The 65170-nt window shown below is 56.0% G+C and overlaps 7 protein-coding genes across 10 annotated transcripts; 3 read left to right on the top strand and 4 right to left on the bottom strand.

Annotated features, from left to right (window-relative positions):
* The first annotated feature begins 5266 nt into the window (after positions 1-5266).
* NDUFA3 (NADH:ubiquinone oxidoreductase subunit A3) lies at positions 5267-6566 on the top strand. Of its 2 annotated transcripts, none has more exons than XM_074219844.1 (4): positions 5267-5342; positions 6031-6105; positions 6244-6321; positions 6426-6566. In XM_074219844.1, the coding sequence occupies exons 1-4, from the start codon at positions 5282-5284 to the stop codon at positions 6515-6517; spliced, it is 306 nt and encodes a 101-aa protein (XP_074075945.1). In that variant the 5' UTR covers positions 5267-5281; the 3' UTR covers positions 6518-6566. The 2 variants fall into 2 exon arrangements, with proteins under 2 accessions (XP_074075945.1, XP_074075944.1); XM_074219843.1 differs by lacking the exon at positions 5267-5342 and adding an exon at positions 5636-5842.
* Positions 6567-6587: 21 nt separating this feature from the next.
* TFPT (TCF3 fusion partner) lies at positions 6588-8869 on the bottom strand. Of its 2 annotated transcripts, none has more exons than XM_074219842.1 (6): positions 8788-8869; positions 8033-8291; positions 7865-7935; positions 7129-7198; positions 6834-7046; positions 6588-6743 (listed from the first exon to the last, which is right to left on the bottom strand). In XM_074219842.1, the coding sequence occupies exons 2-6, from the start codon at positions 8285-8287 to the stop codon at positions 6612-6614; spliced, it is 741 nt and encodes a 246-aa protein (XP_074075943.1). In that variant the 5' UTR covers positions 8288-8291; positions 8788-8869; the 3' UTR covers positions 6588-6611. The 2 variants fall into 2 exon arrangements, with proteins under 2 accessions (XP_074075943.1, XP_074075942.1); XM_074219841.1 differs by lacking the exon at positions 8788-8869 and adding an exon at positions 8533-8769.
* An 87-nt stretch (positions 8870-8956) lies between these two features.
* Positions 8957-16320, top strand: PRPF31 (pre-mRNA processing factor 31). Its single transcript, XM_074219840.1, has 14 exons — positions 8957-9063; positions 12038-12222; positions 12307-12367; positions 12975-13058; positions 13142-13239; positions 13441-13547; positions 13772-13941; positions 14059-14216; positions 14803-14892; positions 15109-15236; positions 15319-15391; positions 15522-15650; positions 15795-15893; positions 16097-16320. Exons 2-14 carry the CDS (start codon positions 12046-12048, stop codon positions 16220-16222), a joined length of 1500 nt encoding a protein of 499 aa, XP_074075941.1. The 5' UTR covers positions 8957-9063; positions 12038-12045; the 3' UTR covers positions 16223-16320.
* A 985-nt stretch (positions 16321-17305) lies between these two features.
* CNOT3 (CCR4-NOT transcription complex subunit 3) lies at positions 17306-25403 on the top strand. Of its 2 annotated transcripts, none has more exons than XM_074219846.1 (18): positions 17306-17601; positions 18457-18529; positions 18609-18676; positions 18877-18951; positions 19275-19364; positions 19453-19581; positions 19668-19763; positions 21721-21940; positions 22036-22169; positions 22254-22310; positions 22389-22689; positions 22792-22915; positions 23185-23383; positions 23504-23603; positions 23695-23893; positions 24122-24254; positions 24339-24464; positions 25122-25403. In XM_074219846.1, exons 2-18 carry the CDS (start codon positions 18505-18507, stop codon positions 25218-25220), a joined length of 2175 nt encoding a protein of 724 aa, XP_074075947.1. In that variant the 5' UTR covers positions 17306-17601; positions 18457-18504; the 3' UTR covers positions 25221-25403. The 2 variants fall into 2 exon arrangements, with proteins under 2 accessions (XP_074075947.1, XP_074075948.1); XM_074219847.1 differs by having other exon boundaries at positions 22254-22301.
* Positions 24759-26685, bottom strand: LENG1 (leukocyte receptor cluster member 1). The gene is made up of 5 exons (XM_074219849.1): positions 26426-26685; positions 26075-26254; positions 25763-25992; positions 25417-25635; positions 24759-25022 (listed from the first exon to the last, which is right to left on the bottom strand). The coding sequence occupies exons 1-4, from the start codon at positions 26555-26557 to the stop codon at positions 25434-25436; spliced, it is 744 nt and encodes a 247-aa protein (XP_074075950.1). The 5' UTR covers positions 26558-26685; the 3' UTR covers positions 24759-25022; positions 25417-25433.
* A 355-nt stretch (positions 26686-27040) lies between these two features.
* Positions 27041-32652, bottom strand: TMC4 (transmembrane channel like 4). Its single transcript, XM_074219845.1, has 16 exons — positions 32399-32652; positions 32258-32308; positions 31695-31905; positions 31256-31401; positions 30941-31173; positions 30604-30740; positions 30337-30484; positions 29908-30075; positions 29610-29755; positions 29383-29509; positions 29037-29134; positions 28491-28674; positions 27690-27820; positions 27375-27530; positions 27221-27299; positions 27041-27132 (listed from the first exon to the last, which is right to left on the bottom strand). Exons 1-16 carry the CDS (start codon positions 32535-32537, stop codon positions 27064-27066), a joined length of 2223 nt encoding a protein of 740 aa, XP_074075946.1. The 5' UTR covers positions 32538-32652; the 3' UTR covers positions 27041-27063.
* An 81-nt stretch (positions 32653-32733) lies between these two features.
* On the bottom strand, positions 32734-36165 carry MBOAT7 (membrane bound acylglycerophosphatidylinositol O-acyltransferase MBOAT7). The gene is made up of 7 exons (XM_074219848.1): positions 36031-36165; positions 35760-35889; positions 35500-35626; positions 35062-35206; positions 34045-34408; positions 33520-33696; positions 32734-33433 (listed from the first exon to the last, which is right to left on the bottom strand). Exons 1-7 carry the CDS (start codon positions 36104-36106, stop codon positions 33019-33021), a joined length of 1434 nt encoding a protein of 477 aa, XP_074075949.1. The 5' UTR covers positions 36107-36165; the 3' UTR covers positions 32734-33018.
* Positions 36166-65170: the final 29005 nt, after the last annotated feature.

A 65170-nucleotide genomic window follows, 5' to 3' on the forward strand; every position in this document is an offset into this window, starting at 1 on the left:
TGGGTGGGGGGCAAGGTGCGGATAGATGGAGGTGTGGAGGTGGGGGGGTCTGATCTGATGGGGCCTCTCCTTCAGGGCTATGTCTGGGTCAGAGCCCCTGAACACCAGACAGTGAATCCTGGGCATTGGTCTCCCTGCTCCCCGTACCCCACCCGTCTCCCTCTCCCCAGGGGAGGCTGGGGGAGAAGACCCTCTGAGGGAGGGGAACCTTCAGGGTGGGGAGGGGGCTCTCCAGGAGCTCCCAACTCTGAAATCCTTCCCCACCAGTCTCCCTCTCCTCCCAGGAGAGGCTGGGTTGGGGGCTGGAGTCCTATGGGGGGGCCTGGGATGGATGGAGAAGGGGCTCCCCTGGTGCCCCCATCCCTGACTCTCTTCCCAAACAGAGCCCCTCAGGCCGGCCCTCTCGATAGATCCCTCCCTGCTAGCTCAGAGGGGTCCCTGGTGGTCCTTCACTGCTTAGCCCCTGTCCAGGCTGCCCATTACTGACTGTAGAAGGAGGGGAGCTCCCTGGATCCCAAAGGAGACCCTCCCTAATGACCTCTTTGTCCAGAATCAGGCCACATTTTTACTGGAGGATGTCTTGGCCACTTCAGCCAGACTCCACACTTGCCGCTTTCTGAGCGAGGGCCTCTGGTCCAGACCCAGTCTCCCTGTGGAGCCGGTGGTGACAGGTGAGCTCAGGCCACCCCCAAGGCTGGCTTCCCTTGGCAAGTGGGGTGCAACCTGGGAGAAGCAAGGGCCCCAGAAGCCAAGGGCAGTGCTGGGGGTCCAGAAGAGGACAGCTCCCCAAGCTCAGACTGGTTTATCTTCTTTCAGGCCTGTACCCCCAACCTGCCTTCTGGTCAGAACCCAGTCCCATGGTTCAGAAAGGGAAGAACATAAATTTGCTTTGTTAGTCCTCCTTGGGTTTCCAAGGATTTAGGGTGACCAGGGAGAGGTTCCCCTTCTTGCAGAGGAATACCATTAATTCTAAGTTGAGTTTCTGAATCCCATGGGTGATCGAGGTACATAAGGATACTTACTATTGCTATGGGCACTACTCCCTCCACCCATGCCTCTGGTCTCTGTGTAGTGAGCCGCTGCTGGTGAAGCCAACAGGTGAGGGGTGACCTAGACACAGGGAAGGAAGGAGGGACTGTCTGAGGGTTCTGGAGAGTCCACAACTTGGTAGTGGGTAGTTAACGCTTTCTCTTTAAAATGACGGTTGCTGCCTCTATCTGCTCAGAGATGGGGCCTTGGGCTGGCCCCTTCCCTCCTCCCGACAAGGAGGGCAGTGTGTGTGTTTGTGTGTGGGGGGGTACTTTTTGAATCCTTTGCCCCCCACCCTGTGAAATAAGGGGATGGGTGCCTGAGAACCTCACCCTGATGTTCCCATAGATACTGCCATCTCTACCTCCATCTTCTTTGGTCTGACCCAGCTGAGCCTGGTGGGGCTGTGTCTGTTGTTCTTCCAAAAGATGATGGCCAAGATCCTGATCACGTGGAAACCGAGGAAGCCTCCTGTCACTGGGGAGGCCCCAGTGTGAGCCCCAGGGGGTCGCAGCCTAGCTACTGGAATGTGGAATAAAAGGTCAAGACCCAGTTCAGTGGGTTCTGGTTTTGGAGCATGGGTCCAGGCTGGGCAGGATGTAGGGGTGGGGAATGAGGGAAGGCATCTCTGCTTCCCACTGGACTCAGCCTTCCTCTGCCTGGCCACGACTCCATCTCTCCACCTTTCCTCTCTGTGTCCAGAAGTTCCTGTGGCCCTCAGGACACCTCTCCCTGTATGGCCACCCCTAGCCTGTGCTTCCCAGGCTCCCTATTCTGTTCTTGGCCCCAGAATCCTCTTGGGTCTCCTAGTTCTGGACCCAGAATCTTCTCTGATTCTTTCCTCCCTCTACAGTCAGCCAGGTAGTCCAATACACCTGGGTTAGGAAGAGAGACCTTGGGCTGCCCTATCTGGATAAATGAATGACTGAGAGCATATGTGTTACACGCCTCCTCTAATAGGAGTAATGTGAGACCCTAGGGTAGTGGTCCTCAAACTTTTCTGTCTCAGGAGCCCTTTACACTCTGAAAAATATTGATTTGAAAGAGCTAATTGATGAAGGTGGATTTTATCTCTAGTATTTACCATATTAAAAATATAAATTATAAACTTTAATAATTTATATCTGATATATTAAATATACATAATAGGCTTAATAATTTGTATATATTCATTTAAAATAGCTACTAAACCTCATTATGTGACTTTTTATGTAAAAAAACTATAATTGCCAAATTAAAAAAAATCCAGGGAGAAAGAAAGATGGTATTGTTGTTAAGGGAGACCCCCAGAGAGGTTCTCAGGACCCTGTCCTCAGGTGGTCTGGGAGAAAAACTGACAAAGATGGAAATTTCTTTAGCTAAAGCTTTTTGTCACCAAAAAGAGTCAGGAAGCAGGTCAAAGCTAGTTGACTGACTATAAGAGGGGAGGGCAGGACTTAAATGGTCATATGCTTTGGAATTTTCCATTTGCAGAGATCTAGGATAGGGGTGGTGGTGGTTGAGTTCAAGGACATATTCACAGGGCAAGGATGTGGTTTATCTAAGGGAAAGGAAAAGGTTCCCTGGAATGGGGTGTTCTCTGCTGGCTTTAGCTTCTACCTCCTGTCCAGTTGGTAGGGCACAGGGTACCCAGGTTTCTTTGGGATGGTAGGAAGCTCTTCCCTTGGAAGGAATGTAATTTTTCTATTGTCTACTTCGAACAGTTTGCTTTAGAAAGGCACAGAGTTGAGCTATTTGTCATCTGCCACTCAAAAGTCCAAATTATGCTCACAGTTAACCATATCACTGTTCTTTAATATATTTATACAAATCTCCTATCTGCCTCTGCATTTGTTCCATTGAGGTATGGAGAAAATCAGCCTCCATAGATGTGTAGTTGGAAATGGGAGTATTTTATTCTATTTTTTTTAATCAATATTTTATTTTCCAATTATATACAATAGTAGTTTCTACCCATCATTTTCTGAAAGGTTTTGAATTTTACAACCTTTTCTTCTCCCCTCCCCCAGAGAAGGCAGTCTGATAGTCTACATTATTTCCATGCCATACATTGATTGAAATTGAATGTGTTGGGAGAGAAAGCATATCCTTGAGGAGAAAATAAGATATTAGAGATAGAAAAAATATGAAAGTATTTTAGAAGGTAAAATTATCTTAGTATTGGACCTTGCAGACCTTCTGAAGGGTCTTCAGGGTTTCCTGGGGTCTTTCAGATCACACTATGGATACAAATACAAGCAAATAAGACAGACTTTGCCTTCATGATGCTCACCTTCTAATAGGGGAAACTAGCAGATAAAAGGACAGAAGAGGTAGAAAGTGGACGAGGAAGAGAAGGGGACATGAAGTGGCATGGTTTGGATGACTGGATATGGAGGTAAATGCTCATTCCAGTCCCAGGGCAGAGGCTGAGTTTGAGTTTGAGGAGAAGGAAGATGGCCTATAAAATTAGAAGGTTGTTAAACAGAGGGAAATTTAAAAAAGAGAAGGATCCAGATATACCAAAATATGCTACAGTAGCTGCTTATGTAATGGTAAAGAACTAGAAACTGGGGGGGGGGGACACTGTGTACTAGCCCCACAGACACAATGAAGGGTTAGAGATGGTCCCTGCCCTCAAGGAGCTCCTGGTCTAATGGTGGAGACAACCTGCAAACAATTTTGTGCCGATAGGATAAACCAGAGAGAATCACCAAGGGGTGTGGCTGAGAATTAAGGGGGAGCAGGAAAGGGTTCTTGGAGCAGATGGGAGTTTAGCTGGGACTTGAAGACAAGGAAGCCCAGCACTAGTGATGAGGAGGAAGAGGTAATTCCTGGGCTGGGGAGATGGAATGTCTCCTGGGAGGAATGGCAAGAGTGAAGGTGAATCCGAGTAATGCTCTTGTATTAAACACCAGAGAAACCTGGGTAGACTCAATTAACTGATGCAGATGCAAGAGATTAGAACCATTTTATACAATGCTTCTGGAGAGAAAATCTTTGAAAAGCTTAGAATTCCTGAGAACGAGAGCAGGGATGGTCTTTTGCTTCTTTTTGTATTTTCAGCACTTAACATGGGAGGAATCTAATCACTGTTTACTGACTGTACTGACTAGTGACCAGTGAGGCCAGAGGCCTGAGGATGTAACAGGCTGCTCACCTTCAACATGGTAATGGACTCAATGGACCCTTCTGGACCTAGCACAAGGCTTGGGCAGTTGACTGGCCCAGAGTCAGGAAGACTTGAATTCAAATCCAGCCTGAAGCACTAGTGAGCCACTAAGTCCTAAGTCCTGTTTGCCTCAGTTTCCTTATCCATAAAATAAACTGGAGAAGGAAATGGCAACTTGCTGTAGCATGTTTGCCAAGAAAACTACAAGGTGGGTCAACGAGAGTTGGACACAATTGAAATCACAGAACCATACTAGAAAATAATGAGGTTTGATTCCAGTGAGTTTCCAGGCTTGAAGACAGGCTCATTTCTATTTGTTGGGCACATCTCTTAACATGTCCTCTAGCATGAGGCTTTGTTGAAGTACTTCATCGCACTGGGGCATTTCTAATCATGGGATGACTTTATTTCTTAAAATATTGTCTTTAGAGGCAGCTAGGTGGCGCAGTGGATAAAGCACTGGTCCTGGAGTCAGGAGGACCTGGGTTCAAATCTGATCTCAGACACTTAATAATGACCTAGCTGTGTGGCCTTGGGCAAGCCACTTCACCCCATTGGCCTTGAAAAAACCTAAAAAAAAATATTGTCTTTATCAGAATTCTTTTTTTTTGGGGGGGGGATAATACTTGCAGACCTACTCCAAATAAAATAATCAAAACAGAACCCCCAAAGCCTAGCTCACAAACCTTTGGGGGGGGTGCCTTCTGAAGATGCCTGGATCTTGTAGCTTTTCCTAAACTTCTTCTGACAATGGGTTTGAATCAAGTTTCACCGATCATGATGACTTTATACCAAATTTTCTATCGAGGCACCCATGACAAGTGCATTTTCCTTATAGCAGTGATTAGCAGGCGCCCCCCTTCCCCTCTATCTTTGGGGCGCTCTTGCAGTTTCTGGAAGCCCCCGCCCCGGGGGACCGCTTCTGGGGACGGCCCGTTAGTGGGCGGGTCAGTTCCAGAGCTCTGGGAGCGGCTCATTCCCTGGTGCTTCCGTTCAAGGATCCCGTTTCCATGGTTACTGCAGCATCTCCGACGTTTACGGCTTTGCCGCTAGTGTTCTCTTCCACTCTTTGTGGCCCCCTTTGGGGCTTCCTTGGCAAAGATGCGGGGCCGCCCGCCGTTCCCTCCAGCTCGTTTTGCAGGCGGAAACCCCGGCAGATGGGGTGAAGGGACTTGCCCGGGGTCCCCCAGCTGGCCAGTGCCGGGGCCCGGATTTGAACCGGCGCCCCATCTGCTGGGACGGGCTGAATTCTGCCCGAGGGGCGCTGAAAAGGATGGGGAACCCCGGGGGTCGGCCTCGCTCTGCTCCGCGGGGTGTCAGGGCAACGCGCCTCCGCCCCGGGGCCCCCGCGCTCCGTCCGGCGGGTCCGGGCTCCCGCTGTCGGGGCACCGAGGGCCTGGGCACGGGCAGACCCCGGGGGTCCGTGGGGAGGCTCGCCGCGCCGGGCCCGCAGGGGGCGCTGGAGGGCCCCACACGGAGCCCCGTTGCGCGCATGCTCTCTTCCGACCTGCGCAGAGCGGGGGGGGCCCTCCGCGGGGCTGCGCGCACGCGCACTCTGGCGGGGGAAGCGGCCGGGCGCGCAGACGCGCATGCGCGCCGTCCCCACCGCCCCCTTTCCCAGGGGCCCCCGCGGGGCAGGCAGAAGCGGCGCCATGGCGGGCAGTGAGTGCGGGTGTCGCCAAGGACTCGGGGCTCCGCGCGGGGGGGAGGGGCGGAGCCCGCGGACCCCCGGCTGGGCGCGTGCGGGGGGCGGGGGCTGCTTGGGTCAAGATCACGGCTGGCGGGGTCGGGGGTCACGGGGTGCCAGGCGGGGCGGGTGGAAAGGTCAGCGGCGCCCCTCTCCCCGCCAGGGCTGGGCCGGTTCCTGAAGGAGGCCTGGGCCAAGGAGCCCGTGGTGACCGTGTCCTTCGCCATCGGCACCATGGGTGAGCGCGCAGCCCGGGCCCTGGGGGCCGGGGCGGGACCCCCAACGTGGGTAGCCGGGGGGCTGGCCACTGGGGAACCCGAGGGCAGAACTGCCCGGGCCAGGCCCCCGGAGCCTAACCCCGCCGTCCCCCTTCCAGCTCTGCTCCTGCCCCCCTTAAGCCCCTATAGCAAGTACGCGGGCATGATGAACCGGGTCACGCCTTACAACTACCCTGGTGAGTCCAGAGAAGGGGCCGGGGCCGGGGCCGGGGCGGGGCGGGCGGGCCGGGGCCGGGGGCGGGCGGGCCGGGCCCCTCACACGCCTCTTCCCTATCCGCAGTTCCCGTTCGAGATGATGGCCACATGCCCGACGTCCCCAGCCACCCCCAGGACCCCGAGGGCCCTTCCCTCCAGTGGCTGAAGAATCTGTGAATCCGCCATCTGTTCCCTCCCCCTCCCCCAATAAACATCCTGGTCTTAAGCGAGTCTCCGGAGCCGCATGGGAGGCAGGAGGGGAGGCAAAGCTTTATTGGGGGGTGATGTCAAAGGGAGGGCTGGCCAGACTGGGGTAGGACAGCAGCTTGTCCGGGCCTCGAGCTGCCCAGCCCGGGGTGAGGGCCTCCTCCGGCTCGAAGCCAAAGTCATCCTCCACTTTGATCTGAGGCGGGAGAAAGAAGGTGAAGGAACTGGAGCTGGATTCCTGGGAAAGCTCATTTTGCCCCCATCTTCCCCATCTCCGCGGGCTTACCTGGCCCGGGCCTAGCTCTGGAGTCAGCAGTGCCCCGCTTCGGCGTCCATCCCGGGGTGCCCTCCGCCTTTTTTTCCCGCTGGGGCCTTCCCCAGGTGGGGGACTGCTGGGCTCCAGGGGGCGACGAGGGGGAGGTGACAGGCTTTCCTTTTCTGGGGGCTCATTCTCTGCATTTCCTGGGGTGGGGGCATCGGGGCCTTGGCTACCCTCATCCTAGCATGGGAGCAAGGCAAGAAGTGAGCATTCACTCTGGGGAGCAGCAAAGCCTCCCCACCCCCGGGGACCCAGGCCTCACCTCCAGGACGATAGTGAACTGGCTCTTCCTGTAGTCATCTCCATAGGAGTCCAGGACTCGCATAAGGAACCTGGGGCCGGGACAGAAGCCTCATGAAATGGAAAAATCAGAGCCTCAGGGTTCCAGGCTTGGCTTGCCCTCTGCTTTTTCAAGCTCCTCTGGTGGATCAGACTGATCACTCCTTGTCTCCACCCACAGGCCCGATGTAGTGACATATAGCTCTGCCCTCTTCACCCCCCATATGGCTTCTGGCTGTGGAGGGGTCTTCTCTGAGGATGGAAACCTGGGGGACCTCTCTGGGTTCCTTATGGTCAGCCTAGCCTTATTCTGGAACCTCACCTCTGCCCTTATCACTTGGCCCTGCTCACCTCCAGCAGTGTTTTATCCGGACCCCTCTCACATTAGAAGGGGTCCTCGTTGAGGGGGTTTGCCTTTGTATCCAGTGCTTAGCACAGAGTAGGTCAGTGCAGGGAGGTGACATCTGAGCTTTACCCAGGAGGAGGAAAAGGGAGAGGCACAAATGGGAGCAGGAGCCTGTGTGTGTGTGGGGGGGGTCGCGGAGGTTAAGATGCCAGTCTGAAGCGTGTGTTCTATCCTGAAGGCAAGGGGAAGCCATTTAGGATTTCCCAGCACGGAATGTCTATTGTCAGAATCATTACTATGAATTTAGAATCCAAGGCCCTGCCTACCTCCTTCCCCAGGGCCCCAGGCCCTTCCCCGGCTGGGGGGGTCTCACCGTCTCTCTTGGCGCAGTCTCCTTGTGATTCTCTGCACCTGGTGAAGTCTGTTCAAGACCCGCTCGTTGACCTGGGGGGGCACTGGAGATGAGACCAGGGGCCCCGGGCCCCGGGCGTCCCGCAGGTTCCCCGCAGGGTGCCATCTGGGCGCCGCCCCCGCCCCGCACCTGCTCGATCTCCCGGCAGCGCCGGCCCAGCGCCTGGTACTTGCGGCGGCTCAGCTCCCGCTGGCGGCGCCGCCGGCCCCGCGCCGCCTCCTCCTCCTCCTCGCGCTCGCGCAGCCCCGGGCCCCCCAGGGCGCCCCCCACGAACTCCACCTCCGTCTCCAGCTCCGACTCGAGGATGTGGCCGCCGAAGAGCGGGGGCAGCGCCAGCTCCGAGCCCGGCGGCGCCGAGAACTCCTCGAAGCCCACGCCGGCCATGGCGCTGCGGGGGGCAGAGGGGTTCGGGGGGCCGTCACCCCCGCCCCGGCCGCCCCCCCCCCAGCCTCTCCTTCCTCTTCGGATCCCAATAGCCCCTCCCCGGGCCCTCGATCCCCCTCCCCCGGGACGCTCTCCCCCAGCCTCCCCTCCCCCTTCTTCGGGGTCCCCGGCGCCCCCTCCCCGAGCTTTCCCTTCCGCTCCCCCGGGGCCCCCCCCCCCACGGCGCCCCTCCTCCAGTCCCGCACCTACAGCCACAGTCTTGGCTGGGGCGGCCGTGGAGACTACAACTCCCAGCAGGCTCCGGGGCAGCCGGCCCTTGCACAGCCCAGAGCTCCGCCCCGGCCTCTCCTGGGAGCTGCAGTTCTCCCCCGCCCCGCTTGGCCTCAAGGTCCATGGCTCTGAGTCCCCGGCCTCCCTGCGGGGATCCGGCGAGCCGGGGGCCCGGGCGTCCGGGCCGTTATTCCTCTCAGCGGCTCCGACATCCAGGGCTTCCAACCTACCCGGCCTGGAGGGGGGCCGGAGGGCCCCGCGACTGTGCCTCGGCCGGCCGTGGACCCCCGCGTCTCCCCGCCGCTGCCGCCGCCGCCGCCGGCGCCGCCGCCGCTTCTTATTGGTCCTCCCGGGGAGCCAATCGGCTGTCGCTGGTGTCGTCACCACGGCGCGCCGCCTCCCTTGAGGCCCCGGAACCGACGGCAGGCGGAGCCGGGGCGCCGCGACGTCACTGTCCCGCGACGCCCCCTCCCGAGAACCCGCGGCGGCTGCCGGAGAGCTAGCAGGTGAGCGGCCGTTGGGGGGTCGGGGCGCGGCCCCCCGCTCCCGGGAGTGTCGGAGACGATCCGCGGGGAGGCTCGGGGGCGGGAGGCGGGGGCCGGGGCTCCCCGGGACGGTGCCCGCGCTCCAGGCGGGGGGGCATCGAGGCCGCCCCCGGGCGGAGCTGCTGAGGAGAAGCCGGGGCCTGGCCCAGCTTGGTCCGGCGTGGGCAGGGCCCCGAGGCCGCTCCCCCGCGTGGGGCCAGGGCTGCCGAGATCGCGGGGGGAGGTTGGAAGTCAAGGGGAGACCCCCCTCCGCCCCATCCCAGTCAAAGCTCGAGACGCGGGGAGCTCTCCGTGAACCTGATTCTGCCCTGGCTGCCCTAAGGCCGGACCGCGGTAGAGCCCGGCCTCCAGCGCGAGACTCGGGAGTCAGCATGGGGTGATTCCAAGGAGCCAAAGCTGCCTGCGAGCACCCCTCTTACTTGGGGGGCGTCTCGCAGAAGAAAGATGGCAGGTTACAGCGTGGGATGGGGGCATGTAAGCTCAAAGGGGCCTTCTTTTACAGTTGAGGACACTGAGGCCCTGAGACTTAGTCCCTTGCTCAGGGTCATGGCGGTAGTGAGTGGGGGAACCAGGGCTGGAGTCCACCTGCTGGTACTTGGAAGGAAGTGGGGGGAGAGTGTTCCAGACAATTCAAGCAGAGAGGCCTTTGTGGCTGCACTGCCATGGTGATGGGAATGGTGGCGGGATGGAGCCAGGGCAGAAAGGCCCCTCGGTGATGGAAGCTGAGACACCAGGCCCTAAGATTGCAGAGCACTAATGTGCCTCCTCTCCTTGGATCCCCACAACATCACTTTTAGATGTTAGCACCCCTATTTTACAGAGGAGGAAACTGAGACTGACTGGGGCTACATAGCTCAGTGTGAGTCTAAAGCAGGATTTGAACCTGGGTTTTCTTGGCTCGCAAGGCTAGAGGAGTTGGCACGTTCTCCACTCGGTGCTCTAGAGCTTTTCAGATTGAAGTTTGGCGAGGGGTGGGCAGAAGAAGGCATTCCAGGACGGAGAACAGTGGGGAGCTGGCTTCGGCCTTATTGAGACAGATTGGTCCTGGATGTAAAGGACAGAAGAAGCAGGCGGTGGGAGTGGGGGGGGGCACCAGAGATGACCTGGAAGAACAGGGAGAGGTGAAGGGAAGACAAAGAAGGAAGAGGAAGAGATTGAGGGAGAGAACCCAAGAGATCAGAATCAACGAGGGAGGCTAGTGATGGAAGATGATGGCGTCTTGGTTGTCTCTGGTGCCTGAGGTGGAGATGGGTTGGCATGAGAGCCAGTGTGCAGATATATTCAGAATGGAGGAAGACCTGGGGGCTGGGAGGTAGAAGGGATGGAACCTGCAAGAGCCACCCCCCCCAAGGGGAGGTGGCAGAGGAAGGGTGTGCCAATGAGAAGGGAGTCTGGGGAAGCTGGTCTTGATGGAGGCCAAGCAGCCAGCTTGGGAGAGAGGGCCGAGAGCTTGTAGCCACCAGCAGGGGCAGGGGAGAAGGACCAGGGACTTCACCCAGTCTGGATACCCTGCTGCCCAAGGTCCCATGAGACCAGGGAATATACCAGGGAAGCTGGTAAAAATGCTGGTGCCTTGATCCCTGGGGCCTGGATGAACTGAAACACTTGGGAGCTCAAGGTCCTTGGGCCTCATCCTGAGATAGTGAAGGCATGCGCCCTGACCAGAAGACCCACAACCTGGGGGGGAGCATATCTGGCTCCTCAACTGTCAGTTAATCTGATGGGGAGGGGAGGTGGGGGGGGTGTAGCTGCCACAGGTGGTGTGGATGGCCCGAAGGAAGACCCAGTCCTGCCCGTGGGACATGTGCCCCTCAGCTCCGTGTGCTCTGCCCATCTCTCCTTCTGCCACCTCCTTGTTCTTCCATGTAGCAGTCTCTCTCTGTCAACCTCTTGCTTTCTCTGTGTTTTCAGGATTTATTTGTATCCCCACCTGCCTACAGATTGACACCCCCCCACCCCTCCCAACTTGGCACAGACCTCAAACAGCTGGTCACCATCTTTCGTTTTCCTTCTCTGTGCTTGTTTATTTGTCTGTCTGCACTTTTATCTCTGCTTTTTATGTTTGAGAAGTCATCTGTCTGCACCTTTATCTTTGTCTCTTGCCTGGACCAAATCTGTTACCTAGGCCTTTTAAAGCCTGAGGCTGTGTGTGTGTGTGTGTGTGTGTGTGTGTGTCCCACCCCTTTATTTTGGCCTCTTCTGTATGAGACAACTGTCCTTTTGCTCCTTTATCTCTGCCTCTTATATATGAAGCCTGGTTTGTCTGCATATTTATCTTCTTCTTACGTATGAGGCTCTCTGCATCTGAATGTCCTCTGCCTCTTGTGTAGACCACACTTGTATGTCTGTCATCTTGGCCTCGTTTGTAAGGCCATGTCTGTCCGTCCATCTGTCTGTACCCTTATCTCTGTCTTTGGGTGCACCTGTCTACATCCATTTTGGTGCTGGTCCACCCAGTCTTTATGGCAAGGGAGGCTGACATGATGACTGGCCTTGGGTGCCGGCTCTGTCTCTTCCTCAGCATGTCCTTCCTTTGGTCCCCATTGAAGCTGATATCCAGGCTCCTTCTGAATGCTGTTTCCTCCATGTCTTCTGCCCCTCTTTGCCACCTCTGGGTTCCAGGGAGGATCAGCCTCCACCTCTGCTTTCCTTGCCCTGGGCACCACACACACACACTCATACTGACTTCCCTTGGCTGGCTGTGACTGTCTCATCCTCTGACCCCAGGGGGTGCATCCTTGCCAGGGTTTTGCCCTCAGACCCAGCCTCCTCCTCCCCCATGGATGAAAGCCTGGGCTCTGTCTAGTGGCTCAGCTGCTGGATGCCCCAGGGTCTCCTTTCAAAAACCGGGGGCTTGGTTTAAATGTTCTAAGGGACTCTTGGATTTGGGCTTTCTTTGGTTTGTGGCTGACTCCTCGGGCCGGGAATCTTCTAGGCCCCAGGATGTCGCTTGCAGATGAGCTCCTGGCTGACCTGGAGGAGGCAGCTGAGGAGGAGGAGGGGGGGAGCTTTGGGGAAGAGGAGGAGGAGCCTCCCATTGAAGATGTTCAGGAGGAGATGCAGCTGGACCTCTCAGGGGACTCGGTGAAGAGCATTGCCAAGCTATGGGACAGCAAGATGGTGAGCAGGAGAGGGAGGGGGTGGACGGGGCTTGGGGACCAGAGCCCCAAGCCGCGGCTTTGACCTGAACCTTCTTCCCCTCAGTTTGCTGAGATCATGGTGAAGATTGAGGAGTACGTCAGCAAACAGGCCAAGGCTTCTGAAGGTCTCTGGGCCCCTGGCACCATCACTCCCTTGGGGTTATCTGGTCTGCAAGGCCATGGAGCAGGAGGGAAAAGGCCCAGGGTTTGGAGTCCAAGGACTTGGGTTCAAGGACTTTGGATAAGATGTGTCTTGTTTTTAGGGCCCTGGGGTCCCCTGTGGTTCATAATACAAGGCTGTGCTACAGTACTGTGTTGGACCACAGAGGGGGTCCAGTTCCCAAATCCCACTGCCCTCCAGGCCACTGAAGACCCACAACTTGAGCCAGTAGCATTTCCATGAGGAGAAACCTGAGGGAGGCCTCCAGAGGAGGCAGAGGGCTTCTTTTCTTCATTTAGGAACCTCCTAAGTGTGGGGGGAGGGGAGACAAGGAGCCCCGCAATCCATATGGGGGCAAAGCCTCTCCACGTCTCCACTGGCATCCCATGTCTATCCTCTTAGCCAAGGCTGGGGTCTGGTCTTTCCATTGATCAGGTTTGGGGGTGCTGGGCTTTTCTCTGCATCTGTTATTCCTCATTGAACGTTTCATTTCTCAAGTAGGAGTGTCCCTGACCTCTACCCTGGGTGGGCCTGGCCAGCAGGATGCCAACTGACCCGTCCTCTCTCCTCAGTGACAGGCCCGGTGGAGGCGGCCCCTGAGTACCGGGTCATCGTGGACGCCAACAACTTGACTGTGGAGATTGAGAATGAGCTGAGTGAGTGAGGGAGCCAGGGGGCTGCTGGGAGGGGTGAGGGGCCTCGGGAGGGAGCCCCCAGCCACCCTCTCCTCTTTCTGCAGACATCATTCACAAGTTCATACGGGACAAATACTCCAAGCGCTTCCCAGAACTGGAGTCTCTTGTCCCAAATGCCTTGGATTATATCCGGACTGTCAAGGTGAGTGGGTTGGGGACCCTCCTGGGAGGGGGTGAGCCCATGTATCTGCTTCTGCTTGGGAGGGGTGGGAGGGAGGAGGGACATGACCAGGCTGAGGGAGGGGGAGCGGGGAGAACCAGGCTTGTCCAGGGAAGGAGACCATGCGCTCTTTATCAGATAGGATTTAAAGGACCCTCAAAGTCCCCCTCCTTTACCCCTCAGGAACTTGGAAACAGCCTGGACAAGTGTAAGAACAATGAGACCTTGCAACAGATCCTGACCAATGCCACCATCATGGTGGTCAGCGTGACAGCCTCCACAACCCAGGGGTACGTGGGGGGCCTGGACTGCCAGCTCCTTTCTGCCTCAGCTTCTGTAAAAGTGAAGGATCCGGGCCTCCTCGGGGCAGGGTCACCTGTTTGGCTGACGCCTGCTGACTTGGCCTCTGAGCCCGGGAGCTAACGAGCTCAGTCAGGGTCGGAGGGGAAATCATGGCGTTGTCTGGGGAGGGGGTGGCACGGGATTGAGGAGGCCCCACAACCCCGCTCTCCAGGCAACAGTTGTCAGAGGAGGAGCTGGAGCGCCTGGAGGAGGCCTGTGACATGGCCCTGGAGCTGAACGCCTCCAAACATCGCATCTATGAGTATGTGGAGTCACGAATGTCCTTCATTGCTCCCAACCTCTCCCTCATCATCGGTGCCTCGGCCGCTGCCAAGATCATGGGTGAGGCCCGGGGACCCCGGAGGACGCCTGGGGAGTGATCCAAGGGATGGGGCCACCCTGGGAGAGAGGGCTGGGGAGGGGGGAAGCCCCACTTGCCTGATGGTTCGCCTGGCCCAGGTGTGGCCGGAGGCCTGACCAACCTCTCCAAGATGCCAGCCTGCAACATCATGCTTCTCGGGGCTCAACGCAAGACCCTGTCTGGCTTCTCGTCCACCTCCGTGCTGCCCCACACGGGCTACATCTACCACAGCGACATTGTGCAGTCGCTGCCCCCGGTGAGCCCTCCACCTCCATCCTGAGTGCGTCTTTGTGTGTGTGTGTGTGTGTGTGTGTGTGTGTGTGTGTCTGTGTGTCTGGTACATAGTGCGTGTGTGTGGTGTAATGTATGTGTGAGTCTGTATACATATGTATGAGTTGTGTGTGGTATATATGGCATGTGAGTGTGTGCGTTGCACACTGGTCATCCTGGGAGGCAGCAGCAGTTCTTACAAGTTTTGATTCATAGACGAGGGGTCTGAGGCCCAGGGTGCTGATGGGCCTGCTGTGCCTCCCCCTTCCACAGCTCCTTCTCTGGGAGCCTCAGTCTCACCATTGGCACAACGGGACCAGGAGATCAGTTAGACATCAGTGCTTTTAGGTTCTGGCTTTTAATGGGTGGTGGGTCGAGCCGGTTAGTGGCCAGAAGAATGCTTTGGAGCACATCAAAACAAACCCTCAAGATTCCAAAGGAAGCGCATTAGGGTGGAATCCCAGGACCAAGCCAACCGCTTCCCCCAGGACTAAGGTTCAGCATGCCTGCTCTCAAAGCCCTCTGGGAAAGTTCAGGCAGAACCTTGTGACAGTGCATCCTGTTCCCCTCAGGATCTACGGCGGAAGGCTGCTCGCCTAGTGGCCGCCAAGTGCACCCTGGCTGCACGAGTGGACAGTTTCCACGAGAGTCCCGAGGGGAAGGTATGAAGGGGCTCTGCTCTGCCCCTGGGGCTGGGTCTGACCCCCTAAGGTGACTCCAGGAGCCTTGGTCTGAGGGAGTGGGGGGTTGAGCCTCACCAGACACTGCCTCTTCCCTATGTGTGACTGTGGGCCCCAGAGAGGGGAGCTCCAGGGTGGGGGTTGTCCCCCTCCCCCACGTGGGACTCCTCCTTCTGCCTCATATTCCTCCCCCCCCAGGTAGGCTATGACCTGAAGGATGAGATCGAACGGAAATTTGACAAGTGGCAGGAGCCCCCCCCTGTGAAGCAGGTGAAGCCGCTGCCCGCTCCCCTAGATGGGCAGAGGAAGAAGCGTGGCGGCCGCAGGTGAGGACCATGGGGCCCGCTCCCGGGGTTCGCTATGCTCACTGGCTAACTGCATCCCTCCCCTCCTCTGTCCCTTTCCCAGGTACCGGAAGATGAAGGAGCGTTTGGGGCTGACTGAAATCCGCAAACAAGCCAACAGGATGAGCTTTGGGGAGGTGAGACCCCGCTCCGACCCCCTCTGGTGGGCCGGGCCCTCTTTGGGGAGGCAAGACCTTTCCCTGGCTCCATCTGCCCTGCCCCCCCTCAGGCAGGCTGGACTCTCATGGCTCCTTTTCGTTTCCCTAGATCGAGGAGGACGCTTACCAGGAGGACTTGGGCTTCAGCCTGGGCCACCTGGGCAAGTCAGGCAGCGGGCGAGTGCGCCAGACCCAGGTCAACGAGGCCACAAAGGCCCGGATCTCCAAGACTCTGCAGGTGCGGGGCAGGTGGGGCTGTGGGGGGGGGGCTGCAGGACCCCTGGAACTGAGCTTGGGTGTACCTCCTGTCCCAGGGCTCTGTCTCTGCACCATCAGGGCAGAGGGGGAGCCAGGTGCCAGGGGCTTCTCTCGCTCTCCATAGCGGACCCTGCAGAAGCAGAGCGTGGTCTACGGTGGCAAGTCTACCATTCGGGACCGGTCCTCCGGGACTGCGTCCAGCGTGGCCTTTACACCCCTGCAGGTACAGCCTCCAGCCTTGCCCTGACCAGGGAAGAGGGGCGGCAGAGGTCTGGGTGGGGGAGGGGACGTGAAGTTGGGGGCTTCCCCTCCCCCTCCTGTATGTGTGGGGAGGGGGTGTGAGACCCGGGGGGGGGGCTGCCCCCTGGCCCAGGGCCAAAGCGGGGGGCTGGCTGCCCCCTCAGCGCCCCGTGCCCCTCTCCTCAGGGCCTGGAGATCGTGAACCCGCAGGCAGCAGAGAAGAAGGTGGCGGAGGCCAACCAGAAGTACTTCTCCAGCATGGCCGAGTTCCTCAAGGTCAAGGGAGAGAAGAGTGGGGTGCTGAGCACGTGATGGGGCCCAAAGCCGGCCCCCCCTCCAGTTTCCATTTGTAATTTTTGAAAAAAAAATTTAAAAACCAAATAAAAATGTTGAATAAAGGGGCTCGGCCTCGTGCGTGTGAAAGGCCGGGCCGCCTCGCCGCCGGCCTCAGTTTCCCTTTGGGTTGCTGGAAGGTCCCTCGAGCCGAGGATCGGGGCCCAATCGGGTCTCCGTTCTCCCAGCCCCGCGCCCTCATTGGCCACTGCGCGCAGAGCGGCGGCTGTACTAGCCAGTGGCGCGGGGGAGGGCGTGGCCGCGGGCCCCGCCCTCTGCCCGGCGCCCAGTGGCCGCCGAGCCCGGTCTCCGGCCCGGGGACGGCCGCGGGGACTCTGGGCTGCGCCGGCGAGGCCCGGGCTCCCCCGCCGACCCGGCCGAAGAGGAGGTGGGGAGGGGTCGGGCCCCGGGGGAGCGCCCACAAAACGCTGGCCGCGGCTCCGCCTCTCGGCCAATAGCGAAGCTCCGGAGGCAACCGCCCGCCAGTGAGCGCCGAGCTGCGGACGTTCGGACACGCCCCCTCCCGCCAGACGTGGAGGCGGGGCGGCCCTCGGGGCCGACCAATGGCGCGGCCGCCGTCTTCTGACGGACGCGTCGAGCCTCACACTGCCGTGTTGTTGTCCACGGGGGGTAGGGCCGGGACCAATGAAGCCCTGCCCAGGCTGCCTCTCCTGGCCAATGGCAGCAAGGCAGCACGCTCCCCGGAGCCCGTGAAACTTCGCCCAGGCTCTGACTGATGCCGCAGGTCCGGCTCCGCCCCCTCGACCAATGGGGCAAAGGTGGGGCGGGGAGGACCCACGCCAGCCTATAGCGCTGCGACGGCTGCCTGACTGACGCGTCTGCCCTCGCGCCGGCGTGTTGTGCCTGGAGGGGTGGGAGTCCGGAGGGAGGCTGTGGGAGGCGGGTCGGACCCGCCGTCCCCCAATCGGCGGCCGCCGCCAGCGGTGCGGCCAATGGAGTCCGGGCGCAGCGGCGCGGCGCGGCCAATGGGCGGGCGCGGCCGGGGCGCGCGGGCGGGGCGGGGCCGGGCCGGGGGCGCAGACGAGGCCGCCGCCGCTGCCGCCGCCGCCGCCGCCGCCGCCATCTTGGAGCCGGCCAGGGCCGCTTCCGCGGAGCAGCGAGCGAGCGGAGCCGCCGCACCTGGCCTCAGAGCCCCGGGAGCCCTCCCCGGCCCCCCGGGAGCCCGAGCCCGTCCCGCGCCGCTGTCACGAGAGCGCCCGGGCCTGTCGCGACAGGCGGCCTCCCCGGCGCCGCCCCCTCTGCCCGCCCGCCCGCAGCCCGGAGCCCGAGGCCGGCCCCGGCCCAGGCCCGGCCCCCGAGGCCGCCGAGGAGGAGCCAGGAGCCGCCGGGCCTGAGTGGTGAGAGCGCCGCCCCGCCCGGGCCCCCCGGAGGGTCGTGCCCCCAGGCACCCCCCCGCCGCCGAGCCGGGGGTCCCGAGAGCGCCCCCAGCCTTAGGGCCCGGCCCCCCGGGGGTCCCCCTGCCCCGGGCATCCGCCCCCTGCCGTGGAGCCGGACCCCCGCGGAGCTGTCCCCGGGCTGCAGAAGCAGGTGCCCCCGCGGGGTCGGGCCCCCCGCTGCGGGCGGCCCCCCGGGCCTGCATTGCCACCAGCATGCCCCGGTGCAGCCGGCGCCCCGGCCCGGCCCGTGCCCCCGTGTCAGACCCCCCAGCCGTGGCGCCTGGGTGCGGGGCTCCCCGCGGCACTGGGAGCTCTCCGGGGCCCCCCGCCGCCGGGGTTCTGGCCCTGCTGCACGCACCTCTTCCAGCCCCCCGAGTTCTCTGCCTTTGTCCCGCAGTTCTCCGAGGGGAGCGCGGTCGGCCCCGTCTGTGCACGGCCTGACCTCAGCTTGATTCTGTTTCCTTTGCCTGCTCGGCCCTTGGGTTCAAGGCCCCTCCTGGGGATGGGAGCCCTGAATCCGAGTGCTCCCCTAGGTTGGGGAGGGGGGCTGTAGCCAGGCTCTTTGTTCTCCTGCTGTCCAGGAGGCTTTAGGCACCGGGCACCCTGGGGGGTACAGCCTGGGCTCCCAGGCTAGGAAGGACCAACTTGTTTTTCCTGATGCCCTTTTGGAGCAGCGTGCCCGGTCATAACCCTGAGGACCCTGACTGCATCTGAGCCGGCCTCGGAGGGGGAGGGGGCATCCCTCCAGACCCCTGGTGCCGCTGTGGGAAGGGGCCGGCCCCCGGACTGATCGCGCCCCTTCTCTTCCCTTCGCAGTGTCTGACTCTGGGAGCATGAAGAGCAGGTGTCTCTAGGGCAGGAAAGATGGCAGACAAGCGAAAACTCCAAGGTGGGCCTCCTTCCTGTCTTCTTCTCCTTGCCAACCCCACCCCCACCCCTGGTCCCTGACTCTCTGCTCCTCGCCCCAGGTGAGATTGATCGCTGCCTCAAGAAGGTATCTGAAGGCGTGGAGCAGTTTGAGGACATTTGGCAGAAGGTGACCAGGCTGGGCGGAAGGAGGCCGGGAGGCTGGGCCCCGGGACCCTCCCCGATGGGGAGCCCTGCAGCTGGTGTGGAATTGAAGGGGTGTGGGTCCCAGATGGTCAGGGAGCAGGGCCGCTGTTCTTTCCGTGGGGTGGCGCTTTCCCTGGCACGACCTCAGGGTTCCCCCCAGCCTTGGTCTTGTTCCTTTATCAGCTCCACAACGCGGCAAACGCCAACCAGAAGGAGAAGTACGAGGCCGACCTGAAGAAGGAGATTAAGAAGTTACAGGTGAGTGTGGGGGTGCCCGGGATGGGTTGCTTCATCTTGCAGAATCTGTCTACTTGCCACCCCGGGTACAACTTGGGTTAGAGTGAGGTCTCTGGAGGTCTCCCAGCCAAGGCTGGGCATCCGCATGCTGACGGTTGGCTGTGGGGGTGGGCTGCTCGGGCCCTTTTCAGAGGAGCCCGTGATCTGGAACCACATGCTGCAAGAGGTTGCCACTATGTGAGACGGGCTTCTGGGGGGCTGCTGCAGTGCAGTGAGAGATGGGGGCCCTGGGAGGACCCAGTGGCTTGGGACAGTGCTCACCTGGTTCCCCCTTCTCCCTCCAGCGGCTGAGGGACCAGATCAAGACATGGGTAGCTTCCAACGAGATCAAGGACAAACGGCAGCTCATCGACAACCGCAAGCTCATCGAGACGGTAACGGGAGGGTCATACTGGGAGATTGGCCAGGCAGGGGCAGTGGGGTGGAGCAGCACCCCTAGAGCCTTCCTCTGTCGCCTTGCAGCAAATGGAGCGATTCAAGGTTGTGGAACGGGAAACGAAGACCAAAGCTTACAGCAAGGAGGGGCTGGGCCTGGCCCAGAAGGTGGACCCGGCCCAAAAGGAGAAGGAGGAGGTCGGCCAGTGGCTCACTGTGAGTATGTGGGCCCTGGGTGAGGACGGGAGCCCGGCTGGCCGGTAGTCCGAGCTCATCCAGCCTCGCTTCCCTTCTCTATCCAGAATACCATCGACACCCTCAACATGCAGGTGGACCAGTTTGAGAGTGAAGTGGAGTCTCTGTCTGTGCAGACCCGAAAGAAAAAGGGGGACAAGGATGTGAGTTTGGGGGGGCTGCCCTCAGGGTGGACAGAGGGGCACTGTCCAGGGGCTCCTGGAGCCCTGGGCATTGGGAGCTCCAGAGGAGTTGACTCTGGGAGGCCTGGCAGCCTTTTCCACCTACGAGTGCAGAGGGTCTGCCCTCCACAGCGTAGGGAAGGGGGTGCTACCAGCCTGTTGGTCTGCCACTTGGCCTGGAGCAGGTTGGGGTTGCAGGAATGTAGGGTCCTGAATCTTAGGGTTTGTAGGTCAGGTAGAAGCTGGGGTCTCCGTGTCTGTGGCCCAGAGTAGTGGGTGTCTTGTTCACAGGTGCTGTGGGAGACTGGGAGCTTTGCTAGGGTGTCTTTGTTTGGTAGAGATGTGGAAGTTGGGACCCTGAGTAGGTGCTCTGAAAGCTCTCAGTGCTGGCACCTACAAGGTGGACAGTCTTAGGACTTGGGGCTTGAGGCTAGGCCCTGATGTGTAGGGTTGGGCACCCCTGGGCTTTGGTTTGGAGGACTTCAAAGGCGAGTTCTGGGTACTGGAAGTGAAAATTCTGGGACCCTGGATGCCGAGTCTGTCTCCTAGAAGGTTTGGCATCAGGACTTCAGCTGCTTTTTTTGATGACACGTAGCAGAACGACAGTCCCCCCAGCAGCATTTCCGACAAGGGGTCATTTAGTCTCTTTCAGGACCTTAAATGTGCTGGCATAAGGCGAGGTCCAGGGGACCCCAGGGGCCTGCCCCAGCATCTGCTATAGAGGACTGTTTGATTGGTGGGCTGACAGCCCAGATACTGATTTCTCTTAAGGGCTGGGGACTTGGATGCAAGTTTAAGGAAGGGAACATGCTCCACCAGCTAGAATCTATTCTGTTAGGGTTGTTGGAGGAGGGCGGGGGGGGGGGGGGTTGGAAGCCCGTATCTGGGAGTCTAAGTTAGACTCGATTCTGGGATTATTGGTGCCAGCTTCTGTAGGTATCAGACTCAGCCAGGGACTCTGGGGCTTTGGAGGCAGGGAGACTTGGGAGGTTGGTGCCCAGCCTAGGAGAGCTGGGAGGGAGGGAGTTTGGGGAGATGGAAGCTGTTTTGGGGGTTCGGAGCTTGGATTCTGGGCTCTATAAGAGCAAAGGGACTGAATGTTTTGAGATGGGAGTGTGTTTGTTGGGGACCCTTGGACACCTGCACTCCTTGGCCTGCCCCCCCTTCCCTTTGTGGAACCACATTCTTGTGCTGCTGCCTTCTCTCTTGCCCTGGCAATGATTCTGGTTCTGGCTCAGGAGGTTTGTTGGTGCTGGTCACCTTGTAGTGACTGAGGATCTGGTGTCAGGCTGTAGGGTCTAGATCCCAGGGTCTCTGGACCCAGGAGTGTGAAGGTCTGGATCCCGGATCCCGGGGTCTCTGGAATCTGGAGATGTGGAAGGTCTAACGTTGGGGTCTCTGGGTCTCCAGAGGTTGTGGAAGACCTGGATCCTAGGGTCTCTGGGCCTTTGGGGTGTGGAAGGCCTAGATCCTGGGGTCTCTGGGCCCTGGGGGTGTGGAAGGTCTGATCTTCGGGTCTCTGGACCTTGGGAGTGTGGAAGGCCTGAATTCTGGTGTCTCTGGGCCTCTGGGGCTATGGAGGGTCTGGATCTTGAGATCTCTGGGCTCTGGGAGTGTGGAAGGGCCTGGATTCTGGGATCTCTGAACCCTGGGGGGAGGTATGGAGGGCCTGGATTCTGGGGTCTTTGGGCCTTGAGGTTGTGAAAGGCCTGGATTCTGGGATCTCAGTGCTCTGAGGTCTGGAAGGCCTGGATTCTGAGGTCTCTGAAACCTGGGAGTGTGGAAGATCTGATCTTGGGGTCTTGGCCCTGGGAGTGTGGAAGGCTTGGATTTTGGGGTCTCTGGCCGGCCTGGATTCTGGTCTCTGGGCCCCCAAGGTATGGAAGGCTTGGATCTGGGGTCTCGGGGTCCTAGTCAGGTCTCCCTCTGCTGTCTCCAGAAGCAGGATCGGATTGAAGGCTTGAAGCGACACATTGAGAAGCATCGCTACCACGTCCGCATGCTGGAGACCATCCTCCGCATGCTGGACAACGACTCCATCCTGGTGGATTCGATTCGGAAGATCAAGGATGACGTGGAATATTACGTGGACTCCTCGCAGGACCCCGACTTTGAGGAGAACGAGTTCCTCTACGACGACCTTGATCTCGAGGACATTCGTAAGGAGCTGGGGGGAGCCTGGGGAGGGCTCTGGGGGCCTGGGGTGGTGGTCGGCGGGGGCTCGGGAGCCTGGCCACCTTCTCCTCCCCCACAGCGCAGGCGCTGGTCGCCACCTCACCCCCGACCCACAGCCACATGGAGGACGAGATCTTCAATCAGTCCAGCAGCACGCCCACCTCTACCACCTCCAGCTCCCCTATCCCGCCCAGCCCGGCCAACTGCACTACCGTGAGTCCCCCAAGGACAGGGACCCCCGGGCAGGGTGGGCCGCTGGGCTCTGCAGACCCCTTAATCCTGTCTTCCACCTCCTAGGAAAACTCTGAGGACGACAAGAAGAGAGGAAGGTCCACAGACAGCGAAGTGAGCCAGGTGGGCCCCCCTCCCCTGGCCCAGACTGGAGCGCGGGCATACCTGGGCCCTGACCGTGCTCTCTCTTCTCTCCCGCAGTCTCCGGCAAAGAATGGCTCCAAGCCCGTCCACAGCAACCACCACCCGCAGTCCCCTGCTGTGCCCTCCGGCTACCCAGCTGGCCCCACCCCTGCGCCCCCTGCCCTGGGCAACGGGCCGGGCAGCAATGGGGCTCCTGTAGCCCCTCCTAAAGCCAACCCCGCCCCTGGCCACAATGCCAGCACCCCCACCCCGTATGCCCAGGCTGTGGCCCCTCCCACCCCAAGCGCCGGCTCTGCCCAGCCTAGGCCACCCAGTGTCCAACCCGGCGGGAGCAGCGGCAAGCAGAATGGGGCCACCAGTGAGTGGGGGGGGGCTAGGGAGGAAAGAGGGATGCTTTGGGGAGCTGCGGTGGGTGGGTGTGGGGGCTTTCCCATCTGAGGCTCCCTCCGTCACCCCTTAGGCTATAGCTCCGTGGTGGCGGAGAACTCGTCGGAGCTGAGCCTGAGCAGCAGCGGGAGCAGTAGCAGCAGCAGCCAAGCCCTGGGTCCCCCTCCTGGCCCCCACAACCCACCACCCACCACCACGTGAGTCTGAGCCCCGGGCCTCCGCCTGCCCCAAGCTTGAGATGGGGACCTGCTCTTGTGGGGTTCCGAGAGGGTCCCTACGGGCTCTCATTGGGAGATCCTGGCTGTCTGGTGGGGGTGGGAACACTTCCTCTCCTTCAGGGGTGCCCTGGAGCAGCCCTCGGATTCCCTCGCCAAGGTTCTGGGACCGGCCCCTCTAGTCTGCGCCCTTGGTGCTCGTCTTCACGTGAGCCGTGACTTCCTTGTCTTGCCTTCTCTTCCATACCCAGGAAGGAGGCAGCTGGGGCAGCCCCAGCCGGGGCAGGGGGTGTAGGTGGGGGCTCAGGGAGTGGTGCCGGAGGACCCAGTCTCCTGGTGCCCCTGCCTGTGAACCCTCCCAGCTCTCCAACACCCAGCTTCAGTGAGCCCAAGGCAGCTGGGGCCCTGCTCAACGGCCCCCCCCAGTTCAGCACGGCCCCGGAGATCAAGGTGAGAGCCTCTGGACCCCTCCCTTGGGATCTCCTGCTGAGGCTCTGGGAGAAGCGGCACGTGTGGGTCAGAGGCTTGGGGGGTCCCAGCCCCCTCCTCTGAGACGCCCTCTGCCCCCAGGCTCCCGAGCCCCTGAGTTCTCTCAAGTCCATGGCAGAGCGGGCAGCCATCAGCTCTGGCATTGAGGATTCGGTCCCTGCCCTGCACCTGGCCGAGCGTGGTGAGTGGAGGCCCGAGGAAGCTGGGCTGACGGGGGGCCCGGGCAGTTTCCCCGGAGCGGCCTCCCCCAGACGTTCCCCGTTCTCTCCCAGACATGCTCCTGGGCAGCAGTTCGGCCCCTCCGGCCTCAGCCCAGCCGCCCCTGCAGCTGTCAGAGGTCAACATACCCCTGTCGCTGGGCGTCTGCCCCCTGGGGCCTGTGGCCCTCACCAAGGAGCAGCTCTACCAGCAGGCCATGGAGGAGGCTGCTTGGCACCACATGCCCCACCCTTCTGACTCAGAACGCATCAGGTGGCTGCCCTGGGGGACCCAGAGGGGAGGTTGGGGTTCCTGAGGGCCAGGGGCCTGGGGGGAGTGCCCTAAGAGTCCTTCGGAACAGAAACCGGAAGCTAGGCTAGCCGAGGGAGGAAGGAGGGGTTGGGGGTAGCCAGGGCTGGATGTTGGAGGTCGACTCCCAGTGGGTCGGACGTCCAGAGGCGGGGCTGGTCCTGACGGCTCAGGTTCCCCACCCCCCCACAGGCAGTACCTGCCTCGGAACCCGTGCCCGACCCCGCTTTACCACCATCAGATGCCGCCGCCGCACTCGGACACAGTGGAGTTCTACCAGCGCCTCTCAACGGAGACACTATTCTTCATCTTCTACTATCTGGAGGTAGGCCAGGTGGTGGCTGGTTGGGTTGGGGGGCCTGGGTGGGGGTCAGATGGGTTCTGACCCCTGCTCTCTACCCTCTGCCAGGGCACAAAGGCTCAGTACCTGGCTGCCAAGGCCCTGAAGAAGCAGTCGTGGCGATTTCACACCAAATACATGATGTGGTTCCAGCGACACGAGGAGCCCAAGACCATCACAGACGAGTTTGAGCAGGTGAGGGACCCCGGCTCCTCTTTGTCCCCTCCCCCTCCTCCCAGCCAGCTTAGTAGTTCATTTTATGTATTTAAAAAGAAGGGGTCTCAGACACAGGATTGGAACGGGGCTACTCAGTGAGAGACCCCCGAGGGCCGGTCCCTCCAGAGTGGCCTCCCCGGGAGCCGACGGGCACGGGTGCAGGCCCAGGCTTTCGTCCTAAAGCTCTGTCGGCTTCCGAGGTCTTGAACCCTTTGAGCTAGGCTAGTAGGCCAGGCCCAAGGGTTTCTCCCAAACTCTAGGGTGGCAAATGTGTATTTTTTGACATTTATGTTTAATTTCTGAAAACTGACATTGTTGGGGGGGGGGGGGGAAGACAACAAACCACTGATGGTAAGCAGTTGCCCGGCAGTGCCCCAAGCCTGCACACGGACCCCCACTCGTCCGTCCCTGGGGTGGCTGTGGGCGGTCTTGGTCCTCCGGGTCTGCCCGGCCCCCTTCCTGGTCTCCCGTGGGCGGTGAGGGGCTTGGATTTGGAGGGAGGGTGTCCCGCGGGGATGCTTTAGGAGAGACCCCGAACTGGAGTGGGAAGAAAGGCCACGTGAGGGGAGGGGGACAAGGAGGGGTCCCCAAGCGCCTGTGTTGGCCCCTGACGCTGCCCGCCTCCCGCCTCCCCAGGGCACCTACATCTACTTCGACTACGAGAAGTGGGGCCAGCGGAAGAAGGAGGGGTTCACCTTCGAGTACCGCTACCTGGAGGACCGGGACCTGCAGTGACCCCGCCCGCCGCCCCTGGCCCGGCCCCGGCCGCCCCCCCCCCGCCCGCCCCCAGCACTCGGGGCAAGGGCTGGCTCCGGGGGCCAGGGACTCCCCCCGCCCCTCCCCAGCCGGGGAAGGACTTGTTTTTCGTAAACCTATTTTCATTTTTGAAGATATTTATGAATAAATAGTTTTATATGACGGCTGCGCCCACCTGCTCCTGCGCCTGCGCTAGCGCCGCGGGGCCCGGGCCAGCTCGGGGTGGAACTGCGAGTTGTAGCGGCGCCGGCGCTCGTCCTCCTCCTCGGGCCGCGCCTCCTCGGGCCGCCGCCCCCCGCGCTCCGCCAGCAGCGCCTCGGCCCGGCCGCGCTCCGCCGCCTCCCGCCGCCGCCGCTCGGCCCGCAGCTGCTGCAGGGAGAAGGCGGCCCGGGGCCTGGGCGCGGGGGGACGCGGGGTCAGGGGGGGACTGGGGGGTGGGGACCCGGGGGTGAGCGGGGACGCGGGGGAGGGGGGCTGGGGGGGCGCGGGACCCGGGGCGCGGGGGCGCGGCGCTCCCTTACCCGGGCAGGCTGGGCTCCCGGGGCCGGCCGGGGCTCCCCTTCTTCCGGCCCAGCTGCCTCTCCAGCTCCCGCAGCGGGTCCAGCCGGCTCTTGGCCTTCGGGTCGGGGGTCGGGCCCTGGCCGGGGTCCCTGGGCTCCGGGGGCCGCTGGTACCACGGGGGGCGCGTCTGCGCCTCGGCCGCACTCTGGCCCAGGTAGGTCAGGACCCCCAGCGCCTTCTCCTGCTGCTCCTGGGGGGGACGCGGGGGTCAGGCCCGGCCGCCGGGGGGCCCCCCACCCCGCCCCCTCCCGGGACCCCCCCGGCGCGCCCACCTGCGCCTGCCGCTTCTCCTCCTCGTACTCGCGGTTGCCCCCGGCCGGCCCCTTCCCCTCCGCCACCAGCTCCCGGAACAGGTCCAGCGGGCGGGGGTCCTGCGCGCCGGGGGCGGGGGGCTCGGCCGCGGGCGGGAGGGGGAGGCGCCGGGCCCTCTTGCGGAGCAGGTCGGTGCGGGCCTGGGGGGGAGAAGAGCGGCGCCGTCACGGGGGCGGGGCCCCGGCAGCGCCCCGCCCCCCGCCCCGCCCCCACGCCGTCATCCGGAAGACCCCGGCGAATGGAAGCCGCCTCTGCGCGCCTGCGCCGTGGCGCCCGCCCCACCTCGATCGCGCCTGCGCCGGGCCTCCTACCTCCTGTTGGGCCAGCAGCGCCCGCCGTTCCCGCTCCCGCTGCTCATCCCGGGCCTGCGCCTCGTCCCGCCGTACCCGGGCTACGTTGTCCTTATTGCGAACATGCCAACTCTTCTTCGGGAGGATGTTCATGGCCCCGCGCGCCGCTCCTACCGCCGGACTTTTGTTGGCGCCGCCTCCGGCCCGGCCTCTCAACCGCCCTCCCCTCTTTCTATTGGTAGAAACCGTCTGCCTTGGACATTCGCCCCGCCTCCCCTTCCCAGGCGCTGATTGGTCCAAGGGGCCGGGCCGGGTCTCCTCCCGGTGGCCCCGCCCCAGGTCGGAACGCGCGCACTCGATTGGCTGGTTCCTGTCCCGCCCCCTCCGTCTTTCCCGGACGCATCTAGCCGAACCCGGGAGGCGAGAAAGAAGCGCCGAGGGGCAGAGGCTTGGCTTTATTGAGGGGACTTACTTAGACCTGGGCGTCAGGCGACCCGTGCCCCCCACCCGTTCGACCCGGAGGTACTCCGTCTCCCGGAAGGCCCCCGGAGACCTCTGCCGCACGGCCTCACGGGACTTGTAGTCTCCTCTGCCTCCCCTTCCCGTCGGGGAGAGCCGGACGGAGCCCCGGGCCCGTGGCGGCGGCTCCGGGCTGCGGGTCACGGGTCTTGCTTCGTCCCGCTGAGCTCCACGATCCTCTGGGCCAGCAGCACTTTGCTTTCGCTTTCCTGAGGGCGGGGGAGACAGCCGCGAATGAGGGGGGGGCGCCGTCCGGCCCCCCCGGCCCCGCCCCGGCCCCGCCCCGCGCGCTCTCACCATCTTGATGTGACCCTTCAGCTGGGAGATCTGGCGGCCGTAGGAGCTGGCCAGGGTCAAGGTGAAGACCATCAGGACGCTGCGGACAGGGAGGACGGGGCGTGAGGGGCGCGGGCCTTTCCCCGGCCCCCCCCCCCCCGGGCCGCGGCCTCACCTGGACAGCAGCAGCAGCGGGATGGCGAAGCTGAGGGTCCCCAGGAAGAGGAGGAAGTCCCGGGGCCCCCGGGGCAGCCCCTGGATGGCTCTGGGGACGACGGCCCACATGTCGGGCTGGCCCCGGAACGGCCCGCACAGCTTGGACGGCGGGATCCTAGAAGCGGGCGCCGGTGAGGGGTGGCTGCCCGCTCGCGGCTCCGCTGCCCACCCCCGCCCGCGATGTCCTGCCGCCCCCTCGGGCCCAGCCAGTGCCCCCCGCAGGCGCCTCCCTGCGCGGGGCCGACGAGGGGTCGGGGGCAGCCTGCGCACTCACACGAAGATCCCGTAGAGCACCGGGACGGCCGAGATGGCCAAGCCCAGGAGCAGCACCAGCGGGAAGAAGAAGTTGGCCGTGGAGGCGCGGAAGGTGCGAGAGGCCGGAGAGCAGAAGCTGAAGAGCGTGAACTGGGGGGCAGAGGAGTCGGGGGCCAGCGGTGCCCGCCGCCCCGTCCCTCCGCTTACTGACCGCTCCCCGCCGCCCCGTCCCTCCGCTTACTGACCGCTCCCCGCCGCCCCGTCCCTCCGCTTACTGACCGCTCCCCGCCGCCCTGTCCCTCCGCTTCCCTCCGCTCCCCGCCGCCCCGTCCCTCCGCTTACTGACCGCTCCCCGCCGCCCCGACCCTCCGCTCCCCGCCGCCCCGTCCCTCCGCTTACTGACCGCTCCCCGCCGCCCCGACCCTCCGCTCCCCGCCGCCCCGTCCCTCCGCTTACTGACCGCTCCCCGCCGCCCCGACCCTCCGCTCCCCGCCGCCCCGACCCTCCGCTCCCCGCCGCCCCGTCCCTCCGCTTACTGACCGCTCCCCGCCGCCCCGACCCTCCGCTCCCCGCCGCCCCGACCCTCCGCTCCCCGCCGCCCCGTCCCTCCGCTTACTGACCGCTCCCCGCCGCCCCGTCCCTCCGCTTACTGACCGCTCCCCGCCGCCCCGACCCTCCGCTCCCCGCCGCCCCGACCCTCCGCTCCCCGCCGCCCCGTCCCTCCGCTTACTGACCGCTCCCCGCCGCCCCGTCCCTCCGCTTCCCGACCCCTTCCCGGCGCCCCCGCCTCCAGTCCCTCGGCGTCCAGGCACCCCCTCACCCTTTTTAGGTAGAAGAGGAGCAATAATTTGACTGTGTTGAGCAGCGCCAGGAGAGGGCAGTAGAAGCCCCCTACCCAGACCAGCGTCTGCCCGTACACCAGCCCCAACACTTCCTCCGGGACCTGGAACTCCATGGTCCCCAACAGACGGCCCACAGGGCCCCCACAAATACTGCCCAGGAATCTGAAAAAGAAACGACAGAACCCGGTTGAAGGCTTGCTCTTATTCAGTCCCAGCTTTTCTCTTCAGCTCCCAGGCTTGCCCCCTGACCCGGACCCCCCCCCCCCCAGGGCATCTAGCACCCCTTTCACTGCTCTGCCGCCCAGCATTCCTGCCAGGGGCAACCCAGTCCTCGAGGGTGCCATCATGAGGGGAGGATCCCATAGAACTGATGGAAGCCACGGAGTCTGGAACTGAGTGGGGGGGCTGGCCCGAAGAGGAAACTATCCCAGGGGGAGAATGAGGGGCAGGGCTGCTGGGGGGGGGCGGGTCTGCTTCTTAGGTAGCGAGGAAGAGGTGCGGGTAGCCCCGAAATGCAAACGTACTTGCGGGGGAACTGAACCAGCAGAGGGATGGCCAGGCAGGTCAGCAGGTCAAACAGCAGAAGCTTGTACATCTCCTGCCCCACCCGAGTCTCCCAACACTGAGGATGGGGGTGGGGGAGGTCAGGTAAAGCCCAAGGCCCCACTCCCCTTCTCCTTGTCCCACCCCCCTCGGGGACCCAGCATCCTTAGTCCTTGCCCCCTGGGGGCTTTAGGTGTCCCCTTGCCTGGTCTCCAGCCCTTGGGAATTCAGGCTTCCCTTCCAAGGGATCACCCCTCCCTTACCCTCCCTCCCCTCCCAGGTGTAGGTATCCACAGCCCCCGCCCCTCTCTGGCATCCCCGCATCACCGGGATTTTCTTGTAGGAGTAGCCGCAGGGGGCACAGGCCTCAGCCTGGGGGTCGCCCCCACAGGTGATCTCATCCCAGAGGGATGCGAGCAGGACCACGAGCGAGGCCAGGCGGAGAAACACGGTCCTGAGTGGGAGGGAGGAAGGAAGGTGGAGTGTGAAGGGATGGCAGCGCCCAAACCGGTTGTTTTCAGGCCCGCGTCCCTCCTGGGACCAGCCCTGGCCACCTGAGAAGGATGAGTTGGACTTGGCGGCTCTGAGTGTAGCCCTCCAGGCCGGTGAGCAAACTGAAGATGGGCGGCAGGATGAGGTTGGACGCGAAGATGAAGATGGACGGTAGGTAGGCGACCAGCAGATCCAGGACCGGGTTCTCCTAGACCACAAGATCGTGCTGAGATGGGAGGGTGGGGCTGGGGCACAGGCAACCCTCTGCCGCTGTCCTCAGCACCCCCAGAGTCAGCCTGGTGCCAGCACCCCTTTCTTCCACCACAGGGTCCCCTGCCCCTTGTCCGGCCCGGTCCGCACCTGCAGACTCTTCTTGGGTTGTGTGGCCCAGTAGATTGCGTAGAAGGCCGCCCCGAGGAGAGCTAGCATCAGTAGGTTGAGTAGGGTCCTGGTCACCCACAGACCAGCCCACTGCGCCGGGGTCCTGGCCTCCGCACGCTTCCTCACCGAGGCCTCCTCCAGCTCCACCTGGGGCCGAGACAGGGAGAAGAGACTTCATGCTCCGCGGCTTGAGGGGACAGCTGGCAGCCGGCGCTCCCCTTGCGTCTTCCCTCTCCAGTCTAGCTTTGGCCCTGGCTCCCGCTGCTGCCCTCACTTCTCAGCTCCTTCAGCCTAAATCCCGGTCCACCCCCTCTGCTGGAGCCCCCAGAATCTCCCGCCCGTGGCCCACCCCCACTGGGCTTCGGGGCCCTGGCCATGGTCCCGCTCTCTCGGCCTCTCTGGAAGCACCTGCAGCTCGTAGCGCAGGGCTCGCCTGCGGAGCTCCACCGGGCCGGTGCCCCGAAGTCCGAAGTCCCAAGCAGAGAAGACACGGTGGCTATAGCTGGTCAGAGCCCCGGACTCGCTCAACAGAGTCTGCTTCAATCCCGATACCGACCTGGCGTTGGTGGTGAGGGACCGAGATTGGAGGGTGGGGTGGGGTGGGGGACATAGAGGGAAGTGGGGACTGGAGGCTGGAGAGGAAGGTCTGGGCCCAGGGTCCTTGGAAAATCCCACCTGCGGAGGATCAGGAGCAGACAGAGGAGGCCAGAAAAGCATGTCGAGAACAGGTAGGCGATTGGCAACTGGTAGGTAGCCCCTGTCAGTTGGACTGGGTAGAAACCATAGAAGAGGGGGGACCACTCCAGATGACCCTGTGAAGAGAACAAGGGGCATCACCCAGGAAGGTGAAAAATGACTGAGGAGAGCCCAGCATGGGAGAATCTGGGGACCTGAGCCCCATTATCTGCCTAATTCCACCCTGTGCTGTCTGTCTTCCTGCTCTGGAATTCTGGCAGACAGGTGCCAGGATTGGGGTGGGTGGGACAGATATTCAGGGTGACAGATTCCTTACCTGTCCCGAGAGCAGGTTGATGAAGTAGTCAGGGAATTCCACAAGGCCCTGGGGTAAAGGATCATAGGTGCCACAAGGCTTAGAGGCTCCAGGTGAGGCTGGCCTTAGGATGGGACCCAACAGGAGGAGGGGCATCAGGGTCAGAAGTCCTTGGAACAAGGCCCCCAGAATGTTCAAGCCCAGCAGGAAGCGAAGTAGGCCAAAGTAGGACTCTGTGCCTGCTCCATACTGGCCTGCAGGGAGAAGAGAGAGAGCACTCATCCTGTGGTCCCACCCTGCTTGGGGAGACCCAGGGATCCCATCAGCCGCACTCACCCCCAATCTTTGCCAACGTGCTTCTCCAGGGAACCAACATCTTACAGGCTCTAGCCAAGCGAGCCCAAGCTTGGCCCAGTAGCAGGGCTCCCTTGGATCCCCTGATGCCTGACACTGGCTTTGTTGGCCTCCTGGCTGGTAGCTTCCTGGGGAGAGGTGAGCAGAGACACAGGGGCTGGCAAAAATAGGTGGAAGAGGAGAGAGGGGGAAATCCTGCCAGGCCCCCAGAGCTAGAGGGAGGGGAGGAGGCAGAAGAGAAAGCACCAAGGCAGAAGCTAGTGGGGAGCTGGGTGGTGCAGTGGACAGAGCACCGGCCCTGGAGTCGGGAGCCCTCGGAGACTCACTTAGCTATGTGATCTTGGGCAAGTCCCTTAAGCCCATTGGTTTAAATAAAAAAAATTTTTAAAAGACAGAAGCTCGCTTGGGGTCAGGCTCTCACCACAGAAGCCGTTTGGCCTCCATGGGCCAGGGCAGCTCCCGAAGGGCCTGGGGTTCTGCGGGCTCTTCTGAGGATGTCCCATGGGTGGTGGCCTCCTGCTCTCTCTGCTCCAGAGGCAGCTCTGGGTTTCCCCAGGGAGGAACACCTGGTCCTCTATATCTCACTGTGGCCGAGCTAGGGAGCTCGCTAAGCAGGGTTGACAGTGATGGACCTGAGAGGTGCCAAGAAGGTCATGGGCAGAGGGGCTCAAGGGGCTCCAGCCTCCAACTTCCCATCCCTCAGAGGCAGGAAGGGAGTGCATGACTCAGGATCCCAGTACCTCAGCTCCCTCAGGGGTCCTCACATTCCTCTGCTGGTTTCTGTGCTTTGGGGATCTCCTCTTCTCCCCATCCTATCCAGATATTGAAGTTCCTCCCCCTGGGAGACCCAGGCATCCCCTTCCCCAGTCCTTTTGGAATTCTGACCATTATCTTCCCTGGGGGAACCAAGCCTTTCTCCCCCAGGTTCTCAGTGAGCCCCACATCCCCAGCCAGCCGAAGGCCCTGGGCCCCTTCCTCCCCTACCAGGACTTCGCCCTGGGGCTGCAGGCCACTTCCTCCTTCCTTCCAGAGGACCTAGGGGCAGAGTCTGAGGTTATAGCTCTCTTCCCCCAAACCCTTTCTGGGGAACCTCTCTCTCCCTCCACCTCCCCTCCCCTAACCGACCTGGGTCAGGCCTCCAGGGGTTCCAATCCTCCCCACTTCCTCCTTGGACATCCATTCTCGTCTCTGTCCCTGGTGCTGCCGCAGGGCCCGTAATCTGAGCGCCCAGGTAAACCCAGGGTGGAGCTGGTCCCTCCCACATCTGGAAGCTTGGTCTCCCAGCAGCACTCTGTTCTGGGTGCTAACTCTCTGGCCCTAAAGGCACCGGGCGCAAAGCCTGCTGGGGACTGTAGTCCAGAGCCCACTTTCCTAGCAGAAGTCGTGCCCCTCCCACTCCCAGATAAAGGGGAACCTCCAAGGCCATAGGCCAGGGGCTCCCAGACAAGTACCAACAAAACTTTTGTACAAGGCTCTTTATTGAGAAAATTAAAATCCCCCCCCCCAAGGAGCCAGCCTGGGGGGAGGCTGGCATCAGGGTTCCCAGCCTAATCAGCCCCCAGGAATAAGGCTCATGAGGCCCTATTCTCTCAGGGACCCAGGAGTCCCAATCCTGCTGTCCCTTCTGGGATCCAGGCTTCCGGGTCTCCAGCCCCCTCAGCCTTCAGGCACCCCTAAAATTCTGGTGTTCCCTCCGAGTTCAAGAGAGTTCTGCCCAGATGTGCCCTGCTCAGCCCCGGGGGCCCTCACTCCTCCCGCAACTTGTCTGGGGGTGTGGGAGGCTTGTTTGGGGGAGTCTTGCCTTCAGCCTTGGAGCCCCCTCCTCCCCTGCGACCTGGGCTACCTCCCCCCAGGGCCAGCCCGAGCCCCAGGCCTGCCAGGGCCAGAAGGTGGATGCAGAAATAGATGGAGGCCCAGTAGCGGAGTGTGTCCTGCAGAGAGAGCAGCACGAAGCCCATACACATGTAGTCATAGGCCCGCATCTTCAGGAACCAATGCACCCAGTCCCAAGCCTGCCGGGCGCCGGGGCCCAGGCGGCTGCGCAGCCCGGACTCGAGGCAACCTTCGGCTGCCAGGCACAAGGGGATGGTCAGGAAGCTTAAGTAGTAGCCAGGGTGGATGCCATGCCAGTAGGCACTCAGCAGCATGGTCCAGGCGCTCCTGTGGGGGGAGGCAATGAGGGCGTCAGGGCATGGGGGGGCCTCTGCTGCCACCCCTCTCCCCCAGCAGCAGACCCTGTGGCTCACCTCAGGACATAGGAACGGGCTGGGGCGCTCTTGTAGATGTACTGAGCCAGCCACCACTGCACCGTCATGTTCCAGTACCGCATCCCGTCACGGACACGCACACAGAAGTCCGTCCCATGACAGTCAATGTTACGGATAGTCTCATAATCATACTTGGTGGCTGCACCAGCTTCTAGGCTAGAGGAAGAGCCCTGGGGTCAGGCAGGGTTCCTGACTCTCCTTCCACAACAGTTCATAATCGCCATTGGGAATGAGACCCCGGATGCCACCCAGGACCCCCCCCCCCCACCAGAGCCCAGGCCTGTGCAAGGTTACTGCGGCAAAGGGAACAAGATGGCCCTGGCCTGCCAATCTTCTCTCAAGGATACTCTGCAAGGTGGGCCCTGGGGCCAAGAGTGACCACCAGGGGAAAGCCACCTGATGGCATCATGGGGGAGAGTCTGCCCCATCCACCCCATGGCTATGGCCTCTGAGTCCGCCAGAGCTGGGCATCCCTGGTCGGGTGACCCTTTGTGGAAGGCTGACCTGTCCGGGGCTGTGTAGGGCTGGGTGGGGCCACCCCCAGCCCTCGCTTTGGCCCCCACTGGGTAGGCCCCAAATCCGGCGGCTATGCAGTCACACTCAGCGGCGATCCAGGCCACATAGAAGCGCATCCGGAAGGCAAAGAAGACCGGCACCATGTAGAAGAGGCGGAAGGCCAAGGACCGGCTGTAGAAGGCGTCTTCCCGGACGGCCTCTAGGGGGAAGAGCCAGGAGCACAGCAGGAAGAGCAGCCCAAAGAGAGGGACCGGGCGAGCCCGTAGCAGCAGTGGCTCCAGGCTCGGCACTGCTGCTGCCGCCGGCCCCTGGTGCAGCCAATCATGGTATGTGCGGTAGCGGTAGAAGGGGCCTGTGGGAAGAGAGGAGGTCAGGGCACACGTGGACACCAGAGAGATGGAGACCCTCGACAGGGACCACAAAGGACGTGACGGAAGGGGAGATGATGTTCACGCGGATGGTTGGCATTGGACAAGGATGCCACTGTGCCACTCTGCCCGTCACAGCCCCACGGTGAGAGCAAACAGAGGGAAGAAGTTGCAGATCTGGAGGCCCTTCAGGAAGAGGGAACAATCAACCCCTTTTGCTAAGGGAGAAGCCAGACCCAGGGATGGTAAGTGACTTGCCTAGGGCCCCTGGGCTGATAAAATGTCACAGGTGGGATTTGAACCCGGCTCTTCCTGCTTCCCCATCCAGCAGTTAAGACTGTAGAAGATGACAGGGAGGCGTGAGGAGAAGCAGGTATTCTGAGTGGACCACAAGCTCAACATGGGTCAGTAGTGGGATGTGGCAGATTAAAAGCACGTGATTTGGCCTCAGGTGGTATTGCGTACCAGTCTGGAGCACTGCCCTTTAAGGAGGACTCTGAGAAGTGCAAGGGGCCAGAGGAGGGTCTGGAAAAGAGAAGGTTCGGGGACCGCTGGAAAAGAGAGCTGGGGATCCAGGTGGCAGACGCGAAGGGACAGACACAACACGCATGCTCCAGCCGCCGGCCAGGCCGCTCACCCGTCAGGAGGCCCACGTAGCAGTAGCTATAGCTGAGCGTCTGGGGCAGGGAGGGCACGGCAAGGAGCTGCCCCACGGGCCGAGGCTTCGGGGGGTCTTCCTTCTGGGCCCGAAGCTCCTGTACCTCACTGGCAAGGCTCACCAGCTAGGAATGGGCACGGGATCAGGGCTGGGCCTGGCCCCGGGGATGTGCTTGCCTCCCACCCACCTGGCTCCCAGGAAACTGGTTTTCAGGTCAGGGGGCTCAGGTTCAAAGCTGACCTCTGACCCTACCTGCCCAGCGGGCTCGGCTGAGCCGTTCCTAAGAAGAGAGGTCGGGTGGCTCTTCCCGTCCGGCTCCCAGCGGCCCAGCAAACCCTTCCCGCGGCCTGTGGGCCCACAGGGGCTGGGCTGGGTCCGGGGGTCTCCCGGGAGCCGCCGGGAGTTCAAGGCCCTCACCTTGAGGGTGAGCAGCAGCTGCACCGCGTTGGTGAAGGGGGTTGGGGCCGGAAGCCCGAATACGGTGACCATCCGGAAGAAGAGGAGGTAGAGGAAGGTCCAGGCCAGGGTCAGGGCGTGGCAGGCGCTGTCCAGAAGGCGAGAGAAACAGAGGTACGGAGTGGGGGATGGACAGGCAGCACCGCGGTCAGGCCCGGAGCTTCCCGCCTGGGACCAGAGACCCCGAGTGCCGATCGGCACGCGCCCCCCGCGCTGGTTACCTGGGCCAGGTCTCCATGATGAGCCAGGTGCCCAGGATGGTGACCAGCGAGTGCAGGACGTGGGGGCCGCAGGTCAGCAGGGTCAGGGCCACGCCCACCGCGGCCGCACCCCACTGCTTCAGGCCCGGCCCTGAGGGGAGCAGCAGCGGGTCGGGGCGCAGCCAGGGCCTCGGCGGGCCCGGCCCCCCACTTCCCCTCCGCGGGCCCGGCCCCCCACTTCCCCTCCGCGGGCCCGGCCCCCCACTGCCCTTCCCCCACCGCCCCGGCTCACCGGCCGTTTTGAAGAGGAAGCCCACCGGGACGGAGACCAGGAGGACCCCCAGGTAGGTCCACTCCTCCGGACTCATGTTCCTGGGGGGGGGGGCAGGCCTGAGTGGCCCAGGCAGCCCCTCCCCGCGCCCCCTCCCCCAGCCCCTCCCAGTAGCAAGGGAAATGTACTGGGAGTAAGAGAAAGGAGGGGTAGAATAAGCTAAGATATTTCATGTAGCTTTTGCAATAGTATGGAAGGAGGGAAGGCGAGGGGGAATGAGGGAACCTTAATTCCCATCAGAAATGGCTCAGAGAGGAAACAGAATACACACTCAATAGGGTATAGGCATCTAGAGGAAAAAGGAGAGAAAGGGGACAGGGGGAGGGGAGGGGGGATGTGGGTGATAGAGGAGAGTGTAGATCATAGGAGAGAATCGTCAAATATAACACATTTTCTTCTTTTACTTTTTGCAAGGTGCTTGGATTGGTTGGCCTTGTCCAGGACTATGGGGCCAGGTGATAACTGGGTCTCTGGGGTGGGATGTGGGCTTGGGGCCTCTTGGCCCCAGGGCCAATGCTCTGTCCGTTGTGCCACTCAGCTGCCCCTCAGCACATTTTAGAAAAGGGACAGAATGAAAGGAGAGAGAAAATATAATAGATGGTAGAGGGGAGGAATGTATAGAGGGAATTACAATCAGCAACAGCAAGTGTAGAAAAATATGAAAGTAATTTCTATGATGGACTTATGATAAAGAATGTGATCCACCTGAGACAGAGCTGATAGTATCAGAACACAGACTGGAACACATTTTTTTTCTCTTTCTTTATTTCTCAAGAGGTTTTATATTTTGTGGGGGAGGGGGTATTATGTTTACACTCAAACAAGAATATTTTAGTAATGTGTAAATAAAGGGGAAAAAAGTAAAAAAAAAATCTAAATGGATCTTCATTGTGAGTGGCTGAATTTGTATAAATGGAAGAACTCTGGTGGGGGCTTGCCCCTACTCCATTCAGTTCTATTATTGTCTATTCTTTCACTGCTATCTTTCATTCCTCTTTTAAATAAAGAAAAAATGAATCTTTGTTGCATGGTTCACCTTAGCAACATTCTTTAAAGATTTGCCTGGTAGGAACAGGAGACATCCTACAAAGAGATGACTGAATTGGTGACTTTCTTTCCCAGAATCACAAACACTATGGTTTCCTCTACCAAGATTGCTTCCAACACCTTTGTGGGAAGAGATAAACAAGTCCCTGAGTTTTCTTATCTATATAGTCAAGAAATCTATGTACCCAGTGACTATTAGAGGGAGGGTCTACATATGTTTTTCTCATCACTGTCTTTCAGGAATGTGTGTGCTCCCCTCCTCTTCACCTTGCCTTTATTTTCCCCTTTCTGTATATATTGCCCATCCTGCAGGAAGTAAGTCCTGTGGAGTGGGAGAGGGTACAATTGCTTGTTTTGGGGTTTCTGTGAGTCCTCTACATTTTCTGTCCTTTCTAGGAGATAGAATATAGCTGCCCCAGTGTGCACAGGAGGGTGGGTCAGTAGTGAGCCCAGGTGGCTAGGGACTACTGGCCTTCCAGGACTGATGAGTGAGGGTGTCTGCCCCTCGGGGTCCCAGAGTAATGCTCATTTTGAGCCTTAGCACCCCATCCAGGAACTCCCTAAAATTCTCCACAATTTTACATTTAAAAGTTTTTATTAAAACAATAGATAATATATTTTGATTTGCCATTTTAGTGAGAGCTCTGTGGTAGCTGGGCTTTGTTTACTAAAGTGTTTAAGAAATCCACAGGCAGACCCATTCTACAGGCCATAGGCCACATTTTGGACAGCCCTGGTCTACACAATGCTTTCCTTTCCATGGCCCTGGGAAGTGGGGAGCCCCAATAGCAGAGCCCCCATTTAAGAGACACTAGATCTTGTGTTAAGTCATATGCTCATCCTGGCTCCTCCCTCCCTCAGCCCCTCTTCTCCAAGGTCCCCTCCTCCTGGTGTCAGTGTGTTTGCCCAAGGCCTGGTGGCTGGCACCTGACCCTCTGCCAACCCTGGGCCCCTAGTCCCTTCTCTGGAGGCCTGTTCTGGGAACCAGGCCTGAATAGATTCAAGCTTCTTGTCCCTGGGGCTTCTACCCAGACAGACATCCCTGCTTCCCCCGGGGGGGGGGGGTGTTTGCCCCCTGGTGGGAGCAGGGCAGTGCCCTGCTTCTGAGGTATCTTCTTCCTTGGGGTTTCTTGGCACCCCTTCTTTGGGGGCACAATTGAATCTTCTTTGGGTGAATGGAAGGCAGGATTGTCCAGGATCATCCCTGCTGGGGATGGTCATGGGACTGAGGCAGGAGAGGGTAGAGGAAGGTGAGGAAGAAGAGAAGGTTGGGGTAGACCAAGCCCCTTCCTCTCTCTGGAGGAGGCAGCACCCCTTCTTTAGAGTCTCTGGCCCAGTGCATGGGAGAGAGGAGGCTCCTCACAGATGTTTCTTGATGGACAGATGGATTTCCATGGGCATCCACGGGCACCACTCCCCCAGCACTTGCCTCCTGCTCCTTGCCCCTCTGCCCCTTCTTCCTCCCCAGAATTCTTCAAAAGGAAGAATGCCAAGAAGGACCAGGGTGGGGAGGACATTGGGGACAATGAGGAAGAAGATTTAATGTAGCCCCCCCCCCCCAGGTTTATACTTCAGAATAAAGCTCTTTGACTTGTGAAGGTGTCCTGAGGCTTCTGCGCCAGCTCTGGCAGAGGGAGGAGATGAGGGAACTCTGGGGGGATGGTGGTCTCTGGTGGTAACCCTCCCTGCCAGCCCCTGCAGCCCTTACTGGGTGGAGAAAGTGGAGAAAGCCCCCCCCACTCCCCCCAGCAGCAGCAGCTCCTTTGGAAGAGGTCCCGGGGCTGAGGCTGGACCCCTGCAGCCCCCTTTCCACCTTGTTTTCCCCTTGGTGGTCCACCATGACTAGGGCCACAAAAAGAGGATAAAGGTAGATGCTGCTCTAAAGAAGTTTCCAGTCTAATGAGAATGTGCAAGATGGAAGAGAAATAGGGAATGGAGGTTGTCAGAGGAATGGGGGGGGGCAGATGGGATGGGGCAAGAATCTGGAGGGTCTTGGTTAGGGGAAAATAGGTGGGCTCAATTGCTGAGGAGGAGGTGTGAGGAGACAAGTGGGAGGGGGCTGGCTTGTGACTGAAGGACCTGGAGTGCCCACCCCCATTTTGTACTGTCCCTGAGGGGGTTTATGGATGGGAGGGGGTGGCCATCCAATCTGTGCTCTAGGAAATGACTGGTGGTCATTGGAGGAGGCTTGGTGGGGTGGGGGGAGCTGAGGCAGGGAGATACTCTGGGATAGTGACCCTTGCAGCCCCAACCCTTCCCCATCATTGCTGCAAAGCAATCTATAGGGAGGCAACCACTCTGAAGACCACCACCATTAAATTGCATTTATGAGTGGGCCTGCCATGTGCCAGGCACCCCTGCTGGGGCTTGAAATGACTCCAGGTCTCCCTCAGAACAGTGAGAAGGTAGATGATGATGATGTCCCCATTTGACAAAGGGAGAAACCGAGTTACCAGCAGGTATCTTGGACCAGACTGCATGCTGAATAAGGAGGTTCCCATACCTCCAACCTGAGGGACAAGGGAATGAGGCTCCAGAGCACCAGGCTGGATCTGGATGCAGAGGGAACAGCCAGACATCAGGAGCCCTGGGCCTCTGTCCTGCTTGTGCCCTTCTCCTGGTGCCTCTATTTCCTTCTCTGTACAATGGGGAGGAGGGGTCCCTGCAGTGATTCCCAGGGTCCTGTTAGCCTTGACCTCCCTTGGTCTCCCTCTTCCTAGGACTTACCAAGGCAGAGTCGGGGCAGAGAGCATGGGGGCCATTGTGCCCTGAAAGGCTGGTGACAACAGAGGCACATGAACCTCTTAGTTGACAGTCATCACCCCAGGGTGGGGTCCAGGCTGGTCCTTCTCCAAGTTCCCCAATCTCCTGCCCCCAAAAGAGAGAGGGGGCACCTCCTTCCTCTTTGAGGTTTCCCCTGTGTCCATGGGGGTGGGCTGGGTTTCTTGGCAGGGGCGGCTGGAGCTTGAGATTGGACCCAGTCCCTGCCCTTCTCTGGGCCTTGCTTCCTCTCTCTGTAAAATATACAGAAGCTGAAAGCCCCTTCCCCCTGCTAAGACTCTCTGATAAACTCTCTAATCAAACAGAGAAACAGTATTTATGGAGGACCACAGTGTGCCAGTCACTGAGCTAAACTCTGGGGCTGTGAAGAAAGACAATAAAGACTGTCTGTGCCCAGTGACTGTCCAGTGTGTTTGGGGGTGGGACACCAAAATATCCAGGTGAATAAGCAAGATCTAGTCAGAACAAGCTAGAGATGATCCCAGGGAAGCATCACTAACAGTAAAGCACTGAGAACCAAGTTAGAAGGTGAGATTTCCTTTAGTTTTCAAATGTGTGAAAATTCCATTTTATTTTTATTTTCAGTTTCAAATCCCTCTCCTCTCCCTTCTCCACCCATTGGGAAGGAAATAAAGGGGAGCCCTTATCCAAACAAAGTCATACACATTTCTGGTCTAACTATGCCCCCTTTTCACCTCAATGAATAAGTAAGTCAGAGAAAAGAATTAGAACCATGCTGCTTCAATCTGCACTCAGAGTCCTCCACTTCTCTCTTTGGAGGAGGGGTTTTCACCAGGGCTCTTTTGGATTTGTGGTGGATCATTTATTGATCAGAGCAGCTAAGGCTTTCACAGGACAATTTTGTTTTGTAAATTTTTTTCTTGGTTCTGGTCACCTCAACTTTTTTTTTCTTTAGATTAAAAAAAATGGTTTATTTAATGCAATGAGGTTAACTGACATGCCCCAGGTCACGTAGCTAAGCTAGGCAATTAAGCGTCTGAGGTCAGATTTGAACTCTGGTCCTCTTGACTCCAGGGCAGGGCTCTATCCACTGTGCCACCTAGCTGCCCTTCACCTCAGCTTTCCATGAGTCTTCTCAGATTTTTCTGAAATCCACCCAGAGGTTGGATTTTAGCTGGGATTTTCAGGAACCTGAGAAACATGCATAGAGAGAGGAAAATTGGATGAAGGGGAGCTGATGAGGTCACCAATGAAAGGAGTAAAGAGGGGAGACGAGGAAGAGACCCGGGACAAGATGGATTTCAGACTTGGGGAGAGCAGGCAGAGGGAGGGTCAGACAGAGAGGAAGAGACCCGGGGTGGGCGAGTCCAGAAACCCTAAAGAGAAGAAGGTGACAGACAACATCAAACGCTCTGATGCCCAAGGTCAAGAGGAGGAGCAAGAACATGGCGGTGAAGGTCACTGAACCTTTGGAGGGAGCTGGGTTAATGCAATGATGAGGCTGGAAGCCTCTGGATGCTCTGGACCCCCTGGGTTCTCAGATCCCTTGCCTGACTGTTCTGGCTCCTAAGGCTTGGCTGCATCGTGGGGATGGGGAGAGACAGAGGAGGAAGGAAGGATAAGGGAAGTCACACTGTTGCTTCTAACCAAGAGGAAGTGGGGTGAGGGTGTCTGAAAGGTCCCTCTCTCATCACTGGGGAAGCCAGGGGTGGGAGAAACAGAATCTCCTTTCCCCATATGCAGTTGTGATGATGGGTGAAGGGTGGGAGGCCACAGGGGTTTGCAGGGATGGAAGGAAGAGGGAAGGGGGCTCCCTTGCCCATTACTGTCCCCTACCTCCCCAGGGCCCTTCCTCTCCAGCTATATTCTTCCTTCTCCAGGCAAGAGCTTCCCCTGCCCCTGCCCCTTCCCTCCAGACCTAATCATACTTTGATTTATTTTGGGAAATGGTAGACTTTGCCCTGGCCTAAACAGGACATAGAGAGTAATACAGAAGAGAGACCCCCATTCACCCTGTTCTAGGTGTCACTGCTTACTCACTGAGCAGGGAAGATGTCAGAACTTTGGGAGAAATAAGGATCCTTTGTGGTGCCCGGCCCTTCTCTGGCCCTTGACTTCTTCCTCTGTTCAATGGACAGGAGGTCAAAGCCCCTTCCCTCTGCTAAAACTCTCTGATTCCCTCCAAATCAGCTAGCCAGCAAATATCTATAGATCACACCTGGGTATCCATCACTGAGCTAAGCTCTGGGGCTGTAAAGACAGGCAAAAAAGACTGTCCCTGCCCGGTGACAATCCAGGGGAATAAAATCTAGACAGAAAAAACTGGAGATGATGTCACAGAAACATCACTAACAATAAAGCAATGCTGAAAAGACTTGTTTTTAGATTCAAATGTTTGAAAATTCCCTTTTATTTCTATTCTCAGTTCCAAATTCCTCTCCACCTCATTCTCTACCCATTGAGAAGGAAATAAATTTGATAGCCATTATGAACAACATTTCTAGGTTCCTCCTCCACCTAATTGAATAGTGTGAATGAGAAAAAAAAACTAAAACAATGTACTCAGAGCCCACTCTTGTTGGAGGTGAAGGCATTTTTCACTGCAAATCTCATGAAATTGTGGTGGATCGCTGTACAGATCAGAGCAGCTAAATCTTTCCACAGCTGATGATCATTACAATATTGTCATGTACATTGTTCTCTTAATTCCAGTCACTTCAATTTTCAAGATGAATCTTGTTAGATTTTTCTGAGATCCTCCCAGAAGGTGGGATTTTAGTGAGCACTTGAAGGAAGTCTAGAAACAGCCGTCTAGAGATGATAATTGGGTGAATGGTATCTGATGAGGTCATCAATCAAAGTAGCAGAGGGAGAAGAGAAAGGGATCCAGGACTAGAATTGGGCAAGACCCTCCATGGGTAGGCATAGCCTGGTTGAAAAATCTAAGAGACACAGAAGGAGAGGACAGATAGATAGGAAAAGACTGAGAGAAGGGTGGCATCCAGAAAACCTAGAGAGAAGAGAGGATCAAAGAGAAGAGGGCGATGGACAACGTAAAATGCTGAGGTGTCCAGAGTCAAGAACAATGAAGATAGGGAAAGTTTACTGGCTTGGCCATGAACTTTGGAGAGAGCCGTTGTGATGCCATGACGAGGTTGAAAACCGGATTGTAAGGACATAAGAACAAGGGGAGAAGAGAGCTAAAAGCATCATTGACAGATAAAATAATAAAAATAAAAATAAACCTGTTTACACACTCTTACATATATATATATATATATATATATATATATATATAATTTTCTTGATTTTTCTTGCTTTATTTTGCATCAGACCATGTAAGTCTTCTTGTAGATCTTGCCTTCTTTACATTCATTCTTTTCTATAATGTTCTGTTGCCTTTATGTGCCATAATTTTTTAAAAGTGACTTTATTCTGAACATAAGAAATAAAATGAACATTTCCCACAATGGAAGACAGTGAGAGGAGACAAAGTGGAGGCACCTCCTGCAGTCCCCCCTCTTCCAGGATCTAAACCAGTTAATCATGGAGAAGCACAGACATGTTTGTAGGCAGTAGAGAAGATAGGGAGAGACTGGCCATAAGTGAGAAAGTGGGGGGTCACTGAGGAGGATCTGTATTCCCCAAGGACCATTCCTAAGACAAGAAGAGGACACTGGAGTTTCTAGTTCTAGAGTTTTAAATCTTGAGGAGAGGGGTCGTCCTCCTTGATGTTCTTGCTGGGGTTCTCGCCAGTTCCTCATAGATATTGAGAACAGTGGTGAAAGTATGTGATTCCAGCTTATCTGTGGGTTGTGAGTATTTAGTTTTTCCTTTGCCTCCCCCTTGAAGTTGCTATTCTTATTTCTTTTGCTTATTGCTGAAGCAATCGTTGTGTTTAAGATCTAGATGCATTCTCATTGCCAGTGACTGAATTTGTGTAAATGGAAGTGCATCGGTGGGGGCTTGCAGCCTACCGCACCTAGTTCTTTTTTTGTCTGTTCTTTCATTGTGATCTTTGATTCCCTTTTTACATAAAGGAAGATGAAGCCTAGTTTCGGGGTTAAACTTAGCTGCAGTTTTAGAGATTTGGGAAACAGGTGAATCATGGGAGGAAAGGTTGACATCCCTCAAGGAGATGACTGAATGAGTGACTGCTTTCCCCAGAATCACAAACACTTTGGTTTCCTCCATCAAAGTCTTTAATTATGGAGACAGTCAGATCACCTGGGAGGATCCTATTCCTGGATGTATTAGATACATTTGAAGAGTCAAACAGAATCCAGGGGAGGTGGTCCTGGACCAGGGTCCATGCCATTTCTGTCTATAAATTCTCTCTCTTTCTCTCTCTCTCTCTCTCTCTCTCTCTCTCTCTCTCTCTCTCTCTCTCTCTCTCTCTCTCTTCATATGTATATTATAGGGCCAAGAAGGCTAGTGACCAAGACTGATTCCTGAGTTTTCTTGTTTATCTAGGCAAGAAATCCATGTGACCAGTGACTATTAGAGGGAGGTCTAGATATTTTTATCATCACTTCATCACTGTCTCTCAGGAATGTGTGTGCTCCCCTCCCCCTCCCCTTGCCTTGCTTTACCTCTTGGTGAACATATTGCCCTCCCCAGAGGGAAGTAAGTTCTGGGGGGAGCTTGTTGGTGGGGTTCTGTGAATCCTCTGCATTTTCTGCCCTTTCTAGGAGACAGAGTAAAGCTGGTCCTTCCCCAGAGGGCACAGGAGGGTGTGTGCTTAGGGAGCCCAGATTGGTAGGTGCTGCTGGCCCTCCAGGACTGATACTTGGGGGGTGTCTGCCCCTGGGGCTCCCATGGCAATACTTATTTTGGGCCTCAGAACCAGAGGCTCACTCTCATGCTCTACACAATGCTTTGCTTTCCATGATGCCAATACCAGAACCCCCATTTTATCAGAGATACTGAGACTGCATTAAGTGATGTGCCCATGGGTAGCCTCATTCCTCTCATCCCTCCCTCAGCCTCCTTTCTCCAAGGTCCCCTCCTTCTGGTGCTAGTCTGTCTGCCCTAAGGCCTGGTGGCTGGCGCCTGCCCCTCTGCCAACCCTGGGCCCCCTGCCCCTCCTCCTGGGGGGTCTGTTCTAGAAGTCCCCAACTGGACTCAGGCTTCTTGTCCTGGGCCTTCTCCCCAGACAGATGTGCCTCCTCCTGGGGGGGCCTGGCCCTGGTCACAGCTCTTGCCCTCAAATGCCCCTGGTGGGAGAAGGGCACTGCTCCACTTCTGAGCTCTCTTCCTGGCACCCCTACTTTGGGAGTCCTATTTTTAGTCTTCTTTGGTTAAATTGAAGGCAGAGATGTCCCTGCTGGGGGCAGTCAAGGGGCTGAGGTCAAAGTGGAAAGAGGAAGGTAAGGAACAGGAGAAGGTCAGGGTAGGCCAGACCCCTTCCTCTCTCTGGAGGAGAGTGCCTCAGTAGCCCAACCAGCCCTTGGTCCAGTGGATGAGAGAGAGAGGAGGTGACTCCCAGATGTTTCTAGATGGATGGATGTATCTCTGTGAGCACCCCCAGCCCCCTCTCAGTCCCTCTGCTCCCTCCCACCTCCCCAGAATGAAATCTCTTCCCTGGAGTTCTCCTTTGGAGGGGTGGTCTATCCTGTGAGAGGGTCAACTCCTGGAGGCCCTGGACCCTCAGCTGCTATCTCTCATCTCTGTCTCTGTCTCTCCTGCCCTTGGAATATTTGCATCTTTGTGTTTAACACAGTGATCTGAAGGTGGTCTCCAGTTTTACATCTCTCATAACTGGATTCACTCCTTCCTTCCTTCCTTCATTTTTTTTCATTCTTTTATTCATTCATTCATGCATTCATTCATTCATGCATTCATTCATTCATGCATTCATTCATTCATGCATTCCTTCCTTCTTCTTGTGATTGGCCATGACCAGGACTCTGAGGCTGGGACCGCCTGCTCAGCTTCTCAGCCCCCGGAGGCTGCACAAGCTTCGATGAGCAGGATGCCCAGGAGGATGAGGACCAGCCCGGCCAGGAGGAGGCGGACCACGTTGCCCACGGTGTCATCCTGGGGAGCAGCACCTGGGAGTTTGTCAGTGACCGAGGGGCCTCAATCCCAGGCCCCCACGCCCCAAGTGTGAGCACATGGTCAGAGCCTCAGCTCCCCTCTGTGAGCCTGGGAGACTAGCTGGGGGGGGCAGGGCCCTGAGGGGCTGGGGGCCTCTGGGCTCCTGCTCCCCCTGGCCTGTCCCCTCCTTCCTCTCCTGGCTCACTGCCCTGCCCTCTGCAGCCTGGCTCTGACCAAGGCACACCAGAGATACTGCCCCCCATGACGAGTCTCCAGGGAGGTTTTCATTGTGTGTGACAAAGGTCCCAGGGCCCCCCCAGAGCTGACCCCCAGCACCACAGTCTGTTCTTGGTAGAGGCCTGATTCTGCCTATTAGTCCTCCTAGCCCCCAGGATGAAGAGAAGGGGCAAAGCCCGACCTCAGCGAGCCCCCATTGTGAGGGAGGGGACACAGCCTGGCCTCAGGGGGCCTCCAGTCTCAGGGAAGGAGAGCAGAAAGAAGCAGGGAGTGGCTGGGGTGGGGGTGGGGGGTCCTCTGAGTCCTCGGGGCCCCTTGTCTTTGCTATTCTACGTCCCTGAGTTTTTGCCGTATCCGAAGAGGAGTTGGGCAAGGCGGGGGGGAAGGGGAGGAGGTCACATGGGGGCTTTCTGCTTAGAGGCATTGGGGTGGGGGCACCTCAGAGGCCCCCTCCCTCATCACAAGTCAATGATGGAAGAAGCAGAGCACCCTCCCCCAGCTGGAGCTATGACTGCACGGGTGAGGGGTGGGAGGCCAGGGGTTCAACTGGGGAGGGGTGAGAAGAGGAGGGACAGGGACCGCCTTGTCTTCTCTGTTGCACCCCCTCCCCGCCCCTTCCTGACCAGCCACGCTCTTCCTACTTCCCCATCTGGAGGCTCCCCTGCCCCTTCCCTCCAGTCCTCCTCAAGTCTTGGTCTTCTCTGAGAAGAAGGAGGCTCTGCCCTGGCCTAGGCAGAGATGGAGAGTATTGGGTTGAGAGAGACCCCCTACCCTTACCTGCGCTGAGGGCCACTGCTCACTGGAGAGGGATGATGTCAGAACTTGGGGATGCCCAGGGCTTTGGGGGAGGTGCTCGGACCTGGGAGAGGAGAAGGGGGCAGCGCTGGGTGGTACAGAACCCCCCTCCTCCCCCACCCCAGCCCTGCTCTGCTCCTCCCTGCTCCCCTCCCACCAATTCACCCCCATTTCTGGGGCCTAGGAGACACATTGTCTCTAAGGGTGGTGAATAGAACTCAGATCTCAAATGGTGACGGCACCTACAGGCTCCAGGGAGGGGAGGCCCCTGACCCCCTCCCTGCAAGCCTCCTGCCACCCCAGCCCTTGTGGCCACTGGGGCCACCTGGGGCAGGACCCTGAGTGAACCTTGTGAGTTCTCAGGGTCAATGAAGGAGCTTCGGTGTGGGGTTGGGAGGCCTGGGGAGGCCTGGGGCTCTCTCACCTGTGACCCTGAGCACCAGGGGGTCACTGGGGGCTGACCACACATAAGGCTTGTCACCCTTAAAGCTGGAGCATCCATACGTCCCTCCATGGGCAGGGCTCACAGCCGGGATGGAGAAGTTGGCCTGAGCCCCCCGGCCACTGTTCTGGTCCCCCCAGCGGATGATCTCTTCTCCATCCTTGTGCAGAGCAGAGCTGCCATACCCCACCTGTGACTGACGCCGGAGGGTCACCTCCTGTGCTGAGGGCACCTGGGAGCTGGGCAAGGCTAAGAAGGAGGAGAGCCCGACAGGAGAAAAGATAAAGCCCTCCCCTCCCTGTGCCCAGGCTGGAGCTGGCGGAGGATGAGCAGCAGCTGCTTCATGCTCCTCTCCCTCTCCTGGCTTCAGGGGTGCCTGGGGCCGGCAGAGGTTTGGGGATCCAAGGGTGCAGAGCCAGTCCTGTCTGGGGCCAGAGTGTGATGCTGGGGGTGGGGAGTGGTCTCTCTCACCTGTCACTCTCAGCTCCAGGGGGTCCCTGGCCTCTGACCACGATGACTGGTTCATGTAGTGACATTGGTATCTCGCAGCAGTCTTTGCTTTCATGTAAGACATGAGGACCTGGGCCCCCCTCCCATCTGCAGACTTCTCCATGTTCAGTTCGATTCCTTCCTTCCTCAGATGGTATAGATCAGCCCCGAGGACCCTTCACACCAGGGTTCCTGAGACAGCCCTGGCTAGGCCAGGGTCTGAGGCTGGGGGTGAGGGTTGGGGGGGTCTCCTTTCACCCGTCACTATTAGATCCAGGGGGTCACTGATCTCTGACCAGGATGATTGCTTCATGTAGCCACATTGGTATCTCCCAGCAGTCTTTGCTGTCATGTTAGAGATGAGGACCTGGGCCCCCTCCCATACGCAGACTTCTCCATGTTCACATCATTTCCTTTCTTCTTCAGATGGTACATGTCAGCCCCCGGGGGCCCTTCACACCAGAGGGTCACTGGCTTCCCCCTAGGGATCACCCAACCTGGCTCAACCCTGAGGGAGGGTCTGGGCAATGGGTCTGCAAGAGAAGCAGAAGTCAGAGGGTCCCGCTCTCCCCTGCCTCCCCAGGGCTCACCCCCAGGCCCCCTCCCACAATCCTCCCCAGACCCTCCCTCCCATCTCTCTTTCCCTCTGGCTGCCCTGGGGACAGCTCCCAGTACTGAGCAAGCAGGAGGGACAGGGGGCATTTGGGGACGGGACTGACCCGCTTGTGCCCAGATGCCCCAGCACAGACACAGCCCTGTAGGAGAGGCTCCGGGTTAGACTCAGCTTCCTGCCCCAGAACACATATCCTTGTCCCCAAACCTGAGGGTAAAGGGGATGGGGCCCCAGAGCCTCAGGCTGGGACTGGACGCAGAGGGAACAGCCAGATACCAGAAGCTCTGGGGTCCTGTCCTGCTTGTGCCCCTTCTCCTGGTGCCTCTATTTCTGCTCTGTATAATAGGGAGAAGGGCTCTGTGCAGTGATTCTCAGGTTCCTGCTAGCCTTGGTCTCCCTCTTGAAGACCCTCTCCTCCTAGAACCTACCAAGGTAAAGTTGGGCAGAGAATGTGGGGGACATTGTGCCCTCCAGGACTAGTGAGGACAGAGTGGGCACAGGAACATCTTAGTAGAGAGTCCTCAGCACAGGGTGGGGTGCAGGCTGGTCCTGCTCCAAGTTCCCCAATCCCCTGCCCCCAGTGGAGAGAGGGGGCGACTCCTTCCCCTTTGTGGCTTCCCCTGCATCCATGGGGGTGGGCTGGGCTTCTTTGTAGGGGAGGCTGGAGAGCTCAGCTTGAGATGTGGCCCAGCCCCTGCCCTTCTCTGGGCCTTGACTTCTCTCTCTGTTAAATGAACAGGAGGTGGAAGCCCCTTCCCCCTGCTAGGAGTCTCTGATTTCCTCCAAATCTAGTCCCTAAATATTAATGGCTCACTATGGGTGCCAGGCCCTTGGCCAAGCTCTGGGGCTGTAAAGAAAGACAACAGAGACCGTCCCTGCCCATTGACTGTCCAGTGGGGGGGGGCACCAGACAAGATCTAGACAGAATAAACTGGAATCGATGTCAGGGAAACACCGCCAACAGTAAAGCAAGGAGGAAAAAGGAGCGGAGATTTCCTTTAGTTTTCGAATGTGTGAAAATTCCATTTTATTTTTATTTTCAGTTCCAAATTCCTCTCTTTCCCCCTTCTCCACCCATTGAGAAGAACATAAATGAGAGCCCTCATACCACGTAGCTTACACCCTTTCTGGGCTATGCCCTCTTTACCTAAATGAAAAGTAAGACAGAAAAGAACTTAGAGCAGTCTGCGTCCCTCTGCACGCAGAGCCCCCCAGTTCTCTCTCTGGAGGTGGAGACATTTTTCAACCTGAGTCTCTCAGATTTGTGGTGCATCATTCCTTGATCAGAGCAGCTAAGTCCTTCACAGTCGGTGATCGGGACAATACTGGTCTGTAAATGGACCTCTTTGTTGCAGTCACTTCAATTTCTTGCTCATTTGAATCTTCTCAGATTATTCTGAGATTCTCCCAGAAGGTGGGATCTGGAAGGAAGGTTGAGGAGCACCAACACAGAGATGATCATTGAATGAATGGGATGTGATATGGTCATCTGTCAAAGGGGCTCAGGACAGAGAATTGGGGGACACTTCAGATAGGCCAGAAAAGACCCCGAGAAGGGTGGCAAGCAGAAAACCTAGAGGAAGAGAGTATCAAAGGGAAGAGGGTGATGAATGTTAAATGCTGAGGTATCCCAGGTCAGGAAGAATGAGGATTTGGGGGCAGCTAGGTGGTGCAGGGGATGGAGCAGAAGTCCTGGAATCAGGAGGAACTGGGTTCAAATCTGGCCTTAGATTCTTTAATAATTACCTAGTTGTATCACCTTGGGGAAAGTCACTTAACCCTATTGCCTTGCAAAAACCAAAAACCAAAAGACGACAAAAGAAAAAAGATGACGTTTGGGAAAAGGTTACTGGTTTTGGCCATGAAGGTCACTGACAGCTTTGGAGAGAGCTTGTATTGATTCAATGATGAGGTTGGAACCTAGATTGTAAAGGATTAAGAACGGGGTGGCTAGGTGGCGAGATAAAGCACCAGCCCTTGAGTCAGGAGTACCTGGGTTCAAATCTGGTCTCAGACACTTAATAATGACCTAGCTGTGTGGCCTTGGGCAAGCCACTTAACTCCATTTGCCTTGGAAAAAACCTAAAAAAAAATATAAAGTATTAAGAACAAAGTGAGAGCAGAATTAAAAGTATCTTTGAGAAATTCAAAAATAAAATTGGTTATGAACTCTTCCCTATATATTGTTTCTTTGATTTTTCTTACTTCATTTTGCATCAGCGCATGTAAGTCTTTCAATTCTTTACATTCAACCTTTTTTCAATGTTGGTTGCCTTTAGGTACCATGATTTTTTAGGTTACTTCATTCAGAACTTAAGAAATAAAAGGAACATTTCCCACCAAAAAAGAAAGTGAGAAGAAAGTGGGGACACCTCCTCCAGCCCCCCTTCTCCAGGAGCTAAACCATGTAAGAGTTGGGGAGCACAGCCATGTTTGTAGGCAGTAGAGAAGAAAATAGGGGAGACTAGTGACATGGGAGTGAGTGGGGGTCACTGAGGAGAATCTGTGTTCCTCAAGGACATTTTGTGCAGTTTCTAAGACAGGCAACTGAAGTTTCTAGTTTTCAGAGCTTTAAATTCAGAGGAGAGAGGTTGGCCTCCCTGATCTACTTGCTGGGTTTCTCTGCCAGTTCCCCACAGATATTGAGAACGGAGGTGAAAGTATGTGATTCCAGCTTCTGTGTGAGTTGTGCACTATTTCATATTTTTTCTTTGCCTTCTTCTACAAGTTTTTATTTTTATTTCTTTTGCCTTGCTGCTGAGGTAATAATCATTGGGTTTAAGATCTAAACAGATCCTGGTTGTGAGTGACTGAATTTGTGTAAATAGAAGTGCACTGGTGGGGGCTTGCAGTTGCACCCAATTTCTTAATAGTCTATTCTTTCTTTGGGATCTTTCATTCCCCTTTTATATAAAGAAAAATGAAGCCTAGTTGTAGGTTTAACCTTAAAAAACAGCAGTTTTAGAGATTTGGGAAACAGTTTCTTGGGAGGGAAGGTTGACAACCTTCAAGGAGATGATTGAATGAGTGACTTCCTTTCCCAGAATCACAAACACTATGATTTCCTCTATCAGAGTCTTCTATAGCCATGGAGAAGGTCAGATAAACTAGGTAAGATGTATTAAATACATTTTAGGAATCAAACAGAATCCAGGAGAGGTGGTCCTTGACCAGGGTCCATGTCATTCCTGTCTATAAGTCTTTTTCCTTCCAACTGATTCTCAGGTGCAGATTATCCAGGGTGGGGGTCTCTTGTCAGCCCCACCACTGCCCATCTCTCTCTCTCTCTCTCTCTCCATATGTGTATAATAGAACCAAGAAGGCTGGTGACTAAGGCTGCTTCCAACATCTTTGTAGGAAGTAATGATCAAATCCCTGAGTTTTCTTGTTTATCTAATCAATAAATCTATGTGACTAGTGACTATTAGAGGGAAGGCCTTTATATTGTTCTCATCACACAAGAATGTGTGGGCTCCCCTCCCCCCTCATTTTGCCTTTATTTACCTTTTGCTGTACATATGTTCCTCCCCAGTAGGACCTAAGTTCTTGGGTGGGGTAGGGTACCATTGCTTGTTGGTGGGTTTCTGTGAGTCCTCTGCATTTTCTGCCCTTTCTAGGAGACAGAATAATATTGGTCCTGCCCAAGGGGACACAGGAAGGGTTTGGGTGGGGGACCCAGATGTCTGGGTGCTTCTGGCCTTCTGGGATAGATACCTGTGGATGTCTGCCCCTGGGGTCCCATGGTGATGCTCATTTTGGTCCTCAGAGTCAGAGCCGGTGTTCACTTGCATTCTCTACACAATGATTTCCTTTCCAGTGAACCCCAATTTTTTAAGAGAGAGACTGAGCCCTTGTGTGAAGTGATGTGCTCATCTTGGTTCCTCATCCCTCCTTCGGCCTCCCTTCTCCACGGTCCCCTCCTACTGGTGCCAGTGTGTCTGCCCAAGGACCAGTGGCTGGCACCTGGCCCTCTGCCAACCTGGGTCCCCAGCCCCTCCTCCTGGTGGCCTGTTCTTGGAGCGAGCCCTGACTGGACTAAGGCTTCTCATCCCTGGAACTTTTCCCTAGACAGACATCCCTATTTCCCAGGGGGGTCTGACCTTGGCCACAACTCTTCCCCTCAAATGCTCCTAGTAGGAGCAGGGTATTTCCCTGATTTAAACTGTCTTCTTCCTTGGGATTTTCTGGTCCACTTTTTGGGGTGGTCACATTGTGACCTGCTTTGGTTGAACTGAAGGCAAGATTGTCCAGGGTCATCCCTGCTGGGACTGAGGCTGGAGTGGGTAGAGGAAGGTGAGGAGAATAGAAGGGTGGGGTAGACTAGGCCTCTTCTTGTCTCTGGAGGAGGCAGCACCCCTTCCCCAGAGCCTCTGTACTGCAACCAAGCCTTGGTCCAGTGGGTGGGAGAGAGGAGGCACTTCACAAATGTTTATTGATGGACAGATGGATGTCTGTGGGCACCCACAGGCCCCCCAGCCCCTGCCCCTCTGCCCCTTCCCCCCCTCCCCAGAATGAAGCTCCCTTCCCTGGAATCTCTCTTGTAAGGGTGGTCTTTTCTCTTATTGGGTCAGCTTCTGGAGGCCCTGGGCCCTTGGCTGCTCTTTCTCTTACCCTTGGAATATTTGCATGTTTGTGCTTCACATAGCAACCTGTATTTTCCACTCTTACACCTCTAATAACTGGATTTACTCACTTGTCCATCCCTCCAATCATTACTTCTTCTTGTGTTTGGTCATGGCCAGAATGTCCAGGCCAGGACCGACTGGGTGGCTTCTCAGCACTCCCAGGGGTCTGTCCAAGCTTTGATGAGCAGGACTCCCAGGATGAGACCCAGTCCAGCCAGTTAGAGAAGGACCCCAGTGCCCACAGTGTAATCTGGAAGAGCATCCTTGGGGGATGGGGGTTTGTCACTGACAGCGGGGTCTCAACCCCAGGCCCCCCACCTCCCCAGTGTGAGCACCTGCTCAGACCCTGTGCTCCTTCTCTCTGATCCCAGCCTGGGAGATTAGCTGTGTGGATGGAGGGCCGAGACCTGAGGGGCTGGGGGGCCTCTGGGCTCCTTCTACCCCCACCCTGTCCCCTCCTTCCCTCATTGCTTCTTCCCCTTCCTCTCCTGGCTCACTGTCCCACCCTCAGCAGCCTGGATCTCACCAAGTCACCCCAGAGAAATCCCCCCATGACCAGAGTCACCAGGGGAGTCTTCACTGTCTATGGCAAAGGTTCCAGGCTCCCCCCAGCACTACAATCTGCTCTGGGTATAGACCTGGACCTGCCCATCGGTTCCTCCTAGCCCCCTGGGATAAGGGGAGGGGGCACGGCCTTTCCTCAGGGAGTTTCTAGTTTTGGGGAAGGAGACAGGGAGAAGCATGGAATGCCTGGAGTAGGAGGGAGGGGTCTTCTGAATCCTCAGACCTCCTTGTCCTTGCTTTTCCATGGCCTGAGGTTTTGCTGTATCAAGGGTTGTGCTGGGCAGAGGAGGGTGGACGGGGTAGAGGTCACATTGCACTTTCGGCTTAGAGGAACTGAGGTGGGGGACTGTAAGAGACTGTTGAGGTCATTGACTGTTGAGCACATCACAGAGAGGTCATTGCGTGCCTGGGAATGGCCTGATCGCCCTCTTGCCCAGGTTCACCCTTGGTCTAATCTTCAGCCTTGGCTCTTTGGTTCTTCTTATCTGTTCCTCCTGTTTGGCACCTCCTGGACCATTGTGCTGAACCCTAAGCTGGTGATAGCATCGTTGTGTCAGAAGTACTGGTCTGAGGAAGTAAACTTTGCCATCTGCTGCCCTCTAGCTGGGAAGGCATTTCTTTGATTTGCTAATTGGAGAACTCGTGAATTGGGGGTAAACCTGGGACTAAGGAGGATATTTAAGCTCTGGCATTTTGGAAAATAAAGAATTTGTCAATCTTTGTCTCTTGCCTCTTTGACGTTCTTCTGAGACAAGTATTAATTATGGGTAACAGATAAGTTAACCCACAAGGAGCGCAACAGGGGACACCTGAGAGGCCCCCTCCCCTCATCACTGGGGAAGTCAGGGATGAAAGAAACCTCGTTGGAGCTATGACTGTATGGGTGAAGGCTGGGAGGCCATGGGGACTGCTGGGGAAGGGGTGAGAAGAAGAGGGATGGGGGTTGCCTTGCTTTCTGTGAGTCACCCGCTCCTCAGCCCCCAGTCTGGAGCCTTCCCTGCTCCTTCCCTCTAGTCCTCCACATATCTTGGTTTTGTCTGAGAAATGGGAGACTCTACCCTGGCCTAGACAAGAGATGGAGAGTAACAGGGGAGAGAGAGATGCCTTCCCCACCCTGAGATGAGGATCGCTGATTGCTCACTGGGTGGGGACAATGTCAGAGTTTAGGGATTCCCAGGGCTTTGGGGTAGGTGAGGGTCCTTTGAGGCACCTGGACCTTGGAGAGAAGGGGGAGGGCCTTGGCGGTATTTATCCTCCCCCCCCCCACATCTTGGAACTGCTCTGTTCCTCTCTGCTCTCCCTCCCACCTCCTCAAGAACAATATAGAACTATTCCCAAAGAACAAAAAAACTGATCATACATACCTTTTGACTCAGTAATTCCAATATTAGGCCCACTTGCAGAAGATCATAAAATATGGGAAAAGTGCTACATGTTCCAAAATATTCATAGCAGTTCTTTTTATAGTGGCAAAAATTGGAAATTGAGGGGGTGCCCATCCATTGGAGAATGGCTGAACAAGTTCAGTTTGGTAGTTAGTCTAATATCTCTTCTCTCCCATACTTTATTTCAGAGCCTCCCAAATACTGAGCTAGCTCTGACAATACAGGCGTCAACCTCATTGTCAATGTGAACCTCCCTGGAAAGGACACTGCCAAGGAAAGTGATCTTGGCCACAGTTCTCAAAAGATCTCCATTTGTTGTAATGGATGGTTCCACGTATGGATGGTGTGATGCTGACTGAGGGAGCTCCTGGGTTTTCCTGGTGTTCAATTTCAGACCAAAATGAGCACAAGCAGCAGAGAATTGATCTTTTGTTGCATCTCAATTTCAGAGGCTGCATTGAGGCACAATCATCCCCAATCAGAAGACCATGCAGCAACTCCCTCCACTTTGGTCTTGGCCTTTTCAAATTAATGAATTTGGCATCAGTGCCATAGCTGACCTTGAGGCCATGTTCATCTTTGTTGAAGGTATTTGTTGACATGACTGAAAACATCTTTTTTTTTTTTTTTTTTTAGGTTTTTGCAAGGCAAATGGGGTTAAGTGGCTTGCCCAAGGCCACACAGCTAGGTAATTATTAAGTGTCTGAGACTGAATTTGAACCCAGGTACTCCTGACTCCAAGGCCAGTGCTTTATCCACTACGCCACCTAGCCACACCTGACTGAAAACATCTTGCTAAAAGCATGGGAGTAAGGACCCATCCTTGTTTTACTCCATTCTGGGCAAGTATGCCATCATGAGATTGATGAACAATCCAGATGAACTTCTTCAGGCAACCAAATTTTGACATAATGCTACATAAATCCTCATGACTGATAGTATCAAAGGTCTTGGTCAAATCTGTAAATGTTGTATTCAGACCACTGTTCTATGCCTGGCATTTTTCCTGCAGTTTTTGGGCAGTAAATACCATATTGACTGTTTCTTGACCCTTTCTGAAGCCACATTGTCTCTCAGGAAGGTGACTAACTTCCAGGTGAAGGACCAGCCTATTGAGAAGGACTCTGGCAAGGATCTTATCAGCAATGACTAAAAGAGAAATAGCCCTGTGATTATCACAGAACATGGATGATGGAGGCATCCTTAAATTTTGGGGGGACAACTTCTTCATGCTATATGACCTGGAAAATTTCAGTTAATTTTGGATGAGCAATGGACCCCCCACCTTGGTAGATCTCAGCTGGAATAGAATCAACACCAGGTGCTTTGCTACATGAAAGGAGCTTAAAAATCTCTTCAGTTGGAACTTCAGCTAGGGACTGATTGACTTCAACTTGAGGTAAATGGTCACTGCATTGATTAATGATGGTTTGTTCAGAAAACAACGGAATATTCAGTCCATCTCTCTAGGATCATGGCCCTACAAGTAATCAGTGTAAATCCATCAGCACTGACTAGCTGAGATGTACCATAGGACTTTGCTCCATAAATAACTCTCTTCCCTGGCACTATTCCATGTAGGGGTGATCTAACTGTTATTGTGTCAGCTCCTGGAGACCCAGAGCCCTAGCCTGCTCTCTTTCTCTCATGTCTCTGTCTCTGCCTCTCTTGCCCTTGGAATATTTGCATCTTTGTGCTTAACACAGTAATCAGAAGGTAGTCTCCACTCATTACAACTGGAATAACTGGTTTCACTCATTCATTCACTGGCTCATTTACTCACACACTCTCTCTCATTTGTTCATTCATATATTCATTCCTTCCTTCCTTTCTTCCTTCATTCCTTCTATTTGTGGTTGGGTATGGCCAGGATACTCAGGACTGGGTTCACCTGAGAGACTTCTCAGTGCCTCAGGGGCCGTGCAAGTTTCAATGAGCAGGATGCCCAGGATGATGAGGACCAGCCCAGACAGAAGGAGGAGAACCACACATTGTCCAAGTGTAATCCTGGGCAGTAGTATCTGAGGGATGGTGTTTTGTCACTGACAGAGGGGCTTCAATCCCAGGCACCCTACCCCCCATGTATGAATACCTGCTCAGACCCTCAGCTCCCTCTCCCTGAGTTCAACCTACAAGACTGACTGTGAAGATACTACCTCAGACACTTAATAATTGCCTAGCTGTGTGATCTTGGGCAAGTCATTTAACCCCACTGCCTTAAATAAAGAAAAAAATTTAAAAAGACTGGCTGTGTGGGTGGGAAGGCAGAGACCTGAGGGGCCGGGGGTCTCTGGGCTCCTGCTCCTCCCAGCTTGTCCCCTCCTTCCCTCAGCACTTCCATTTCCTCTCCCCGCTCACTGCTCCTTCCTCTGTAGCCTGGTTCTTACTGAGTCACTGCAGAGAAACTTCCTCCCATAACCAGTCACCAGGGAGGTCTTCACTGTCTTTGACAAATGTCCCAGATTTGGCCCCATGACTGACCCCCAGCACCACAGTCTGCTTTTGGCTATCAGTCCTCCTAGCCTACAGAATATGGGGAGGGTCACAGTCTGTCTTCAGGGAGCCTCCAGTTTGAGGGAGGGGACAAAGGTTGTCCTCAGGTACCTCCATTGTGAGGAAGGGACCTCCAAGGGTAGGGGTTACAGACAGGATGAAGAAGTTGGCCTGAGATTCCCTGCCATTGTACTGGGCCACACTGGAGCTGATTTCTTCTTCATCCTTGTATAGAGGAGACCTGTCCCACCACACCTCTGCCTGACACAGGAGGAGCCTCCCTTGGACCCTCAACAACATCTCCCTTTCCCTCTGGCTGCCCCGGGGACAGCTCCCAGGGCTGAACAAGGAGGAGGGGCAGGGGGCATTGGGGGAAAGGACTCACCCTCTTGTGCCCAGATGCCCCACACAGACACAGCCCTGGAGGAGAGGCTCTGGGTTAGACTCAGTTTCCTGCCCCAGAACCCACATCCTTATACGGAAACCTGAGGGACAAGTAAATGAGGTCCCAGAACCCCAGGCTGGGGCTGCATGCAGAGGGAACAGCCAGATACCCGAAGCCTGTTTGTGCCCCTTCTCCTGGTGCCTCCATTTCCTGTTCTGTAAAATTTTGGAGGAGGGATCGATTCTGTGACTCTCAGGTTCCTCCTAACCTTGGTTTCTCTCTTGAAGGCCCCCCCTCTTCCTAGGACTTACCAAGGCAGATTTGGGCAGAGAGTGTGGGGACCAGTGCACCCTGCAGGGCTGGTGAGGACAGAGTGGACACATGAACCTCTTAGTAGAGAGTCATCAACAGCAGGTGGGGTCCAGGCTGGTCTTGCTGCAAGTTACCCTATCCCCTGTCCCCAATGGAGAGAGGAGGTGACTTCTTTCTCTTTGAGGTTTACCCTGCATCCATGGGGGTGGTTGGGTTTCTTGGAAGAGGAGGCTGGATAGCCCAGCTTGAGATTTGACCCAGTCCCTTCCCTTCTCTGGGCCTTGACCTCTCCCTCTATTAATTAGACAAGAGGTGAAAGCATCTTCTTTCTGCTAAGACTCTCTGATACCCTCCAAAGGAACCAATAAATATTTATGGAGCAGACCCGGGTGCCAGTCACTGAGCTGTTAAGAAAGGTAAAAAAGACAACTCTTGCCCAATTTCATTTCAGTGGGGGAGACATCAAACAATTCAGGTGGATACTAGACAGAATAAACTGGAGATGATGCCAGAGGAACATCACTAACAATGAAACAATGCTGACAATCTTTCTTTATGAAGTTAGATTTTATTTAGTTATCAAATGTTTGAAATTCTCTTAAAATTTTTATTTTCATTTTATTTTCATTTCCTAATTCCTCTCCACTCCCTTCTCCACCCATTGAGAAGTCAATAAATGATACCCCTTATCCAAGCAAAGTAGGGTACAACATTTCTAGTGTCATCATGTCTCCATTTCACATAAATGAAAAAATAAGAAAGAGAACCAGAAAAAAGTCTCCTTTCACTGAGATGCAGAGAAACCTGGGCATGGGAATGTTAAGATCAGTTGGAAACAAACTTTGTAAATCTTGTTTGCATCGTAAAGGGAATCTTCCTTTGTCCTTTCACACTTTCACACCTGTAACCTGATTTGAATTGCATTTTTTTTTGGTGAGGCATCCAGAGAGCACAGGTCCTGGAAGACCACCCAAAAGAGACCCATCCCCAAAAGTCAAATCTCCGAAGAGGGACTTGGGTCACTCCCAGGTCACTACCCCCTCCCATGGACTTGGGAAAGAATATGAGGAGATCCGAGGGAGGGGCTTTGCCCTTTTTACCTTCTAGTCTCCTGCTGAACCCTGGCCAGCTGGCCTGGACAATTCAATCAGCAACCCATGTGGTCTTCTCTTTGAACTCTTTTTAACTTTTCTATCACTTTCTTAATATACTGTAACTTCCTTTAATAAATCTCTATTTTCTTTCCAAAACCTGCATTCCTGAGTGTGAGTCATGATTCATTGCAGGGCAGAACTGAACCCAAGAAACAAATCAGCGATGATATTTTGGCGACCATGAAGGGATTCTCTCTGTCCAGACTGGGAAGCTGGATCGAGCCCCACTGGTGAGCTGCACAGGTGAGAGGCAAAGCTCTTTTCAGATCCTAGAATTTTAGAAAAGTAAGAAGATTAAGGGGCGGCTAGGTGTCACAGTGGATAAAGCACCGGCCCTGGAGTCAGGAGTACCTGAGTTCAGATCTGACCTCAGACACTTAATGATTACCTAGCTGTGTGGCCTTGGGCAAGTCACTTAACCCCATTTACCTTATAAAAACCTAAAAAAAAAAAGTAGGAAGATTATTGGATCTCTAGCTCTCTTTCCTCTGTGTGTGGTTTCCTGCATGTCCTCTCAAGAAAGGGTACAGGTTGAGATGTTTAGAGATTAACATAGACCTAGTGTCCCAGGTGCTAATCTTGTTCCAAACGCCCTTAAATGCAGGCCTGCCTGTTAAAGTCAGACAGAGCACTAAGAGGCAGTCTGAGTTGGGTTTATCCCACTGTAGACAGTGGGTCCTTAGGAAGGACCTTTAGCTGTACAGCTGACGTGTGTTTCCTTATCTAGAAGTTAGGAGAATTAAAACGTGGGAAAAACTTACCCAGTCAGGTGCTATCTCATCGGAAGGAATTAGACTCGCAGGCTTTAAAAAAGAAATATCGCATTAAGTTCTGCACACAGGATTGGTCTGGGTATCATCTAAAAGGAGAAGAAAAGTGGCCAATTCATGGCACTCTGCCATGTGAAGTTAGCATAGAGTTAGACAAGTTTTGTAGGACGCTGCCAAGAACTTATCAAAAATGTGACAAAATCCCCATTAAATGTGGGAGACTTAGAACAGATAGCTATTCCTGATGACCTCATGTTATACGGGCCCCCAAATCCAACTCTCCCTACCTATACTCCTAAGAAAGAAGCCCACACCTCTCCACCTCAGGTTTAGAAATCTCAGCTGAAAGGAAGCTTGCCTCCAAGCATGAAGCAGAACTGAGTTGGAGCCAAGAGGGTGATTTAAAAGGTTTACATTTTGAATTGAGTCCTTCCCAAACTAGGAGAGGGGCGGCTAGGTGGCGCAGTGGATAGAGCACCAGCCCTTGAGTCAGGAGGACCTGAGTTCAAATCCGTCCTCAGACACTTAATAATGACCTAGCTGTGTGGCCTTGGGCAAGCCACTTAACCCCATTTGCCTCGAAAAACAAAAAACAACCTCAAAAAAAAAAAAAGAAACAAAACTAGGAGAGGAACTGTTTATCTCTTACCTCCTCCCATGCCTGAGCCTCTGGCTCCTCCTTTTGAACTTCCTCAGCTAAATAATCCAGACATTCCTAATCTCTACTCCAAATCATAGAGAAATTCCTCTTCAGCTGTGCCCTTTAAGGGAAATCCCAGAAGCTCAGGGAAGGATAACTCGTGTCCATGTTCCCTTTTTTCCCCCCAATTATTAAGATTTGTCTTTATTTGTATAAACTGCTTGTGCACTTCCTTGGCACATATTTTATGCTTTCTATAGTCATTTTTTTGGTACTTAAATATTTTATTTGAGTTTTACAATTTTCCCCCTAATCTTACTTCCCTCCCCCCTACAGAAGGCACTTTGTCAGTCTTTACATTATTTCCATGGTCTACATTGATCCAAATTGAGTGTGTGATGAAAGAGAAATCATATCCTTAAGGAAGAAACATAAAGTATAAGAGAGAGCAAGAATAGACAATAAGATATCTATTTTTTTTTCTAAATTAAAGGGAATAGTCCTTGGTCTTTGTTCAAACTCCGCAGTTCTTTCTCTGGATGCAGATGGTATTCTCCATTGCAGACAGCCCCAAATTGTTCCTGATTGTTGCACTGATGGAATGAATGAATCCATCAAGGCTGATCATCACCCCCATGTTGCTGTTAGGGTGTACAGTGTTTTTCTGGTTCTGCTCATCTCACTCAGCATCAGTTCATGCAAATCCCTCCAGGCTTCCCTGAATTCCCATCCCTCCTGGTTTCTACCATGTTCCCTTTTCAATGATAGACTTGAACCAGATAAAAAGGAAATTAGGTATTTATTTGGAGGGTGCTCAGAAGTTTGCTGAGGAGTTTAGAAAATATTTCTCTTCAGTATGAACTATCTTGGGGAGACATAAATATTATCCTTTCTACTTGCTGCACAGATGAAGAGAAACAGAGAATTTGGAACTTAGCTCAAAGGGAAATAGACTCTGTTGCCAGAGACTAGGGGAAGAGAGAGCTGGACAAGTTTCCCCTTGGGGCCATAGCAATTCCAGTAGCTGATCCCAGATGGGATTTTCAAATCAATAGGGACAGGGAGAAAGAATTATAAAAGGAATTTTAAAAAAAATCAGTAAATTATGAGAGATTGAAGGACATAACTCAGGCTGCTGAGGAGAATCCAACCTTTTTTCACAATAGACTTATGGAGACAATGAAGAAATATACTAACTCAGATCCCACTTCTTTTGAGGGGAGCCTTATCTCAGGCATGCATTTAATCAGTCAATTTGCACCAGATAGAGGTAGGAAAATTAAGAAGTTAGACTTGGGTCCTCAGACACCTATGCCCAAATTGCTGGAAATGGCATTTGATGTGTTCAATCATAGAGATACAGCCCTAGCAGAAGAGAGGTCTCTTCATGCCAAAGAGAAGGCAGAATTGTTGGCAGATGCCAACAAAGAACAAACTGCCCAGATCTTAACTGCCCTGACATATGACTTGGGTCAAGCTGGGGATAGGTCCCCTAGAGGTATGGTCTGTTTTCAATGTAATGGTATAGGTCATAGCTTCCAGGAATGTCCCTCTAGCCACATCTAGAAGAAGTTTCATGGTTCCTGCCAATGTTGCCATGGAAGGGGCCGTTGGCCATGTGAGTCCCCCTCTAGAAACTACCCCCCAGGGCAGTCTCACTGCCCTGGTCCCAGCCAAAGGCACTCAACATGGAAACATAACCATTCCCAGAATGGACGGGGAGATGCAAAGGCTTCAACTCAGTGTCCCATTCGTCTTTTCTCCCCAAGGGAGGATTGATTGGAAGCTGGGTTCACCTTTCTATCACCATGACTGAATCCAGAGTCACACTAGATGTTGGAGGCTACCTATTTGGTTTTGCTTGACCATTCCAGTGAGCTTCTTCCCTCTACATGTAAAGTTATGGGCACTGAAGGGAAACTGAGGAAATGTTTACAGTCGAGACCTCTTCCCTGTCAGTTTGAAGATCTATTGCTTGAACACACTTTCCTAGTAATCCCCTCCTGCCCTGCTCCCTTGTTGGAAAGGGGTTTGATGATGAAGCTGGGAACTCAGTTCTCTCTTGTTAAGCCTCCTATTCCACGTTGTCCTCTGTTAGAAAGGCCATCTCATATTCCCTCGGAAGTTTAGGGAGAGGTAGATCCTGAGGTCTGGAATATAAGTATACCAGGAAAACAATGACACTCTGGTGTCAATCCACCTTAAGGACCCTAATTCTTTCCCTCATAGACCTTAATATCCCCTTAAACCTGAGATAAAAGAGGAATTACAGCCTTTGATTGACAGAATTCTACAATATGGCCTTCTAGTGCCCTGTCATTCTCCCTATAATACTCCAATATTTGGAATTAAGAAGTCTAATGGCAAATTTTGCTTAATTCAAGATTTGAGAGTTATAAATGAAACAGTAATCCCAATACACCCCATTGTTCCAAATCCTTACACAATTTTTACTCAAACACCAGGGAATACTCAGTGGTTTTCTACCTTGGATCTTAAAGATGCATTCTTTTGTGTCCCCCTTCACAAAGATTCCTAAAATATTTTGCTTTTGAGTAGACACCTCATGGGAGATTACCTCCACAGCAACTGATGTGGACTGTACTCCCACAAGGATTCAGGGACAGTCCCCATCTTTGTGGTCAAGCATTAGGCAACCTTCATGATACTATAGAAGCTAAACCTCTCCCACTTGGGTCTTCTGCTCAGAAAGCTGAGCTGATTGCACTCACTAGAGCTCTAGAATTAGGGAAAGGCAAAAGAATAATCATTTTTTACTGATTCAGAGTATGCCTTTCTAATGTTATGTGCACATGCAGCTATTTGGAAAGAAAGGGGTTCTCTCACAGCAAAAGTCCCCTATTAAGAACAGTCAGGAAATCCTAAACCTTCTACAAGCTGTTCAAAAACCCCAAGAGCAGTCATATTTTGCAAAGGTCATCAGACAGGTGACTCAGATATGATTGTGGGGATAGGCTGGCTGATGCAGCAGACCAGCAAGTAACTTGTTGGCCCATGACATTGGCTCCTTTAATTCTTCAGTTCCCTGAACCCTTTTCCCCTTCCTATAGCCCTCAGGAACAAGCTTCAGCCAAGGACAGGGTGTTATATACTCTCTGCCCCTCTGGGTGGTGGGTCCTCATTGTGAGTAGCTGAATTTGAATAAATGGAAGTACTCTGGTGGGGGCTTGCACCCTATTCCATCCAGTTCCTTTATTGTCTGTCCTTTCATTTCTATCTTTCATTCCCATTTTATATAAAGAAAAATGAATCTTTGTTGCATGGCTAACCTTAGCATCATCTTTAGAGGTTTTCCTGGTAGGAGAGGGAGACATCCTACAAGGAGATGACTGAATTAGTGACTTCCTTTCCTAGAATCACAAACAATATGATTTCTTCTACTAAAGTCTTCTCTATCTATGGAGAAGGTCAGATCACCTGGGAGGATCACATTCTTCGATGCATTAGATGTATTTTAGGAGTCAAACAATCAGAGGAGTTGGTCCTTGACCAGGGTCCATGTCATCTTGTCTATAAATCTCCTTCCTTCCAATTTACCCTCAGTTGCAGATTATCTAGGGTGGAGGTTTCCTGTCAGCCTCCACCACTGCCCATCTCTCTCTCTCTCTCTCTCTCTCTCTCTCTCTCTCTCTATATATATATATATATATATATATATATATATATGTATATATATATATATATATATATATATATATTATAGGACCAAGAATGGTGACCAACACTGCTTCCGACATCTTTGTGGGAGTTTTCCTGTCTATCTAGTCAATAAACCCATGTGATCAGCGACTATTAGAGGAAGGGTCTAGAATTTTTCTCATCACTGTGTCTTAGGAATGTGTGGACTCTCCCCCCCGCCTCACTTTGCCTTTACTTACTTTTTGCTGTACCTATGGTCCTCCCCAGAAGGAAATGAGTTCTTGGGGGAGAGGGAGTGTACCATTGCTTGTTGGTGGGTTTCTTTGAGTCCTCTGCCTTTTCTGACCTTTCTAGGAAATAGAATAAAGCTGGTCCAGCACGGGGGGCACAGGAGGGTGTGTGGGTAGGGGACCCAGGTGGGTGGGGGCTGCTGGCCCTCCAGGACAAATGGCTGTGGGTGTCAACCCCATGGTGATGCTCATTTTGTGCCTCAGAGTTAGAGCCAGGGACTCACTCCCATTCTTTACACCATGACTGGTCAACCTTACTTTGAAAAGGTTTTATTGAAACAATAGATAATATATTTTGATTTGTCATTTTAGCGAGAGCTCTGTGGTAGCTGGGCTTCATTGACTAAAGCATTGATGAGCCCCAGGCTGGCCTGTACTGTGGGATCCTGGGCCACATTTTACAGTCCTGGTCTACACAA

This window comes from Macrotis lagotis, chromosome 1 (assembly GCF_037893015.1).
Source record: "Macrotis lagotis isolate mMagLag1 chromosome 1, bilby.v1.9.chrom.fasta, whole genome shotgun sequence".
NCBI lineage: Eukaryota > Metazoa > Chordata > Mammalia > Peramelemorphia > Peramelidae > Macrotis > Macrotis lagotis.

Excerpts from the sequence above, each read along its gene's own strand:
- NDUFA3 (XM_074219843.1), top strand. The coding sequence starts at position 5,770 with ATGCGCGCCGTCCCCACCGCCCCCTTTCCCAGGGGCCCCCGCGGGGCA. Across the intron at positions 5,843-6,030 it reads AAGCGGCGCCATGGCGGGCA|GGCTGGGCCGGTTCCTGAAG; the intron begins GTGAGTGCGGGT and ends TCTCCCCGCCAG. Across the intron at positions 6,106-6,243 it reads CTTCGCCATCGGCACCATGG|CTCTGCTCCTGCCCCCCTTA; the intron begins GTGAGCGCGCAG and ends TCCCCCTTCCAG.
- TFPT (XM_074219841.1), bottom strand. The coding sequence starts at position 8,681 with ATGGACCTTGAGGCCAAGCGGGGCGGGGGAGAACTGCAGCTCCCAGGA. Across the intron at positions 8,292-8,532 it reads AGCCAAGACTGTGGCTGTAG|CGCCATGGCCGGCGTGGGCT; the intron begins GTGCGGGACTGG and ends TGCCCCCCGCAG. Across the intron at positions 7,047-7,128 it reads AGTTCACTATCGTCCTGGAG|GATGAGGGTAGCCAAGGCCC; the intron begins GTGAGGCCTGGG and ends CTCCCATGCTAG.
- PRPF31 (XM_074219840.1), top strand. The coding sequence starts at position 12,046 with ATGTCGCTTGCAGATGAGCTCCTGGCTGACCTGGAGGAGGCAGCTGAG. Across the intron at positions 15,237-15,318 it reads AAGAAGCGTGGCGGCCGCAG|GTACCGGAAGATGAAGGAGC; the intron begins GTGAGGACCATG and ends TCCCTTTCCCAG. Across the intron at positions 15,392-15,521 it reads ACAGGATGAGCTTTGGGGAG|ATCGAGGAGGACGCTTACCA; the intron begins GTGAGACCCCGC and ends TCGTTTCCCTAG.
- CNOT3 (XM_074219846.1), top strand. The coding sequence starts at position 18,505 with ATGGCAGACAAGCGAAAACTCCAAG. Across the intron at positions 18,677-18,876 it reads TTGAGGACATTTGGCAGAAG|CTCCACAACGCGGCAAACGC; the intron begins GTGACCAGGCTG and ends TTCCTTTATCAG. Across the intron at positions 23,894-24,121 it reads TCTGACTCAGAACGCATCAG|GCAGTACCTGCCTCGGAACC; the intron begins GTGGCTGCCCTG and ends ACCCCCCCACAG.
- LENG1 (XM_074219849.1), bottom strand. The coding sequence starts at position 26,557 with ATGAACATCCTCCCGAAGAAGAGTTGGCATGTTCGCAATAAGGACAAC. Across the intron at positions 25,993-26,074 it reads AGGAGAAGCGGCAGGCGCAG|GAGCAGCAGGAGAAGGCGCT; the intron begins GTGGGCGCGCCG and ends CGTCCCCCCCAG. Across the intron at positions 25,636-25,762 it reads CGGGAGCCCAGCCTGCCCGG|GCCCCGGGCCGCCTTCTCCC; the intron begins GTAAGGGAGCGC and ends CCCCGCGCCCAG.
- TMC4 (XM_074219845.1), bottom strand. The coding sequence starts at position 32,537 with ATGTGGGAGGGACCAGCTCCACCCTGGGTTTACCTGGGCGCTCAGATT. Across the intron at positions 32,309-32,398 it reads CCCCTGGAGGCCTGACCCAG|GTCCTCTGGAAGGAAGGAGG; the intron begins GTCGGTTAGGGG and ends CTCTGCCCCTAG. Across the intron at positions 30,485-30,603 it reads CTGCTCCTGATCCTCCGCAG|GTCGGTATCGGGATTGAAGC; the intron begins GTGGGATTTTCC and ends CACCAACGCCAG.
- MBOAT7 (XM_074219848.1), bottom strand. The coding sequence starts at position 36,106 with ATGAGTCCGGAGGAGTGGACCTACCTGGGGGTCCTCCTGGTCTCCGTC. Across the intron at positions 35,890-36,030 it reads CTTCCTCTTCAAAACGGCCG|GGCCGGGCCTGAAGCAGTGG; the intron begins GTGAGCCGGGGC and ends TGCTCCCCTCAG. Across the intron at positions 33,697-34,044 it reads CCCTACACAGCCCCGGACAG|CCTAGAAGCTGGTGCAGCCA; the intron begins GTCAGCCTTCCA and ends CTCTTCCTCTAG.